Source organism: Rattus norvegicus, assembly GCF_036323735.1.
Source record: "Rattus norvegicus strain BN/NHsdMcwi chromosome Y unlocalized genomic scaffold, GRCr8 chrY_unlocalized_8, whole genome shotgun sequence".
NCBI lineage: Eukaryota > Metazoa > Chordata > Mammalia > Rodentia > Muridae > Rattus > Rattus norvegicus.
This window is the reverse complement of record NW_026947411.1, coordinates 794285-866373: the sequence shown is the minus strand read 5'-3', so window position 1 is coordinate 866373 and position 72089 is coordinate 794285. Positions and strand designations below refer to the sequence as shown.

At 37.9% G+C, this 72089-nt stretch overlaps 3 long non-coding RNA genes across 3 annotated transcripts; 1 reads left to right on the top strand and 2 right to left on the bottom strand.

The window, feature by feature from the left end:
• Positions 1-8542: 8542 nt before the first annotated feature.
• Positions 8543-25307, bottom strand: LOC134484794 (uncharacterized). Its single transcript, XR_010062599.1, has 3 exons — positions 25169-25307; positions 18416-18553; positions 8543-8749 (listed from the first exon to the last, which is right to left on the bottom strand). It is a non-coding gene; the product is annotated as an uncharacterized LOC134484794 (long non-coding RNA).
• Positions 25308-39323: 14016 nt separating this feature from the next.
• LOC134484802 (uncharacterized) lies at positions 39324-40500 on the bottom strand. Its single transcript, XR_010062609.1, has 3 exons — positions 40210-40500; positions 39654-39755; positions 39324-39409 (listed from the first exon to the last, which is right to left on the bottom strand). It is a non-coding gene; the product is annotated as an uncharacterized LOC134484802 (long non-coding RNA).
• A 21131-nt stretch (positions 40501-61631) lies between these two features.
• LOC134484799 (uncharacterized) lies at positions 61632-71884 on the top strand. The gene is made up of 3 exons (XR_010062604.1): positions 61632-61694; positions 71215-71352; positions 71448-71884. It is a non-coding gene; the product is annotated as an uncharacterized LOC134484799 (long non-coding RNA).
• The last annotated feature ends 205 nt before the right edge of the window (positions 71885-72089 follow it).

The following is a 72089-nucleotide window of genomic DNA, read 5'->3' as shown; positions in this document are numbered from 1 at the left end:
AGTTGATCTTACTAGAGAATTGCATCAAAAGATTCATGTTCCTGCCTTTACAAAAGTTTAACATCTCTAGGGCTACAGTTCGTGATGTGGTGTTAGTTGCCAGAATTGTGTTCAATTTCACCACCCTTGTCATGTGGGGATTCACCCTTGTTGTCTGATCCCCCTAAAACTTTGGCAGATGGATGTCACACACATATTTCAATATGGAAATTTAAAATATGCTCATTTTTCTGTTGATACTTGTTCTGGTATTATACATGCTACTCTGGTGACTGGTGAAAAGGCTAGTAATGCCATTAGTCATTGCTTAGACACATGGGTGGCCTGGGAAAGCCTGATAGTGTTAAGACAGACAACGGGTCTGCATACACAGCAAAGTCCTTTAAGGAATTTTGCCAGACAATGCAGGTTTGTCATACTACAGGATTACCATATACTCCCTAGTGGCAAGGAATTGTGGAAAGAGCACATTGTACCTTAAAAGAGCTTATAAAAAGCAAAAAGGGGGATTTGCCAGGGGCCAAACACCAAAAGAAGAACATTCATTAGCTCTTTTTACTCTAAATTTCTTAATTTTGTCCACGCATGGCTGCTCTGTCACGGATTGCCATGCTGCTACTACACCTATGAGTAATGCAGAAGAAAAGTGGAAGGAAGTATTAACTGGTGAATGGTGTGGGCCAGATCTTGAGATTTCGAGGTCTAGGGGAGCTGTTTGTCTTTTTCCGCAGAACTAAGAAAATCCAATTTGTACCTGAGCACTTGACTCAAAAATTGCCTTCTGCTCTCCTGAAGATGAGACTACGAACCCTACTATAGCTGGGAATGGTAATCCAGGTTGATTCACTAATCTTGTGGGCTACTGCCAGATCCTGGCCAGTACCCATGCAAGTTCATAGCAATTCATCTGTTTTGCCAAACTTTTCCTCTGCCTCCTGTTTGTGTGATGCTCCCTGTATTTTGCCAAATGGAGAAATGCCCCAATGCTATGCAGCCATTAACTTTTCTCTGTCGCAACCTTATGTTTTATTTAAAGAACTCTTCCCTGCCTTGCATTTGGTTGCGTAGAGCCACATTTCAATATTCAATATAATATAAGCTCTAATGTGAGCAATATACCCATTTGGTATCTGGCCTCCTATTAGTTAATCAAAGGATAGATTTAGTTCAAGGACAAATTGAAGCACCTTACCATATTACGCAGCTGTCCTGCTTTTCTTCCCATAGAGGCTTATGCATTACTCCTTTGCAAGTTAACTTTTCTCACCATTCTCAACAGAGCAAAGAAATCTTGAATTATCTGAAAGGGAACTATTCCATGAAAGCAGAGCAACTATCAAGACAATTGCTGATGTAGATTGCTGACTTAACAGCACTAGGTTGGACCCTATCACAGTTGAAGACTTTACGTCATGGATTGCCAATGCTTTCGCCCTTTATTATGGAGTGGGCTGGTATGTTTGCCTGGGGAGATATTTTCCTCCTTGGATGCAGAGTATGTCTCTAGCTTATTGGCCATTTAAAAAGATAACATGTCAGACAAAAAGCGGTTGTTTACCAGGCTATGATCGTCTTTGAAAATGGTGCTTCTCCCAACATAGGGATGGCCTCTTTATAAGATTAAGTGTTCACCCTAGATCATTTTTGTCATTGTCATGTGGAATCATTGTATCCAGAGATGGGTAAATATCCTCGAGTTCGGTCCAACCTGAGACAGGAGGCCCAGTGGTTATATGTGAACCCAATGATGGGTAAGTCTGAGTCATCATCAGGAATGATCTAAGACAGGAGCAATGAAAAGAATGATGTTACACCCAGATCTAGACCATTCATATTATTAAACAAAAAAGGGGGAGAAGTGGGGAGCAGCATGGTAAAACAAAGATGGCGCAGACATCCTGTCCCGTGTGGTAGTAAATGACTTATCGAGGATGCATAGGCTTGTCCACTTGCCAGGGCGGCCTTATGATAATGAGGTAATCCAGAGCCCTGCTGTGGTGAACAAAGGTATTTGCATACAGCTCATGCATGGAATTTGCACCTGGCATCAGTTGGATGGGACAGGAATGTGCTAATGAGGGATTCATGCTCTGCCAATCCATGAAGGACAAGTAGCAGAGTAATAGTGGGGTGATCCATGATCCACCAATCCCTGAAGGACAATTAGCATAACCACAGTCTCTTCTCTACATAAGGCGAGCGCTTTTGCCGCTTGAGTTCCCCTTATCAGTAAAGAGGTGATCCCGCAATAAAGGCTGTTAAGAAGAATCCCACTGTGTTGCGTATTCCTTGCCAGCCGAGGTGGACGTGACACTTCAGAATAAAAGTCGTAGAAAGATCAGGAATTGAAGGCCCATTTCTAAACATAGTGAAAGAAATATACTGTAAACCTCTACATAACATCAAACTAAATGGGGAGTAACTTGAAGCAGTCTCACTAAAATCAGGGACTAGATAAGGCTGCACCACTTTCTGCCTACTTATTCAAAACAGGACTCCATGTCATAGACAGAGAAACCAGACAACAAAAGTAGGTCAAAAGGATACAATTGGAAGGTTAGATATCAAAATATCACTATTTGCAGATGATATGATTGTATACTTAAGTGACACCAAAAGTTCCACCAGAGAACTACTTAATCTGATAAATAACTTCAGCAAAGTGTCAGGGCATAAAATTAACTCAAACATACCAGGAGCCTTTCTATCCTAAATGGATAAACAAGCTGAGAATGAAAATAATGAAATCATACACTTCACAATGGTCCCAAATAATGTAAAATATCTTGTTGTGAGATTTACCAAGCAGGTGAATAATCTGTATGACAAGAAATTCATGTCTCTGAAGAGAGAAATTGAAGAAGAACTCAAAAGATACAATGAGCTTCCATGCCCATGAATTGACAGAATTGATATAGTAAAGATGACCATTTTGCCAAAAGCAATCTACACAATCAATGCAATCTCCGTCAAAATTACAATTCTTTAATAGAGAAAGAGCAACTTGTAAAATCATTTGGAATAAGAAAAAGCCATGATAGCTAAAACTATCCTCAACAATAAAAGAACTTCTGCGGGAACCACCACCCCTGAACTCCAGCAGTATTACATAGCAATAGTGATAAAAACTCCATGGTATTTGTAGAGAAACAGACAGATAGAGAGTGAAAAAGAATTGAAGACCCAGAAATGAACCCACAAACCTTTCACTTGATCTTTGGCAATGGAGATAAATCCATCCAAAGGAAGAAACATAACATTTTCCGAAAAAAGGGCTGGTTGAACTGGAAGTCAGCATGAAGATGAGGGCATATTATACCATTTTAAGACCATGTACAAAGCTTAAGTACGAGTGAATCAAGGACCTTCACATCATACCAGATACACTCAAACTAATATGTAGGGAGAAGCTAAAGATGGCTCCGAAATCCGGTGATCATTAGTGATAAACAACTACAAGGTGCATGTCGTGACATTTCTCCAGCAGTTATCAGACTGGAGTAATATTCATGTTAATAAGGTATTTCATACTCCACCAATCCCCAGAGAAAAAATTTACAACCACAGCCTGTCTTGTATTTAAGTCAGGTGCCTTTGTTCCCCAGGGTCCCCCATATCAAGAATGAGGTGTTCCTGCAAAAAAGGCTGTTGAGAAGAATCCAATGGTGTTGTGTCTTCCTTACTGGACGACTTGGGCACTACAACTTGTACGGGGACCCAAGAAAATTCTCTTTTCTCAAGTGGATTCGGAACTTTTCAGCCTCAGGACTGTGACGTGAGGAAGTTTCTTGATGGGACGATAAAGCTCCTGGATAAGGGATCATAAAGCTCCCAGAAAAGGGACGATAAGTATCCCAGATAGTGTCGATCAAGTTCTGGTGTATTAGGGACTATAAAATTTCCCTAATGGGAAAATAAGTTTCTCTGCAGTAAGCAGAGACGATGAAAGCCTTGTTTTACAGGCAAAAAGGTGAGTGAAACGTGGCAAAGTTTTTTTTCCCCAAATGATCTTCTGTGGGTTGTACTAACACTTTTGCCTTTTACCCTTTTTGTGTGGTGGTGTTGCTACTGTTTGAATTGCCACCATCCAGGCCATGAATACATGTGCTGGGTAGAGACCACTAATGATGAGCTACAAACTGGTGTGTAAATAAACACTCCAGCTTGCCCTGCTCATAAATCAATAGTAAATAAGGTCGTAGATCATGGGAAACTCACACTCCACCCCCTCCTGTCAGCTATTCAGGAGCTTGTTGGTCAGCGTAAGCTTAAAATCAAAAGGAAAAGAGACAAGGAAACTTGAGGAAGAAATCACTCTTAAATAAAATTTCCCCAGATAAGGCCTCTGGCTAAGGAGTAAGTGTAGTAGAAGGAAATTTAATTTTATGGGCCCTGCTCTAGTAGTGGTGTGTTGGTTGATTCCCAATGTTAATTTTTGAAACATAGTGTTTTATCTGTGCTTTTGTTCCCAGCCCACACAGTAGGGGGGAGCAAAACTAGCTTCGGAGCTGCTACAGTGAACATGGAAACTTCTCAGTCTCACCCAATTTTCCTGGCTCTTCAAGAGCTGTTTGAAAGAAATAGACAGGATAAAAAGAAGCACTATAGAGAGATTTCTTAGTGATTTCGAAGCCATTACTCCTTGGCTAACTCTCTGGGAATCTCATGGTGGACAGCTGAGATAAGCTGGGAAAAGATTTAAATTTTGCTTGGGAGCAAGGAACTATAAAGACAGAGGATGGGCCGGTTTGGCACTTAATGAATACCTGCCTAGAAGATCAGAAATGCTGTTAACAGGCTATAGAAAAGGGACAGGCTGTGTTAGAAATGTTACAGAAAGAACGATCTGAAAAGGCTGAGCATAAGGCGGGGGAAGACTCTAAGTAAAACAAGAACTAGAAAGGAATTTATCCATAACTCAAAGAACAAGGTCAGAAGAAAAAATTCCACTTGCTCCCAGTTGAACACCTGACCTTCAACATTTGCTAACAGAAAGAGAGTGCTCATTAAGACAACTTCCTTAAGAGAGTCTGCCTTATCTGCTGGCTTTATTCCAAGAGAGGAGTCAGTCTCCAGCATTAAGTTACTTTTCCCCTTGATCTCCAGCATTAAGTTACTTTTCCCCTTCATCATCATTAACATGGAGAGTGCCTTTGATCCTGTCCCCTCAGCAGCCAGTTTCTGCCCCTATGGTAAAAATGCCCCAGATTTGGGGACAGGGGGTGCCTAAAGTAGTTTCAAAAATGTCTACAGCAGAGTATGAGTAACTTTGTCTTTCTAGACAGAACAGGCTTTGCTCTAAGATGATAAGAGGTGAAAGTCTTGACATAGGCTCTTCACCTTACTCCAATAAGGGGTTGTGACCAAGGTCAAGATTAATGTTTTCTTTTCCATGGGCCTTTAGCCCTCTGAGACAGTTTGATAAAGGGCCACTGTTGAGGTCCTGAAAGTCCCAGGTGAACTGGTTACAATTCTTTTGTCAGTCTTTTGAAGAAAAAATCATGTAAAAACATTAAATGACTTTCAAAAGTTACTAGGAAGAAGAAATTGAATTTGACCCTATATTAAAATGCCTAAAGTAGATTTACAACCACTCTATGAGATCCTGAAAGGAAATTCTCAGGTTACATCACCCTGTGCTGTAACCAAGGAAGCACAATTATCCTTGAGAAAAGTAGAAGAAAGACTGGAAAAAGCAATGCTAAGAAGGTAAAAGGAAAAGGAGGTTCTCTTTTTGTGTATACTGAGAACTTTTCGTCAGCCTACAGGATTGCTATGGCAAAAAGGACCACTACTGTGGATTTATCCCCATATTTCTCCGAATAAAACCCTTGAATATTTTTCCTCTGCTGTCGAACAGCTTGCTATGTTAGGTGTTAAATCTTGTATTCAGCATTTTGTTATTTTGTCCAAGAAAATTATACCATATACTACCACTCAGGTGGAAACATTGTGTGCCCTGATAGATGACTGGGCCATAATATGATGTAGTTTTGATGGAGAGTTTGAAAATCATTATGCTAAGGATTGTTTGTTACAATTTTTTTACTGAACATCCTGTGATCTTTCCTAAATTCGCTGCCTCAGAGCCTTTGTCTGGAGCGTTAGATATTTATAGAGATAGCTCCAAAACAGGTGTAGGTGCCTATATGGTTTATTCTCAAGAACCAGTATTAATTCAGTACAGTCCAGGCACCCCCCAAATTGCAGAATGTAAAATTGTATTGGAAGTTTTTAAAAGATTTCATGATTCTTTGAATATAATTTCTGATTCTGCTTAAGTAGTTAATTCTCTGCGCTCACTTGAAATTGCAGGGCCAATTATGTCGACTAGTACTGTGGGTCAAATTCTTTTAGTATTACAAAAATTGTTTTGGGCCAGAAAAAATAAGGTTTTCATACAACATATCCGAGCTCATACTAAATTGCCTGGTCCCATGGCCAATAATAACATCCTGATGGATGCTAGTACTCGTAGAGAGTTTATTTTTCATGCTGCTCTGGTTGATCTCGCTAGAGAATTTCATCAAAAGTTTCATGTTCCTGTTTTCACTCTTCAACAAAAATTTAAAATCTCTAGAGCTGCAGCTCGTGATGTTGTATAAAGGTGAGAATTGTGTTCAGTTTCACCTCCTTCCTCATGTGTGAATTAACCCTCGTGGTCTGATCCCGCTAAAATTTTGACAGATGGATGTCACATACATATCTCAATTTGGAAATTTAAAATATGCTCATGTTTCTGTTGATACCTGTTCCCGTATTATACATGCCCCTCTGATGACTGGTGAAAAGGCTCTTAATGCCATTAGTCATTGCTTACAGACATGGGCAGCCTGGGGAAAGCCTGATAGTCTCAATACAGACAACGGGCCTGCCTACACTGTAAACTCCTTTCACTCATTTTGCCAGACAGTGCAGGTCAGTCATAGTACTAGATTGCCATACAATCCCCAAGGTCAAAGAATTGTGAAAAGAATAGATCGTACCTTAAAAGAGCTCTTTCAAAAACAAAAAGGGGAAATTGCCAATGGCAGAACACCAAGAGAACAGTTGTCTTTAGCTCTTTTTACTCTAAATTTCTTAATTTTAGATGTGCATGGCCGCTCTGCTGCGGATCGCCATGCTGCTACTAAACCTATGACTAATGCAGACGTAAAGTGGAAGGATGTTTTAACTGGTGAATGGTGTGGCCCAGACTCGTAATTTTGAGATCTAGGGGCGCTGTTTGTGTTTTTCCACAGAATCAAGACAATCCAATATGGGTGCCTGAATATTTGACTTGGAAACTGCCTCCTGCTATGCGTGAAGATGAGACTACGAACCCTACCATTACTGGTGGAAATGGTAATCCAGGTTGATTCACTCACTCTGTGTGCCATTGCCAGATACTGGCCAGTACTTATCCCAATTCACAGCAATTCTACTGTTTTCCAACTTTTTTCTGTACATCCTGTTGGCATTATGTTCCTTGTATAGCGCCAAATGTAGAATTGCCCCAACGGTATACTGCCACTAATAATTCTTTGTTACATACATTATGTTTCACTCTTAAAAATTCCTCCCAGCCTTTTATATGGTTGTGAAGGACCACATTGGCCAATTGGTTAGATCGTATGAACAATAGTGCTGTGGGCACTGGAACCATCCTGGCTTCTTTGAGTCAAATTGCCCAAGTAGCTTCTTCACGCAGTGAAAACACATCAATCAATAATTCTGCTAAGTTGAACATTACAACTTTGATTAGGATACATAATTGCAGTTTTTCATGTATTACTCTTTACAGGTTAACTTTTCTCAGTATTCTAACAGAACAAAGAAATCTCAAATTATCTAAAAGGAAACTGGTCCATGAAAGCAGAGCAATTATCAAGACAATTGCTGATACAGATTCCTGTCCTTAACAATACTAGAATGGAACCCATCACGTTTAGAGATTTCACATCATGGATTACCAATGCTCTCTTTTTTTTAAAGAATGGGCTAGCATTTTTGCCTGGGGAGCCATTGTCCTCTTGGGATGTGGAGTATGTCTATGGCTCTTTTGCGGTTTACAACGAGAACATGACAGACACAAAGCGATTGTTTACCAGGCTATGGTTGTCATTGAAATTGGTGCGTCTCCCAATATATGGCAGGCCTCTTTAAAAAATTAAGAGTTTGCCCTAGACTATATTTTGTCACTGTCATGTGAAGTCATTATATCCAGAGACGGACACCATTCCTCAGGTTCAGACCAACCTAAGACAGGGGCTTGGTGTCGATAGGGTTACACAAGGACAAGTAAGGCCGAGTCCTGGAGAAGAACGACCTAAGACAGAAACAATGACATATACTGATGTGACACCAAGATCTAGACAGTCATTTTAGAAAACAAAAAAGAGGGAGATGTAGGGAGTGTCTAAAGATGGCTCCGACATCTTGTGGTTGTTAGTGATAAACACCTACAATGTGCATGTATTGACATTTCTCCGGCAGTTATCAGACTGGAGTGATATTCACGCTAATAAGGTATTTCATACTCCACCAATCCCCAGAGGACAAATTTACAACCACAGCCTTTCTTGTATTTAGGGGGAGTGCCTTTTTTCCCTCGGGGCCCCCCTCATCAAGAATGAGGTTTTCCTGAAATAAAGGCTGTTGAGAAGAATCCAACGGTGATGTGTCTTCCTTGCTGGTCGAGGTGGGCACTACACTAATAGAAGAAAAGATGGGGAAGAGTCTTCAACACATGGGCACTGGAGAAAGTTTCCTGAAAAAAAAACAAAAAAAAAAAAAACATGACTTATGCTCTAAGATCAAGAATTGACAAATAGGACCTCATAAAATAGCAAAGTTCTGTAAGGCAAAATACATTGTCATTTAGACAAAACTGCAACCAACAGTTTGGGAAAACATTTTTACCAATCCTATATCTGATAGTGGGTAATATCCAAAATATACAAAGATCTTAAGAAGTTAGACTTTAGAAAGCAAAAACAGAATTAAAAATGGGGTACTGTGAGTTACAAAACATTCTCAGATGCAGGTTATCAAATGGCCAAAAAACACATAAATAAATGTTCAACATCCTTAGTAATCAGGGAAATTCAAATCAAAACAAATCTGAGCGTCTACCTCACACCAATGAGAATGGCTAAGATATAAATCTCAGGTGACAGAAGATGCTGGTGAGGATGTGGAGAATGAGGAACACTCCTCCATTGTTGGTGAGATTTCAGACTTGTACAACCCTTCGGAAAATCACACTGAAGTTTCCTCAGAATATTGGACATTCCATGAATGAGGACGCAGCTACAACTATCCTGAGCATATACCCAAAATATTGTCCAACATACAACCGAGAAATATATTTGTCTGTATTCATAGCAGCCATATTTAAAATAGTTAGAAGCAGGAAAGAACCCAGATGCCCTTCAACAGAAGAATGGATACAGAAATGTGGTACATCTACAAAATGGAATATTACTCAGCTGTAAAAACAATGACTTCATGAAATTCTAGTCATATAAAAGGAACTAGAAAATATCATCCTGAGTGAGGTTACTCAATCACAGAAAAACACACTTGATATGCATTCATTGATAAACAGATATTAGCCAAAAAGCTTGAAATACCCATCATGCCATACACAGACCACATGAAGCTGAAGAAGGATGACCAAAATGCAGATGCTTCACTCCTTCTTTAAAAGGGGAACCAAAATACCCGTGACAGGGGATAAGGAGGCAAAGTTCATAAGAGTGACTGAAGGACCTGCCATTCAGAGCCTGACTCACATGTAGCCCATATATGTACAGACACCAAAACTAGTTAAGATGGATGAAGTTAAGAAGTGCAGGCTGACAATGACTGGATATTGATTCCTCCTGAGAGACACAGCCAGAATATGTCAAATACAGAGGAAAATGGAAACAGCAAACCACTGAACCAAGAACCAGAACCCGGTTGGAGGAATTAGAGAAAGGATTGAAAGAGCTGAAGTGATTTGCAACCCCATAATAATAACATTGCCAACCAACCAGAGATACCAGGACCAAACCACAAGAGAAAGATTATACATAGACAGACCCATGGTTCCAACTGCATATGTAGCAAAGGATGGCCTTGCTGGGAAAAATGTAATGAGAAACTCTTGTTTCTACCAAGGTAGGACCCCCAGTGTTGGGGAAAAAGGGGAAGTGTGGGGAGGCCATGGGTGGGAATGTGAACTCCCTTACAGAAGAGTAGGGGGAAGGGTTAAGGGGCGTATGGACTGAAAACATGGACAGGGAATAACATTTGAAATGTAAACATGAAATCTCCAACAATGAGAGAGAGAGAGAGAGAGAGAGAGAGAGAGAGAGAGAGAGAGAGGGAGGAAGAAGAGGAAGAAGAAGAAGAAGAAGAAGAAGAAGAAGAAGAAGAAGAAGAAGAAGAAGAAGAAGAAGAAGAAGAATTTGAAACAGAAATAGAACTAAAGTTCCATTCTTCTCCATTCCCTCTCTTCGTCAGCTGTTGTTTAGGCAGTAGTTTTAGTGAGATGATATAAGTGTAATTTCTGGTGTTACATTGAGACACCATCTCATAGAAAACTTTAGTCTCTTACAATCTTCATGCTCCCTCTTCGGTAATGTTCCTCAGCCTTGAATCATGTGACATTTTGTAGATAGAGTCATTGAGACTGGGCTTGAAATTACTATCCTGCATTTTTTATGGCTGGGATTTTTACTGTGATGTTTGTTCCAGAGACTGTAATTAATTCTGTATATAAGGACACATGGCTTTGATTGTTGTTAGGTATGATACTGGCTTAAGTAAGTAAGGGACTGTATATTCTCCTTCGCACCCACAGCTTCAATAGTCTTATATACATGGCTACATTTCTACTACAAACGATTTTCATTGAACAGGACTTAAGCCAAGTTAGAGAGCTGTTGGCTATCACCAAGCTATTTACACCATTGCACTGCCCTTATGGTTATACTGCCATGTTTATCATTGTGTTTTACAGGCATGATGTGAACATCATTTGAAAATGACAAGACTGATGATTGTAATAACAGGTTATACTAGAAATTTGACCTGTGCCTGGCACATCTTCCAGTATAAGAATATTGATTTTCTGATAGGTAGGGGGATGTAAAAGTTAAATTTTGTTTAAAAAAAAGAGGAAATTAAAATTTTCCTCCTATAGCATGTTTAATTAACTGAAGCAAAATAAAATCTATTTACATGATGTTGGGGAAATATCATTTAACAATATAATTCTAACTCTTTTTTTTAATCTATTAGCCATTTCTGAGTTTTTGCCTATTTTTGTAGAATGTCACATTTTAAAAACAATTGTCAAAGTTTCCACTCCTTGGTTAGATTCTAAGAATGAGAATTGGCACATCTCACTGGAGTAGGTCAGGCATAGCTCTCCTTTTGGGTATTTAGGCTTTCTTTGTGGGAGAGTCATGGGGACTGCAGTGTCAGAAGAGGCTCAACTCTTCTTTTGAGAATTTTTTTTAACTTGAGTATTTCTTATATACATTTCGAGTGTTATTCCCTTTCCCGGTTTCCGGGCAAACATTCCCCTCCCCCCTCCCCTTCCTTATGGGTGTTCCCCTCCCGACCCTCCCCCCATTGCCGCCCTCCCCCCATAGACTAGTTCACTGGGGGTTCAGTCTTAGCAGGACCCAGGGCTTCCCCTTCCACTGGTGCTCTTACTAGGATATTCATTGCTACCTATGGGGTCAGAGTCCAGGGTCAGTCCATGTATAGTCTTTAGGTAGTGGCTTAGTCCCTGGAAGCTCTGGTTGCTTGACATTGTTGTACTTTTGGGGTCTCGAGCCCCTTCAAGCTCTTCCAGTTCTTTCTCTGATTCCTTCAACGGGGGACCTATTCTCAGTTCAGTGGTTTGCTGCTGGCATTCGCCTCTATATTTGCTGTATTCTGGCTGTGTCTCTCAGGAGCGATCTACATCCGGCTCCTGTCTGTCTGCACTTCTTTGCTTCATACTCTAATTGGGTGGCTGTATATGTATGGGCCACATGAGGGGCAGGCTCTGAATGGGTGTTCCTTCAGTCTCTGTTTTAATCTTTGCCTCTCTCTTCCCTACCAAGGGTATTCTTTTTCCCCTTTTAAAGAAGGAGTGAAGCATTCACATTTTGATCATCCGTCTTGAGTTTCATTTGCTCTAGGCATCTAGGGTAATTCAAGCATTTGGGATAATAGCAACTTATCAATGAGTGCATACCATGTATATCTTTCTGTGATTGGGTTAGCTCACTCAGGATATTTTCCAATTCCAACCATTTGCCTAAGAAATTTCATAAAGCCGTTGTTTTTGATAGCTGAGTAATATTCCATTGTGTAGATGTACCACATTTTCTGTATCCATTCCTCTGTTGAAGGGCATCTGGGCTCTTTCCAGCTTCTGGCTATTATAAATAAGGCTGCGATGAACATAGTGGAGCACGTGTCTTTTTTATATGTTGGGGCATCTTTTGGGTATATGCCCAAGAGAGGTATAGCTGGATCCTCAGGCAGTTCAATGTCCAATTTTCTGAGGAACCTCCAGACTGATTTCCAGAATGGTTTTACCAGTCTGCAATCCCACCAACAATGGAGGAGTGTTCCTCTTTCTCCACATCCTCGCCAGCATCTGCTGTCACCTGAGTTTTTGATCTTATCCATTCTCACTGGTGTGAGGTGAAATCTCAGGGTTGTTTTGATTTGCATTTCCCTTATGCGTAAAGATGTTGAACATTTCTTTAGGTGTTTCTCAGCCACTCGGCATTCCTCAGCAGTTAATTGTTTCTTTAGCTCTGAACCCCATTTTTTAATAGGGTTATTTGTCTCCCTGCAGTCTAACTTCTTGAGTTCTTTGTATATTTTGGATATATCTGTTGGATATAATTTGGCCATTATCTGTTGTAGGATTGGTAAAGATCTTTTCCCAAACTGTTGGTTGCCGTTTTGGCCTAACCACAGTGTCGTTTGCCTTACAGAAGCTTTGCAGTTTTATGAGATCCCATTTGTCGATTCTTGATCTTAGAGCATAAGCCATTGGTGTTTTGTTCAGGAAATTTTTTCCAGTGCCCATGTGTTCCAGATACTTCCCTAGTTTTCTTCTACTAGTTTGAGTGTGTCTGGTTTGATGTGGAGGTCCATGATCCACTTGGACTTAATCTTTGTACAGGGTGATAAGCATGGATCGATCTGCATTCTTCTACATGTTGACCTCCAGTTGAACCAGCACCATTTGCTGAAAATGCTATCTTTTTTCCATTGGATGGTTTTGGCTCATTTGTCAAAAATCAAGTGACCATAGGTGTGTGGGTTCATTTCTGGGTCTTCAATTATATTCCATTGGTCTATCTGAATGTCTCTGTACCAATACCATGCAGTTTTTATCACTATTGCTCTGTAATACTGCTTGAGTTCAGGGATAGTGATTCCCCCTGAAGTCCTTTTATTGTTGAGGATAGCTTTAGCTATCCTGTGTTTTTTGTTATTCCAGATGAATTTGCAAATTGTTCTGTCTAACTCTTTGAAGAATTGGATTGGTATTTTGATGGGGATTGCATTGAATCTGTAGATTGCTTTTGGTAAAATGGCCATTTTTACTATATTAATCTTGCCAATCCATGAGCATGGGAGATCTTTCCATCTTCTGAGGTCTTCTTCAATTTCTTTCCTCAGTGTCTTGAAGTTCTTATTGTACAGATCTTTTACTTGCTTGTTTAAAGTCACACCGAGGTACTTTATATTATTTGGGTCTATTATGAAGGGTGTCGTTTCCCTAATTTCTTTCTCGGCTTGTTTCTCTTTTGTATAGAGGAAGGCAACTGATTTATTTGAGTTAATTTTATACCCAGCCACTTTGCTGAAGTTGTTTATCAGCTTTAGTAGTTCTCTGGTGGAACTTTTGGGATCACTTAAAGATACTATCATGTCATCTGCAAAAAGTGATATTTTGACCTCTTCTTTTCCGATCTGTATCCCCTTGACCTCCTTTTGTTGTCTGATTGCTCTGGCTAGAACTCCAAGAACTATATTGAATAAGTAGGGAGAGAGTGGGCAGCCTTGTCTAGTCCCTGATTTTAGTGGGATTGCTTCAAGTTTCTCTCCATTTAGTTTAATGTTAGCAACTGGTTTGCTGTATATGGCTTTTACTATGTTTAGGTATGGGCCTTGAATTCCTATTCTTTCCAGGACTTTTATCATGAAGGGGTGTTGAATTTTGTCAAATGCTTTCTCAGCATCTAATGAAATGATCATGTGGTTTTGTTCTTTCAGTTTGTTTATATAATTGATCACATTGATGGTTTTCCATATATTAAACCATCCCTGCATGCCTGGGATGAAGCCTACTTGATCATGGTGGATGATTGTTTTGATGTGCTCTTGAATTCGGTTTGCCAGAATTTTATTGAGTGTTTTAGCGTCGATATTCATAAGGGAATTTGGTCTGAAGTTCTCTTTCTTTGTTGTGTCTTTGTGTGGTTTAGGTATAAGAGTAATTGTGGCTTTGTAGAAGGTATTCGGTAGTGATCCATCTGTTTCAATTTGGGGGAATAGTTTGATAATATTGGTATGAGGTCTTCTATGAAGTTTTGATAGAATTCAGCACTAAACACGTCTGGACTTGGGCACTTTTTGGTTGGGAGACCTTTAATGACTGCTTCTATTTCCTTAGGAGTTATTGGGTTGTTTAACTGGTTTATCTGTTCCTGCTTTAACTTCGGTTCCTGTTATCTTTCTAGGAAATTGTCCATTTCCTGATGATTTTCAAGTTTTGTTGAATATAGGTTTTTATAGTAAGATCTGATGATTTTTTTAATTTCCTCTGAATTTGTAGTTATGTCTCCCCTTTCATTTCTGATTTTGTTAATTTGGACGCACTCTCTGTGTCCTCTCTTTAGTCTGGCTAAGGGTTTATCTATCTTGTTGATTTAATCAAAGAACCAAGTTTTGGTACTGTTGTTACTTTCTATGGTCCTTTTTGTTTCTACTTGTTTCTACTTCAGATTTCAGCTCTGAGTTTGATAACTTCCTGCCTTCTACTCCTCCTGGGTGTATTTGCATCTTTTTGTTCTAGGGCTTTTAGGTGTGCTGTCAAGCTGCTGACATATGCTCTTTCCTGTATCTTTCTGTAGGCACTCAGCGCTATGAGTTTTCCTCTTAGCACAGCTTTCATTGTGTCCCATAAGTTTGGGTATGTTGTACCTTCATTTTCATTAAATTCTAAAAAGTTTTTAATTTCTTTCTTTATTTCTTCCTTGACCAGGTTATCATTGAGTAGAGCACTGTTCAATTTCCACGTATATGTGGGCATTCTTCCCTTATTGTTATTGAAGACCAGTTTTAGGCCGTGGTGGTCTGATAGCACGCATGGGATTATTTCTATCCTTCTGTACCTGTTGAGGCCCGTTTTTTGACCAATTATATGGTCAATTTTGGAGAAAGTACCATGAGGAGCTGAGAAGAAGGTATATCCTTTTCCTTTAGGATAGAATATTCTATAAATATCCGTTAAGTCCATTTGACTCATGACTTCTCTTAGTCTGTCGACATCACTGTTTAATTTCTGTTTCCATGATCTGTCCATTGATGAGAGTGGGGTGTTGAAATCTCCCACTATTATTGTGTGAGGTGCAATGTGTGTTTTGAGCTTTAGTAAGGTTTCTTTTATGTATGTAGGTGCCCTTATATTTGGGGCATAGATATTTAGGATTGAGAGTTCATCTTGGTGGATATTCCCATTGATGAATATGATGTCCTTCCTTATCTTTTTTCATGACTTTTAGTTGAAAATTGATTTTATTTGATATTAGAATGGCTACTCCAGCTTGCTTCTTCTGACCATTTTCTTGGAAAGTTGTTTTCCAGCCTTTCACTCTGAGGTAATGTCTGTCTTTGTCTCTGAGGTGTGTTTCCTGTAGGCAGCAGAATGCAGGGTCCTCGTTGCATATCCAGTTTGTTAATCTATTTCTTTTTATTGGGGAGTTGAGGCCATTGATGTTGAGAGATATTAAGGAATAGTGATTATTGCTTCCCTTTATATTCATTTTTGGATGTGAGGTTATGTTTGTGTGCTTTCATTCTCTTTGTTTTGTTGCAAGACGATTAGTTTCTTGCTTCTTCTAGGGTATAGCTTGCCCCCTTATGTTGGGCTTTACCATTTAATATCCTTTGTACTGCTAGATTTGTAGAAAGATATTGTGTAAATTTGGTTTTGTCATGGAATATCTTGGTTTCTCCATCTATGATAATTGAGAGTTTTGCAGGATACAGTAACCTGGGCTGGCATTTGTGTTCTCTTAGGGTCTGTATGACATCAGTCCAGGATCTTCTGGCCTTCATAGTTTCTGGCAAGAAGTCTGGTGTGATTCTGATAGGTCTGCCTTTATATGTTACTTGACTTTTTTCCCTTACTGTTTTTAATATTATTTCTTTATTTTGTGCGTTTGGTGTTTTGACAATTATGTGACAGGAGGTGTTTCTTTTCTTGTCCAATCTATTTGGAGTTCTGTAGGCTTTTTGTATGTCTATGCGTATCTCTTTTTTTAGGTTAGGGAAGTTTTCTTCTATGTTTTTTTGAAGATATTTACTGGTCCTTTGAGCTGGGAGTCTTCACTCTCTTCTATACCTATTATCCTTAGATTTTGTCTTCTCATTGAGTCCTGGATTTCCTGTATGTTTTGGACCAGTAGCTTTTTCTGCTTTACATTATCTTTGACAGTTGAGTCAATGATTTCTATGGAATCTTCTGCTCCTGAGATTCTCTCTTCCATCTCTTGTATTCTGTTGGTGAAGCTTATATCTACAGCTCCTTGTCTCTTCTTTTTGTTTTCTATATCCAGGGTTTTTTTCCATGTGTTCTTTCTTGATTGCTTCTATTTCCATTTTTAATTCCTTCAACTGTTTGATTGTGCTTTCCTGGAACTCTTTCAGGGATTTTTGTATCCTCTCTATGGGCATCTACTTGTTTATTTATGTTTTCCTGGAATTCTTTCAGGGATTTTTGTGATTCCTTTCTGTAGGCTTCTACTTGTTTATTAATGTTTTCCTGTGTTTGTCTAAGGGAGTTCTTTACGTCTTTCTTGAAGTCTTCCAGCATCATGATCAAATATGATTTTGAAACTAGATCTTGCTTTTCTGGTGTGTTTGGATTTTCCATGTTTTTTTTTTTTTTTTTTTTGGTGGGAGAATTGGACTCCGATCATGCCATGTAGTCTTTGTTTCTGTTGCTTGGGTTCTTGCGCTTGCCTCTCGGCATCAGATTATCTCTAGTGTTACTTTGTTCTGCTATTTCTGACAGTGGCTAGACTGTCCTATAAGCCTGTGTGTCAGGAGTGCTGTAGACCTGTTTTCCTCTCTTTCAGTCAGTTATGGTGACAGAGTGTTCTGCTTTTGGGCATGTAGTTTTTCCTCTGTACATGTCTACAGCTGTTCATGTGGGCCTGTGTCTTGATTTCACCAGGCAGGTCACTTGCAGCAGAAAGTTTGTCTTACCTGTGGTCCCGAGGCTCAAGTTCACTCACAGGGTGCTGCCCACGGGCTCTCTGTGACGGCAGCAACCAGGAAGATCTACGCCACCCTTTCCGGGAGCTTCAGTGCATCAGGGTTCCAGATGGCCTTTTGTTTTTACCTCTTGCTTCCGAGATGTATGTGCAGAGAGCAGTCTATTCTGGTTTCCCAGGCTTGTCTGCCTATCTGAACGTTTAGCTCTCCCTCCCACAGGTTTCGGGTGCAGAGAACTGTTTATCCAGTCTGTTTCCTTCAGGTTCTGGTGGTGTCTCAGGCAGGGGTCCTGCCGCTCCTGGGCCCGCCCTCACGGGAGCCCAGAGGCCTTATACAATTTCCTCTTGGGCCAGGGATGTGGGCAGGGGTGGGCAGTGTTGGTTGTCTCTTCAGCTCTGCAGCCTCAGGAGTGCCCACCTGACCAGGCGGTTGGGTCTCTCTCTCACGGGGTCTGGGAGCAGAGTCACAATTACATTCTTACACAAACACACACACACACACACACACACACACACTCACACACACACATGCATACATTCTCATAATTGCATACTTACACAGACATCAATACTTACATATGCATATGGTGCAAAAGACCAAGGACCAGTACAGAAAGATGAACTCCAATCTTTATTACAGAGAGAAAGAAATCGCTTCTACCCTTTTAATGCTAAGTGATTTAAACCCAAGTTTGTAAAAGAAAAGGCCTGTTCCTTTTAACAAGACTAATTTTGCATTGCTATAAGAAATGTCCTTTTCTGTCCCAAGATAAGGAGAAACCTGCCTGCACCTTCTGTTCTTTCCAGCTTCTTCTTTTGTCCTCTTTTCACCTGCATTCTCTAGATTGCTCTCTTATGTTACATAAGTTATTCCTCTCTACATTACTTCTCAGCCCAGATCTTTTTGTCTTAGTTCTACTTACCTTTGTTCTCCTTATCTCAAACTGGTCTTTTCAGGTCATCCCCTCTCCTGCTCTGTCCATCTGTCTCTGTCCTTCCAGTTTAGACCCTCTGTCTCACTCCTTATGTGTGTCTTCTCTTTGTCCTCAGCACCTAAAAATCTTTCAGAATACATGATCAGGTGTTAAATTGTTCACCACAAGTACATATGAAAGATCAAAGCGTAAATAGAAATACAAGTTTACAACCGAGAATGTTTACATGGATATCCATCAGGAGTAATTATCTGGCTAAACATTCATCACCAGTGTCAGCTCTACAGGTTCACTGAATGTCTAAAACCATAGTTGTTAGTGAAGTTATTTACAGATAAACACAGTCAATATCTTATCCCCTGTCCTTGCACCTGTAACAAATAGTTTATGACACTTGATAACTGTTTTTGCAACTTCTTGAATTGTGTTCTGAGTAGGAGAAAGTCTGTTTACTGTCTCAGAATAATTAACTGGTGACACCTGGGAGACTGGAGTTGTCACTGGAATTCTGACTATTAGAAAGAGACTTGTAGGAGTTCCACTATATAAGAGCTTAATAACCATTCATATAATTTTAGGAATTATTGTAGGATCATTATTAAGACTAAAGAATTCATCTATTTGTATGAATAGCATCACTACGGGACAGTGCAACTTCGGAGGCCTGCAGAGATCTGCTTCAAAGGGGTGTGCTCTTACTCAATGATTGCTATATATGTCTACTAATAATAACATGAATAGCATTTCAATAGCAGGAAACTTTCCAAAAATGAATCTCTTACAACCTTGCTTAATAAGGGCAAACCAGTTGTGGATTATAAAATAATCCAAGGCTGTCCATCTGAGGATGATCACCTGTTAGTTATGAGCTTGTCCTGATATGGCTCCTGACACTTTCTTCTCAGTCCTACATGGTACCTTCTACAAATTGATAATATGATCCATCACAAAAAAGGCCTCAAAAGATGCAAGAAGATTGAATTAATTCCATGCAAACTATGAAATCACTAAGAATGGTCTTCAATAACAACAAGAACAACCAAAGTCCCACATATACATGGTAGCATAAGAATGATTTACTTGATGAGAACTTGTTCAAGGAAGAAATAAAGAAAAAAATTAAAGACTTTCTAGAATTTAATGAAAATGAATGCATAAATTGGGAACACAGAAAAGCAATGCTAAGAGGAAAACTCATAGCTCTGAGAGCCTCCACAAAGAAACAGGAGCTATGATACACTCGCAGTTTGTCCGAACACCTGAAATCTCAGAACCAATAAAAATCCAAATACACCAAGAGTACTAGACAGCAGGAAATAATCAAACTCCGTACTGAAATCAACCAAGTAGAAACAAAAGGTATTATGTAGAGAATCAACAAAACCAGGAGCTGGTTCTTTGAAAAATCCAGAAGATAGGTAAATCCTTTGTATTCAAATTAAAAATAACACAATCAGAAGTGAAATAGAGATATAACCATAGAAAATGAGGAAGCTCAAAAAATTATCAGATCCTACTATAAAAGCATATACTTAACAAAACAGGAAAGCAAGGATCAAATGGATAATTTTCTAGACAGATACAAGATACCAAAGTATCTTGAATCACGATCAGATAAACCATCTAAATACTCCCTTTACTTGTAAAGTAGTAGAAGCAGTCATTAAATGTCTCCTAACCAAGAGATCCCAGGATGAGGAAGGTTTAGTACAGAATTCTCTCAGACCTTCATAGAACACCTAATACCAATATTCTCCTAACTATTCAACAAACTAGAAATAGAAGGAACACTACAGTCTTATTACTTTTCTGACACCAGAGTTATGTAGATTTTGAGAAAGAATTATAAGAGCTGATGCTGAGTTCAACCACATAAGAACAACAATGTCAATGAACCAGTATGTTCTGGATCTAAAACAATAATCAAAGACTATTCGTGGACAAACCTATGGTTCCAAATGCTTATGTTGCAGAGGATGGCCTTTTTGGGCACTATTGGAATGAGAAGCCCTTAGTCCTCTCTAGGTTTGACTGTTAGTTCAAGGGACAGTAAGGCAGACCAGTTAGTGATCTTATGGACAGAAAAGTGGGAAAGGAAATAACATTTGAAATGTAAATATAGAAATATCCAAATAAAAAAGCAATGTATTTGTTAAAATATAAAAAAATGAAAGAAATAAAAGAAAAGAGAACTTCCAGCTAATCACATCTATGGACTCAGAAATCAAATGGGTCACTGTCAGGGAATGGCAGTCAGAGTAATACTAGTCGAAATATTGAGATGATGAAGTCTGAATTAGAAGCACTTCTCTCTCCCAGATATCAGTGTCAGACACAAACTGCACAATAGGTATCCAAAGCACGGAGGAGTTTACTCTGAGCTGAGGACACGATACTTGTCTGTCTCTTCTTCCTTAGGAGGTTTTTCTTCTGGGCAAAAAGAGTAAAAGCCATGAGCTGTCAGGAAAACAAATGTGCCAAGATAAAAACCTGTCTTTTGGAATAAAGAAAGTAATAATAAAAACTCTCTGACTTCCAGGAACCATAAAAACCAGGGATGTCAAGATGCTTCTGAGAGGCTACAATCTCTTTATTCCCATATGTGGAAGGCTCAGGTCTAGGCTATCTCTTCAGCGATTCCACTCAACTCCTACACAGGACTCACTGAGCTTTCCCATGGGCCACGTATTTCTTCCTTTTTTTAATAACAAGACAGAAGGCCAGGTTCCTTTTCCCCATCTCTGATCTCTTCATCATCTTTGTTCTCCTTCCCAAAGGCTGTTTACTCTGAAGTAGAGGCCACTATACTAATCCTAGACGTAAGGAAAGAATATCTGAGAGGCAGGATACAAGAGATTATTCAGGGAGGGACTAATGCTGATGTCACTGAAAGCTGCCATGGCCTACCTGCTGAACAATTTCCTGACCAGATTCAAGGGTGCCCTTTCCAGGAGTGACTCCTGGTACACAGTGGAAACCTTCATTTACTAAATCTCCCTAAAGCTAGAGACTTCTCTGTGCTTTATTAGTGGTTACATGCTCGGAATGGAGAATGTTAGTCAGGGGCTTGGCATGGGTAGAAATGATTTAGGAACATGGAGTGGAGGAGATTCTTCCAGATAATATTTTTATTCCCAGTTTTATTACTGTGACATACAGTTCAAATTTCTAGGTCTTCTCGGTTTCCCAAAGGCCATTATTTTGCATACAGACCTTTAATTGAATGAATATGTATTTCACTTTTTTATTGTACAATCCTTGATTGGGGACTTTATAAATATTCCTCAATGTGTACTCAAAAATTCAGTTCTCCAATTCCATTTTCTGCAATGGTTTTGGCAACAAAGTGGGCCCAGCTCTAGAGTGAGTATAACAGTGTAAACATTGTGTACCTACTTCAAATGATAAACTCCCAAATCCTTAATTTATCCAAAGATTACTAGACATCAATACTGCAAAGGATCACATGGACTATAGAATTCAGTTCTCTATTCCCATTTGATATCAGTACTACAATAGCAACCTTAATGTGTTCCTGTGCAGGACTTGAGGGTTGGATGTTTTACCATGATTCTTTGTTAAGGCCAAACATAAGATAATGGAGGATGAGCAGGGAGAAGAACGGCTAGAGGACCAGTGAAACCTCATCTTCCATAGGTTCAAAGAACAGGAGGGAGTCTATTTGACATTGTCATTTGTGGATTCTACATTCTTGACCTAGTTGCTCACAATCCAAATTAAAATTCCACATGATGTCACAGCTGTAGGAACCAACAAATATATATATATATATATATATATATATATATATATATATATATATATATACACTAAACCAATATTCAAAGACTATACATGGGTAGACCTCGGACTCAATTGCATCTGTAGCAGAGGATGACCTGTTTGGGTCCCAATGGAAGGAGAAGCCCTTGGTCCTCCCTAGTTTTGATCCCAGTTAACGGGAATGTGAAGGCGCAGTAAGTGAGCCTATAGAAGGAGGAGAGTGGGACCGATTAGGGATCTTATGGGCAAGAAATAGGGAAAAGAAATAATATTTTAAATGTAAATATATAAATATCCAATTAAAAGAGCAATATAATTTGTTAAAAAATGATAAAAAATGAAAGAAATAAAAGAAGAGAATCTGCCAGCTAATTAGAACTATTCATTCAGAAATCTAAAGTGTCATTGTCAGGGAATGGTAGAGTAATACTAGTGGAAAGACTGAGATGATGAAATCTCAGGTAGAAGCACTTGTCTCTTCCAGATATCAGTGACAGACACAAACTGCACTATAGGAATCCAAAGCATGAAAGAGTTTACTCTGAGCTCAGGACACAATTCTTGTCTTTCCCTTCTTCCTAAGGAACTCTTCCTCCTGGCCCAAAAGGACAAAGGCCATGAGCTCTCAGAAAAACAACTTTGCCCTTTCCAACAGTTGGCTTTTGGGATATGGAAATTAATGATATAAACTATCAGACTTTCAAGAAAAATAACAACAAGGGAAGTCCAGATGCTTCTGAGAGGCTCCCTGCTCCATATTCCCATATGTGGAAGGGTCAGATAAAGGCTTTCTCTTCAGTTATCCCACTCAACGCCTACCCATGTCTCACTGAGCTATCCCATAAACCACATCTTCCTTCCTTTCTTTATACAAGACAGAAGGCCAGCTTCCTTTGCCCATCTCTTATCTCTTCATTCTCTTTGTTCTCCTTCTCAAATGGCTGTTTACTCTGAATTTGAGGCCAATTAGTAAACCCTAGAGGTACTGAAGGAATATCTGAGAGGCATTTGCAGTCACAACAACACTTGTGACATCACAGGAGAAGATAGGGCTGTCCAGGTTACAAGAGATTTTTCTGGGAGTCCTAATGATGATGTCACTGAGAACTGCCATGGCCTACCTGCTGAACAGATTTCCTTACATTGACCAGATTTGGAGTGCAATTTCCAGGAGTTTCTCCTGTCTAACAGTGGAAACCTTTACATACTCCATCTCTTTAAAGCTAGAGATTTCTCTTTGCTTCATTAGAGGTTACATATTCTGAATGGACAAAGTTAGTCTGGGGCTTAGCATGGCTTGAAACGAATTAGGAATATAGAGTGGAGGAGATACTTCTAGATAATTTTTGTTTCCCAGGTTCATTCCTGTGATACACAGTTCATATCCCAGGATTTCTCTATTTCCCAAAGGCCAGAATTTTGCCTTCAGACCTTAACTGAATGAATATTGTATTTCACTTTCTCATTGTACATTCAATGATAAGATACTTTATTAATATTCCTGTATGTGTACTCAAAACTTCTGTGTCCAATTTAATTTTCAAAAAAGCAAAGGACAAAACAACTATGGAATTCAGTTTCTAGTACTTTTTGATATCGGTACTACACGATCTACCTTTTTGTGTTCCCATTGCTAGACTTGAGGGTCATACATTTTACCATTATTTCTCTGAAGGCCAAACATAAGATACTGGGGGATGGGCAGAAAGAAGAATGGCTTGAGAGCAAGTGAAACCTCAACTTCAATTGGTTCATAAGAACAGGAGGGAGTTTATTTGGCACTGTCGTTTCTGAACTCTATATTCTTGACCTAGTTGCTCAGAATCCATGTTGCCTCCACCCAACCACATAGTTCTTGGAGCCACCTAAAGGAGGATATATGTATATGTATATGTGTGTGTGTATATATATATATATATATATATATATATATATATATATATATATATATATATATATATATATATATCAGCCACCAAAACTAGATAAGATTGATGTCGCTAAAAAGTGCAATCTGCCAGCAACTGGACATAGATATTTCCTGAGAGACACAGGTAGATCATGTCAACTACAGAAGTGAATGCTAGAGCAAACCAGTGAACTGAAACAGACTTCTTGCTGGCAGATTTTGAGAAAGGATTACAAGAGGTGAAGGAGCTTAAAATCCCGTAAGAACAACAATGTCAATGAACCAGAGCTTTCTGATACTAGACCAACATTCAGTGAATGTACACAGACAGAACTATGGATCAAACTGCATGTGGCAGAGGATGACCTTGTTCATCATGAATGGAAGCCGAAGCTATTGGTCCTCTCTAGGTTTGTCTCCAAGTTCAAGGGAATGTGAAGGCACAGTTGGGGGGGGGGTTAGAGAAGAAAGGGGAAGGATACAGGTAGGAACCTTTTGGGTAGGAAAATGGGAAATGAAATAACATTAAATGTAAATATAGAAATATCAAGTTAAAAAAAGCAATAAAATTGCTAAAAAAATAAAAAAAATGAAAGAAATAAAAGAAGAGAAAACTGACAGCTAATCATACCTATTGACTCAGAAAAGTAAAGTGGTGGTCAGTGGAAATATTAGTGGGAAGACTGAGATGATGATATGTCACCTAATAGCAATGCTGCTTCTCAGACTGCACTATAGATATGCAAACATGGAGTGTTTATTCTGAGCTAGAGACACTATATCTGTCTCTACCTTTTTCCTTAGGACTTTTTTCTTCTTGTCAAAAAGAGTAAAGGCCATGAGCTGTCAGGAAAACAACTGTGCCCTTCACAACACTTGGCCCATTGAATAAAGAAATTAGTGATATAAACTCTCTGAAATCCAGGAACAATAAAAACAGGCAAGTCCAGATGCTTCTGAGAGGCTCCCAACTCCTGATTCCCACAGGTGGAGGCTCAGATCAAGGCAGTCTCTTTGTCAATCCCACTAAATCCCTACCAAGTACTCACTGAGCTGTTCCAAGGACCACTTATTTCTTTTCTTTTTTTTATACCAAGACAGAAGGCCAGCTTCCTTTGTTCTTCCCATATCAGATCTTTTCATCCTCTTTGTTCTCCCTCCCAAAAGGCTGTTTACTCTGAATTAGAGGCCAATTAGTAAACCCTAGAGGTACTGAAGGAGTATCTGAGAGGCAGTTGCAGACACAACCACACTTGTGACATCACAGGAGAAGACAGGGATCTCCTGGTTACAAGAGATTTTGGAGGGAGGGATTAATGATGATGTCACTGAGAACTGCCGTGGCCTACCTGCTGAACAGCTTTCCTAACAGTGACCAGTTTTGAGAGTGCCTTTTCCAGAAGTGTCTCCTATGACACAGGGGAATGTTTTAATTACTCTATCTCTTTAAAGCTACAGACTTCTTTTTCCTACATTAGTGTTTTCATGCTTTGAATGGAGAAAGTTAGTCAGGCACATGGCATGGGTAGAAATGATCTAAGAACATGGGGTGGAGGAGTTTATTCTGGATAAGAATTCTATTTCCAGGTCCATTCCTGTGACATACACTCAATTTCCTAGGATTTCTCTGTTTCCCAAAGGCCATTATTTTCCCTACAGACCTTTAATTGATTGAGCATTGTATTTTATTTTCGTATTATACTTTCCTTTATAGGAGAATTTATATATACATACATACATACATATATATATATATACACACACATAGTTGTAGAAGACACCATACATATATATATATATATGTATATATATATATATACACACATAGTTGTAGAAGACACCATATATATATATATATATATATATATATATATATATATATATATATATATATATATTCCTGAATGTGTACTCAATAATTCCGTTTTGCAATTTCATTTTTTGCAATAAATTAGCAACAAAGCGTGACCAGTTATAGAGTGAATATAACTGTCAATATTGTGTTCCTACTTCAAATAATACTCCCAAATCCTTATTTTATCCAAAAACTATGAGACATCAGTAAAGCACAGGCCATCATGTACTATAGAAGGCAGATCTCTACTCCTATTAGATATCAGTTCTAAAACATGTACCTTCCTGTGTTCCCAGGGTCAGACAAAAGGGTTTAGGCGGTTTTACCACTATTCTTTCTCAGGTGAAACACAAGACTCAGAAGGATGGACAGGAAGAGGAATGGCTTGATGTCCAGAGAAACCTCAACTTCAATAGGTCCATAATAACAGGAAGGAATTTGATTGGCATTTCTACATTTTTGACCTAGTTCTACAGAATCCATCCTAAAATTCCACCAAACCACATAGCTGTAGGAGCCACCAAATATATACATATATACATATATACATATATATATATGTACATACATATATATATATTTATTTAGATAGTTATATATATATATATATTTAGATATATAGATATATATATATATATAGATATAGATATGGATATAGATATAGATAAAGATATATAAATATAAATATAGATAAAGATATACATAAAGATATAGATATAGATAACAAGAGACAGATATAGAGGTAGATAGATAGATAGATGATAGATAGATAGATAGATAGATAGATAGATAGATAGATAGATAGATAGATGGATAGATAGATCTGCCACAAAACTACATAAGATTGATGACGCTAAGAAGTGCATGCTGCCAGGAAATGGATATAGATCTTTCCTGAGAGACCCAGGTAGACCATGCCAATTACAGATGTGAAGGTTATTGGCACACCAGTGGAATGCAAACAAACCTCTTGTTTGTAAATTTGGAGAAAGGATTACCAGGACTGAATGGGCTTTCAAGCCCATAACAACAATGCCAACGACCCATAGCTTTCTGGTACTAAACCAATATTCAAAGACTGTACATGGACAGAACTATGGCTTCAAATGTATATGTGGTAGAGGATGGCTTTGTTGGATATCAATGGAAGGAGAGGCTCTTAGGCCTACCAAAGCTGGAACCCCCAGTGTAGGGGAATGTCACGGGTGCTGGGAAAGTGAGTGGTTGGTGAGGGGAACACCTTTATAGAAGAACTGGTTGGGGAAAGGATAGGAGTCTTATGACTGGAAAACTAGAAAAGTGAATAATATTTGAAATTAAACAATATATTCCATTTTTATAAAAGGAAAAATAAAATTTTAACCAACTGAACAGCCAAAGAGGAATCTCAATCCCACTTGAAAGGGAGAAGAAATGAACCTCAGGAGGGAAGAGTGAGGGGCGTGGGTGAGAAAGGAGTCAGTAAGGGAAAGAGGGGAACATGTTCAAGTGTTGGTAGGGAATTTGACTGAAGTCCTGAGTGCAAGCAGAATGAATGGAAAGAGTCAACCTCATGAACTAAAAGTTTGGAGGTGGGGGTGGCTCTAGAATATTCCAGAGACCTGAGAGGTAAGAGACTATCAGGACTCAGTGAAATGTCCAGGAGTAGGTAGAGGGAACTTGTAGAGACTAACTCCATGAGGAAGAGAGAGCATCAAGTGAGGGATAAGGTTGCCATCCACAAATCAAAACTCTGACCCATATTTGTTGCTGTCTGAAAGAATTTAAGGGGCAAAACCAGAGAGGAGCCTGAGCAAAAGGGATTCCAGTGTCCCGCGATATCTGGGAACCAGATTAAGTAGAGGCCCCCAAGGCCTGACACTATTACTCATGCTTTGTCATGTTCACAAAACGGACCTGACATGACTGCATTAGCAAAGAAAAAACAAGCAGCTGAAAGAGTCAGATGCAGACATTTACACTCAGCCAATGAACAGAAGCTGCTAAGCCCTGTGGTTGAATTGGGGAAAACCTGGGGGAAGCTGAGTAGGGGAGCAACGCAGTCGGAGGACCAGCAGTGTTAACTAACCTGGACCTCAGTGATTTTTCAGACACTGAGCCATCAATGCGGCATCATGCACCAGCTAATATGAGGCCTCTAAGATTGGAGTGCTGGTTCTGGACACAACAAGAGAAGATGCACTTAACCCTCAAGACACTTGAGTTCCCAGGTAGTGGAGAGGTCTGGTAGACTGAGGGTGGAGTGGGAGACAGCTTCATTCAGTTGGGAATGCGGGGAGAAGGTATGGGATGTAGAACAGAATATGAGCTTTGAGAGGAATGAAATCTGAATTCTAAAATTTAATTAAATAAAATTTTAAAAGAGAAAATATAAACTATAATAAACACTTTCTTCCCCAACTTGCTTTTTTTCCTCCTTGGTCATGGTATTTCATAAAAGTAATGGAAACTCTGGCTAAGACATAGTATTATGGGCAAAATTGTGCAAATGCTAGTTAGAGAAGTATGACATCTCTGTGGAGTCAAGTTAGTTTATCTGATTCAAACTTCCTTATTCAGAGATAGCAACTAACAGAGAATTTCTAAGACTAAGTTTATTATCATGCCGTAGTGAACATTTTTAACCAAACCATTATGGGATCTGTGATATCCAAAAAGAAATCAAGAGACTGGGAATACTAAAAGGAATGAATCTTGTTTAAACATTCTTGGAAGAAATGAAATTCATATCTATTAGATTACCATAAAGGGATTGATGCTTTGGATTGTGGCCTGCTACCAAACACAATCCATATTCTCTTTTATTACTTTCAAAGTAATAATAGATTAATTAATAAGATGTGAACTTAACTCCAAAGATATTACTGTATGTATGGGTGTATTTTGTTTACTACATTTATTATAAAAATAATTTGTGTAAGAATGTCAATTGGAATTGCTTGGAAAAGTTCCTTGTGTTTACAGATATGGTTTTTCTTAAATGAGATTTTATCTAGCAGTGAATTCCATTTGTTTATATCATGGTTCCTTCTACATATACTGATGGAAATGACAATAGTTAGATTATTTCAGAAACACCTGGATAAAATTTCACTTACCTAAGGAAATGATTATTGAAGAAGTGCAGCAATTTTCTTTCTCACTACTGATGTACTCTCTTCATGTACATTGCTATTGGCTTCTGGAAAAAGAAAGCAAAATTCATTTTTTAATGTCTCAAGTTACCAAAGTACTTTAGAAAAAAGTCTATCTTGTCTTATAAAGGAGATATTTATCTAATGCTAAATAAGAGTAAAAAGAATAGCTTTTGGGTTCTTTTTTAACTGTCCTACAAGAAATAAAATAAAATTCTCTTAATATACCATTTTTGTATAGTGCTCAGCATCTCTGGTGTGTGTCTCTCACTCCCTCTCTTATCCAGATCTCTTTTAATTTATGGAGCTGAGATGCCATACATAGTAAACATCTTCATTCTCTCTCCCCCCAGGCTCCAAACCTCCTGCTTATTACCAGTGTTGAAAAAAACTTTATATTCACTGATATATGCAGGACCAGAAAATACCTGTCTTTTTGCGGTTAACTTGGCATTCTCAGGGTCCTTCCATGCAGGATACACCAAATGCTTGAGTGATATTACACCCCAAGGAGAGCCCACAGCTGATATCTCTTCAAACTAAAACTTTGTTTTTTCCAAATATCAATATTTGCTGATGCCTCTTAAAAGCTTTAACATCCTTTGTAGCCCTCCTCCTACCCAAGGTAAAAAAAAGAAGGATGGAAGCATTGGGTTTAGTGGTGGTGGCCCTGTTTAAAAAGGTTCATTGGAGCAACTCCCATGTGTGTTGTCTGGATAGCAGAATTACATTACACAGTTTAGCAGTGGCAGCTTGTTCCATTAGCAAACATTTCATGAATACACTAGTAGTTCAATTTTGCAGAGTTGTCACAACAAACAGGAAACAGCAGCAGTGGCAGAACCTAGTAGGACAGCCAGGCTTCTGTACGTAGCCTGGACAGAGAGAAGTTCTATGCTGTGATTCTCTCAGGGAATTGAAATCAGCAGAGACTCAAGATCCACAAACATTGTTGCTGCTGCTTCATTTGTTTGCCATAGTCTGTGTAGCCAACTTTCCCTTGGAAAAAATAGCATATGTTTGAAACGTTTGCTGCTGCTACAAATACATTACTGTAGCTGAGTAATCCTGTACATTATTTTCTCTTCAGAGTGATTGACACTATCCAAATCCTTTACAGTTATTGCTGCTAATTTTGAAACGGGTAATCCAATATGTGATCAGTTGAGAAAATTCAAAACAGTGTACCTGCTTTGACCATGTTTCCAATATAAAAATTTAAAAACACTTACAACCTATGAGCTGTAATGGTACTGGAAACCCTTAACAACCATCTCAATAGCAGTTACATATTCTTACTCTTGTATAAAAAATAGAATTAATTGGCAAAAGGTGATAACAATTTGTTTTTGAATGGGCTAGCCTGTCGGTGATTTTGGTCAAGATGATAATTATCAAAAGCATGATTTCAAGGAAGTTTATAAAATAATGTGTTTAAGATATGGAGCTCATTTGCAAATTTTCCTATCCTGTTTGGCCAAATGCACATGCCATCTATTTGTAGGGATTAATCTGGTTTATATTGTAGAAACTCAACCTAAATATACATGTTTTTTCATGCATCTACCAGCAGGGTCACAAACCCACAGTTTTATTTCAATTGTCATCTATAAAATTCCATCCGTTACAAACAACTGTCCCATGGTTGTTGGGAATCGGTGGTAGAGTTTTTTTTTTTTTTTTTCTAGTTCTATGTTAAATGTAAAGATATGAAAGGTAATAAGTGTGTGGAAAAACAATTTGGAATTGTATCTTAATAATATATTTCCCTTGGATTTTACTTTGTTTTATGTTTTATTAAGAAAATTATTGAACTTGGTGACTCAAGACAGCAAGTATAATACATTTTTTTTCTATTTTCTTTTTTTCGGAGCTGGGGACCGAACCAAGGGCCTTCCGCTTGCTAGGCAAGTGCTCTACTACTGAGCTAAATCCCCAACCCCATATAATACATTTTTAAAAATGATTTTAAGCAATATATTATGTGAACTTGAATTTTAACTCCAGTACTCCTGATTCTCAAGGGGACTTTTTCACACTTTTCTTTCTTGAATTTGAAAAATGAAGTGTACTTATACCTAAATCGAGTTTTAGAGGAGCGAAATGATATAATTTGAAGGAAATACTTAGAGTAGATTATAGGATTAATAAATAATGATATTTGACTATATCCTCCCTAGATGGTGAAGCACTTGAAGGAAAGCAGAAACTTCATTTTTTTTATAAATCTATTTTCTAGACATGTACTGGAAACATAATAAGTAATCACTTATTTTTGGAGTAAGAGTTTGAATGAGTTAGAGTAGTACATATAATCTCCAATTACCAAAAGTCAGATTTGTAGAACCATCATCATGTTAAAAAAGAAGAAATGAATACTCAATCAGAGTCATTTGACAATAACATCATTTTTCTCTTATTTGACTAAACCATATACATTATGCCTAGGCAATTTCTTTCAAAAGCAAAGTTTTTGGTTAGTAAAGAATGTATGTATGTATATATGTATATGTGTATACATTTGTATATGTGTATGTGTACATAGGGACACACACACACACACACACACACACACACACACACACATATATATATATATATATATATATATATATATATATATATAATTGTGTATGTGTACGTAAGGGCATATGTATATATGTTTATATGTATACATGTATATACGTGTAGGTGGACACATTTATATATATATATATTTGTTTGTATGTGTATATGTGTTTATATATATATTTATGTAACATAAAATGCACTCTACTTTCTAACTTTATGAAACTTTTCACAGCTATACATTAGTACTCAAGATTTTTAAAAGCTGTTTCATAAATTTTGATTCATTGTAAAGTTACAGTTCAGAAAAGAGATTCAAGGTAGCTAATTAATTTTTATAATATCAAATTTCCTCATCTATTTCATAAAACACAAAGATTTAGTTTGGTAATGTGACTGTATATGGGTTTTAGCATGAGACATATCTAATTAACTTTTCCATCATGTGATGTAATTTCAGGATACTAAAGGACCTATGTGAGTTAGAAAATATAACAAATGGACTGCTATATGTGATAGATCAGAATGATAGAAAGATACATACATACATACATATTTACATACATGAAAGATCACAGATAATAAGTAGATTAATATCACATACTCAGAATCATCAATCATGAAATAATTATTAAATGTGAAATATCTTCTTATATGAAGCACAATTTTAAATGTGAATTATGTTCATATCTTTATACCTAAAGGAACATTTATCAGCCGTAATTTTAAAATAAAATGTCTATTTAACACTTCCACTCAGGTAATTAATAGAGATGAAATACTTAGATTCCTTTACATTAATCTGTCAAATTCTCCCATCATCTCGTCTTTGTTACTTAAAGGCATAACATCATACTTTGTCTCTATTTGCAAATCTTCAGCTACTTTCCACCCTGCTCTGCATTCTACCTCAAATCTTATCACTATGTTTAAGACTCTAAGAGATCCTCATGTGCTATCATGAAATTTAATCATGATCCATCATTTTTTATCTTTACTAACATTGCTCTCATACAGGTAATTATTATTTCTCTGTCACAAATGAGATCACTACCGCTTCCGTGTTTTCAGTACTATTTTCAACATCAACCATTTTATAATTGCTCTTTAAATGAGATAATAAAATGATCTATTTTCCCCCAATAAATTTTCCACCAACAGTTTGTTCCATTGAATCTTTAGACAAGAAAAACAAAGTTGTTACAAAGTTGTAGTTCTACTCAGATTTAAAACAGAAAGCTGGCTATGTGACAGGAATCATAGGAAGAACACTTCTGGAAGAGAAAGCAGAGCTTGGAGAAGACCTCATGCAGAGAAGTGCTTCACGCAATTTTAAACAAAAAGTGTGAAAGACCTGAACTTGCATATTGAATATTATTTGTTGAATAATATTTACAAGTGATTCTGAGTGGACTACATAAGCATGTTTATTTATAAATCCATGGTAAGTGCTAAAAAAAAATGACATCGACGTGTAATAGAGCAGAAAAGGAAATAAAGTGGAAATTTGGTACAGGTTACATTATGGATGTTATCAGTTTAAACATGCTGATTTCATGTGATGAATATCACAGATATACTAACAGTATTGCATGACTCCATAGTGAAATTACACAGAGTGAGAACAATAACAATAACCTGTGACAAAAATGGCTATATTCTTTAATGTTTCTTTTTGAAAACATTCATTTCAATTAAGAAAATTCAATAAAGGAACCAAAGATAACTCTTTTCATCTTTTGCATATCCAATCTTTAAACAGACAGGAGTATACTGGATGAATTTTCTTCAAGCATTTTGCTACTCCAGTTATTATTAATTTAAAACAATATGCAGATCAGGGTGTCATACTTGTGGGTATTGGTTACTAAGACCCAATAATCTCCTCAGAAGGACATCCATATAAAGGAATCTAAAATAATTTCCATTTAAATATTAAAAATCTTAAATATGAAGACTGCTTATCATTTTCACAATACATACACCATTTGTAATTACTTCATTTTTACGTATCAGTATCAGTCACTCTACCTCTCTTATTTTGATATATGACAAGCTTAACAAAGAGCAGACCCTATGTTTCTCAGCATGCCTCACATTTCACCCATTTTCCACTGCATCTGGGCCATATTACAATCAATATAATTAATATTTTCAAGTAAATGATAATGGGATACAAATGCATATTTTGATATTTCCTACAGTAAAACAAGTAAAAAGATCCAATAAAAGAATAGGTACAGAATTTGTTTATATGAAAACAGTAGGTTAATAATACCTTATAATATCCACCCTAATTCATATTGAGTCAGTGCTGAAGTATATGTGTCAATGTTTATGAAAAGATTAAATATCTTTTATGTATCTTTCTAAAAACAATTGGACATAGTCAATAAAAAAGTGTCAGGCTCAGATAAGGTTTAGAAATAATTAAAATAAGTTCCAAAAAATATTCTAAAAGACAGTTATACAACATATAAGTTTAATTCTCAGGCTCCATAACTAGATAATATAGTACTGAGCAATTGTATTCAATTTGCACATACAATTTTAATTTACATAGGAAATAAATGTTTAAAATCTCAAAAGCTATATTTATTCAACAGTAAGATTTCAGAAGTGTAAGTTTATTCTTTTTTTTTTTCATTTTCATTAAATAGGGTATTTCTCATTTGTATTTCAAATGTTTTTATCTTTCCTGGGTTCCTCTCCATCACCCCTAGTCTCTCCCACTCCCGCATTTTAGTGATTGTCTCCTCCACATGGACACTCCCTTCTTTACTGTCCCAGACAACCAAATATCCAAAGTTTTAAAATGGGTTAGAGAGCTAAACCAAGAATCCTTAACTGATGTAACTCAATATCTGAGAAACATATCAAGAAATGTTCAACATCCAGAGTTATGAGAAAAAAGGAAATCAAAATGAACCAGAGATTCTACATTACACCAATCAGAATGACTAAGATAAAAAACTGATGCAGTAGCAGAGTGGTCTAGGATGTAGACAAAGTGGAACACTCCTCCACTGCTGGTGGGATTAGTAGCTCTATAGCCACTTTGGATATCAAGGTGGAGGGTCAGAGAAAATTGCAAATAGCTTTACTGAAGACCCAGCTTTACCACTCACTTCAACACATATACCCACACTTGATCCACATATAACAAGGACATGTGCTTGAACATGTTCAAAGCAGTCTTACTCATATTAGTCAAATGCTGGAACCAATCGTGAAATATGTCATCCCCACTGAGGAATAAATAGAGAACGTGTGCTATAATAAAACAAAGGAACACGACTCAGGTATTAAAAATGAGGACACCAAGAACACTGTACACAAAGGGAAGAAACTGGAAAATAGTGAAGTAACAGAGTACAAAAAGGTCATATCATGGAATGTACTTAGGGACAATTGGGTGTTAGCCACAAAGTTAGGAATACCCAGTATTCAAATCCTTTATCACATGGAGGGTAACATGAAAGAAATCCAATTATGGATGCTTGCAACAAACTTAGAAGGCAGAGGGATGAAGGGACCTAGCTAGAGGTAGAGAAGGATAGACAAAGTGGGGAGGGGGATAGCAACAATGAAAAGAGACAAGAGAGAAATCCAGAGGAAAAGTGGAATAAATAACAATAATCATCAATGTTGGGTGGTGAACTTGGGTATCCCCAGGAAAGTCCCAGATTTCAGGAATGCAAAAGGCTCCTATACACCTACTGGGATGTTAGTAGTTTAAATACTAAGCAGCAAAGAGATAGAACAACTAGAGACTGCCTCTTGTAGCTACACATGACCCAAGTGAAGGGATGGTGCTCCCCATGCAGCTCAAAATTTTTAACCTATAAATATGCAAGGCCTAAAAAAAAGTAAAAGAAAAGAGCAGAGAATGAAGAAAGCCCCTTCAGAGACTACCTCACCATAAGAATCATTTCATCCACAGACCTTAAATCCTCTAACTATTCCTGATGTCAAGATGTGCTTGCAGATAAGACCCTAATATGTCTGTCCTCTGAGGGGCTCTGCCATCACCTGACTGAGACAGATGCTGATACAGCTAAACATTTGACAGAAACTGACAGCCACATAAGATGAGTTAGTCTAATGCCTAAAGGATCTTAAGGGGATTGGAAACAAATATGAAACACAAGAGTATCAATTAAGTTTATCCTTCAGGGTCTCAGGAAATTTACCAACGAGAGTATACTTGGCCAGTACATGGTTACTGCTATATAGATAGCAAAGCATATGGAGAAGACAACTGTCCAATCTTTAATCTCTGGAAAGGAAGGCAATCGGTCTTGTGGAAATGTCATATCCAGAGAAGGGGGATGTTAGATGGCTAAAGTGAAGTGGGCATGTAGATGGAGGAGCACCATCATAGAAACAAACAGCATCGGAAAGGCTTGGGGGATTCAAGAAAGAAAGAAGAGTTTGGGAAATGACTTTGAAATGTAAACAAATACATAGATTATTTTGCACTTCCAATGTTTATAATATAAGATATGTATGTTTCCAACAGAGATGTTCACATCTCTCTCCTTAATGAATATACAGTCAGTATTTGTAACATAGGTTTACTGAAAGTTGAAATCCAAAATTGTTGTGACTTACTTATTATTCAAATTTCACATAGATAAACCCATTCAATATTTTATCTTCTGCCCATGTAACTATAGCAAATATTTAGTTACTTGACAGAAAATTAAAAAAAAATTGTCTTTCTACTCCATTAGTTTTCCATTCAATGCCTCAAATGTCTCTCAATTTAACTGTATGTACTACATTCCCTTCATTGTTGCTCTTTTCCCTGTCTCTTCACATTTGATATTCCTGTTCCTGACTGTGTCCTTCAGCAATACATAAGTACACTTGCACTTCTCAAAATATATACAGTCTGTTTCACTAGACTCTTACACAAAATGATCATACAGATACACAGTTTAGAGAATTAACATTCAGATTAAAGTGAATATGTAACTCATTTTTTACTTTTTGATCTGGATTAACTCATCTAGGATGGCATTCACAAGAGGAATTCTGATTTATTTTCATTGATATTGGTTTTAAAATACTTGTGCATTATATACTTCCTACCTTGGATTAGTCCGGCATACCACACACAGAACAGAACAAATCAATTAATTGTAGGATATGTGCATGTATGTGTCTAGGTCATTCCACAGTAACTCATGCTAAATGTTTGAGAAGCAAATCTGTTCAAAGATAGAATGACCTCCCTTTTTTGCATGTTTCTTAAACATACCAAATCACCTCACATTGCACCAATTATGTATACCTCTGGGCTACAGATTAAATTCATTATATCTACCATTAATCTCTCCATAGGGATTAAGAGCTTATTGATAAATAATTTTGTAGTCTTTAGATTAGAATTTTGTCCCAAAACTCATTAAGTATTTATTGTTCTGTAAATTCAAACCTAAGTGGTATTTCGGAAATTTGAGTTTCATGGTCAGACTTCGTCAGCTAAATGCACTCTGTCCATTGTTGGCAAGTTCAAGCTATGCTTCCTGATTGTCATGTTTGCTGTGACTACCTAGTTGTACAGTCATGGGATACGCAAGTGAGTTCTCATATAGTTTTCTCAATACTAAATTGATCTGATCAGAATCTGTGAAGTGACGAATCAATCCCTTTGTGCTGAATGTAGGTTGCCAAACTCCCTCTGGATAATTTTTGAATAGCATCTTGTACTTATGCATATGCTTTTTAGGTGGTTTCTCATTATCTATTAACACTCCACATAGATCTGGAGCATTATATTATTGTAAGTTTCCAAGCCAAGTGATTACCTGTCCTGGATTAGAATCGTCTGTGAGTTTCTAGATCGATGTGTGTAATCCTAAGGGATTCTTCTTGATATATTATCATCTATGGATGGTGTAATATCTACAACGTTTGATACACAGCCTTTGATACACCTTCCTTCTGCTGTGTAAAATAAAATTATTTACAGCAATGGGATCCTGTAATATTTAGGCTACTACATGAATCCTTTAGTAAAATATGTCTATGCATGCTTATTCATGCCCAAAAAGATCCATGGGGAGACCCACCTGGCTAAAAATGTCAATTGCTACTCAGATGTCCACTATGTATACAGTCTGAGGAAGAGTCAGTTCAGTTCAGGTGTGGAACTGAAGAATACTCAGCCATTTTCCAAACGAAAAAAAAAATCAAGTGACTAAGATAAGGATTGTGGGAATGCTTTCATCTATGTAGAACATTAATTTTAGACTCACATACAAATGTGTGATGTGCAGTATTATCAACACTTTATTTCAGTAGGAATTATATACTTTTGGGTATGGTCTCTCTGGACTATTGTATGATATCAATATAGTTTGCTGTGACAGATTTTCAAGTAAATATGAAATATGAGGACTCCAGCAGAGTAACTCTTGCTCAAGTAATACCCTTCATGTTATTTGTGACCCTCACTGGGAACACTTACTGCTATGTATCAGTGTTCTGATTATATTTTAAGTCTTTTTTTTTGTTCTCATGCTAACTTTTGATGTTTCCTTTCTCCAATAGAATAGTTAGTCAATGAGCCTGTATACCAGACATCAGATGCAATATCAAGCATTGGTTGCAGCTTGCCCCTCTGCTGAATTCACAGCTATGAGGAAGTGTTTCTTATGAGAAGTAATTGATCTCTACAATGTAGATTATTGTTGTCTGTGTTTTTCTCTGACTTCCTCAGTACTCTTAAGGGTCATATGAGGGAAGAAATCACAATGAGAGTGAGAAGCGATCTTTCTGGATCCCAGGATAGACAAAATACACCAAAGTTTCCTTGCAAGATATAAGAACATAGTGGACAGGGTTTGTATTCAACTTAGTCAATGAAATGCTCTCCCTTTATACCCTGTATATGTACAAACATTTACACAATTGGATTGGCTTGTTAGCTATGCCTGCTTACCCAGCCTGCCCAGTTTTCAGGCTGTGAAGAGGAGACTTTGTTCTCAGCAAGGGATCAGGTAGTGGACAAACATCTTACTCTTGCTCACTGTTTCCCTGTTCCTCCAAGTTAAGCAGCTTCTTTCAAATGGATCTCCATTGTCCATATTATCCCTGACTTCAGGTCTGAATCTATGGGCCCAGTCAACAAGAAAATCTCCATACCTAAGAAAAAGTAAAATTTTTCATTTTTTAATGCTGAGGTCGAGGGGCAGATATTATGGTGACTTTCTTTATTCTAAGATCTTCTTCAAACAGGGAAGGGGGAAGAACATTAGAGGAGGGTAAGTTTTGATCTATCTAGGGTTGCTTAACAATAATAGTAATAATAATAATAATAATAATAATAATAATAATAATAATAATAATAAGTAGTAGTAGTAGTAGTAGTTTAGACTAGGAAGTTTATTCAGCATTTAAGAACACTGCCTGTCTTTCCAAAGGTCATGAGTTCAATTCCAAGTGTACTCATCGTGGCATCCAACCATTCATAATGACAGGTGAGTCTGGTGAGTCTGACAGGTACAGTATAATCATAAAAATCAAATAAAATAAATCTTTAAAATAAATAAAAAAACAAAAGTTTACTTATCTAAGTTTAAGTTACTGTGCTTCTGTAGCTGACCAACTTTCTGTGTTCCTCTGAGGACAGAATATGCATCTCTCTCTATTAAAATCCAGGATGAGAGCTCACACACTGCTTGCCATATCTCGTCTGTTATTCAAACACAGCTTCTGCTTTTCTGAGAAATGAAATAGCTTCCATTACACTCCTATCCTACCTTCAAGTTCTACTTTTGAGAGGCACATCAGAAAAGTGTGTTTGTGCATGAGGACGTTGGAGTTGCAGTTTCTTCTGATGTGAGAATACTGGGTTTAACACAGAGGGGTCAAGACGATCAAGGAATGACTGGGTGTAATAACTATCTTTTGTTCAAATTCTGCTGATGCCATGGGTCAGTATTCCTGGAAGTTTACCCAACTCACAGGTTTTCTTCTTGAGCTCAATAGTCAGTTTCTCCTACTTCTTAATCTGCTGAACTTGCTCATTGATGGTGGAAGGTTGGCATGATGCCTTCCCAGCAGACCCTGTAGATAAACACAAGGGAACATGCATATTAATGGCCCAGTCACAGGAGAGACCATTCTGAGTCCCCCAACAAAGCATGAGGAAAGGGGAAATCTACAGACACTTTGAAGCACTGAGAGAGTAAGAAAGCTCTTTTCAAGTTGGACCTATTAGCTACTCTCCTGCCTCCAACGATGATTGCTAGACATATGCAGGTAAGTTCTGTAGTCCATACTGCTTAGGACCACAAAGCCCTAAACATGTATGTTCAAGAAAAATGAGTCTGAAATCTTGATACATTTCCAGGGGAGTATCCCTCTCTCTCTCCTTGTCACAAAATGTCAATGAATGTACAATAATCGTCTGTAGATGAAGTCCTATACTCTACCCTGAGAGTAGAAGATTTATCTGTGTGGCTCCTATTGGATATCTTTCTCATTCAGAGTGAAATTAAGGAACTCATAGCAAACTAACTGCATGCTTGTCAATTTCTGGCTGTCTGCCAAATATTCATCAGATATTCTTGACGCTTGGTCCCTTCTTTAAAAGTCCAGATGTTTCAGACCATAAGTCCTGCTCCTAGAAGGTCTGACCCAAGCACAGCTTCTCCAGGAAGTTCCCCAGTACTGGCTCAGGGCTTACTCTCTCTGCTTTACACCAGATTATTTATTTTGCATATTTATAACAAGAAAGAAGTCCTAATATCATTTTTTTCTCTCTCTCATCTCTCCATGCACTCTGTTTTTCCTGTAAATAACTCGATAATCCTAGAAAACATGTCTGTGTCTAAAACAATAAGCATTAACAAAATATCAAAGGGCAGCTTCTGTTTCCATAACACTAGTGACATCACAAAGAATACCATGGAATTCCAGGCATGCAATAGTGTACCAGAGGAGTGTCCCCTTCAACAGTACATAACTATCCATTAACCAGATATTCTCCAAATCAACAAGCCAAGTTGGCCTTTCCAGTACCTTTGCTGAGACACAAGGGAAGACTTTCCATCACTCTACCTTCTAAAAATGGAGATATGACTGATTAATTGAATTTTTTCCTACCTTCATGTACAGATACTGAAGCCTAAACTTGCAAACAAAGCTCAGAAATTGTTCATCCCGACCTTACTATGCACACTGAAAATGACAATGAAGAAAGGAAGTTGAGAACTTAGGTCAGTATGATTGTCATTTATGCAACGATTCTAAACAGTTAATCACTCTAAGCAGACATCTTCTTTAGCTAAATGATCATTTTATCCAATTTCCTCATCCATTGCTCCTCCTAACTAATGCTGGAGAGTTGGGATTATGCCTTCCTTGTAGAGCTGGTACATAGATAAATACAAGTAAGCAAAGACTTTGGAAAGATCCACAGAGAAGTACAGTTTAGTTGAGGGAGTAAAAAAATTGGAATAATTATGTAAATTCAGGCAAAAACATTGTTCAGAGCCTCAAAAATAACATGTTTAGTCATGGGGTTCTTTATGATGTGAGCAGCAGTTCACAGATCAGGCTACAGGTGCATTGCTTAACATAGGTGCAATTTGAGACCTCAAAAACAGAGGAAGCATGATGAGTCAACCTTGGAATGCAATTAAGAAGTCATGCTGTACTATGGAGAGGTATCCTGCGGAGGAAAGAGACAGACAGAGACAAAGACAGACAGACAGACAGACACAGACACAGACACAGACACACACACACACTCACACACACACACACACACCAAAACAAAGCATCAGTCATGGGGACAAGTATGTTCTAGATCAATCATAAGGAGCTTCACCCATAGAATAAAAGTCAAATTCTTCTGTTGGGTGCCACATGTGACAACGTCTATACTCTTGAAAGGGTGTCACTACTACATTTCTGGACAGCATCTATTAGAAACATACAGACAGGGAATGGTAAAGTAGGGTAGAGTCTAGGTATTATTAAACTATACATGTTTATTAAAGCCCCATGTAACCTTTGTCATGATGCTGGCAGTCTCAGCAAAGAGAAGCCTGACATGCATTTCTTGAATATCTAAAAATTTTCTTTTTATACATGTGTATTGGGCTCTATGCTTGTTGGGGTTTGTTGAATATTCTGCATCTTCACAGTTGTTCTTGTCTAGTAGATTTGGATGTCAACTCTATTTCTAATTGTGGTTCTCCAGAGGACTCCAAGTTCAGATTACCCTGGGGTTTATGAGATAAGGAAGGGTATAAACTGGAAAGAAATACATTAACATTAGTAAAGACTGTTGTAGGATAGAGGAAAAAATTATGACAGAGAGGCAGAGAGAGAGACACATAGAGAGAATGAAAGAATATGCCTTAAGTACATGAAGCCAGAAAAGAATTTGTGAATCTAGAAGACAAGGTATGGTAGACTGCCTGTAAATCCCAGTAACTAAGAAAGGACCTTGGATCCAGTTTTGATATTGAGGCTTCATACAGCTTGGCCTTTGCCAATGTGAGACACACGATTTCAATGAGCAAATCCATAGACTGGAAAATGTAGTTATGGTGGTCCAGAAAAAAAAACACAGAATTGTCCCCTCTGTCTGCTTCTCATTACTCTGGTCTCCCGTGTCACAGGAGGCTGAATGGTCTTCCACATACCCTCAGATGCTGCTCACAAGGAAGAGCAAATTTCTTCAACAATACTTCATCTGAGCCTACCCTTTGCTTGTGGATGGTACTCAGGAAGTGAACTGATAGGTTATACTTTTCCTAGCTGGGTGTTAAAGTTCAGACTTGAGCATCCCACTCTGTGATTTTTCAACAGTTACATGTATCCATTGGGATGGCAGTGTCACAATGACTGCAACTGTCTTGTCACGCCTTTCACATGCTTCATGTGACCGAGTTGAAAGTCTGTCTTAGCTTATTTACAGATCCACGGGATGCAGCTCGGCTTCAAAGGCCACAAGTGTGACCACAGAAAACAAGAAAACAATGTCACAGTACACAGTTATAATGTAGACATGTCGGGGTATTTCCTCCAAATTTTGTTTAAAAGCAGATTTTTTTTTCTTTATTATCTTGAGTATTTCTTATTTACATTTCAATTGTTATTCCCTTTCCCGGTTTACTGGCCAACATTCCCCTAACCCTGCTTTCTTACCCCTAAACCCCTTTGTATATGGGTGTTTCCATCCCTATCCTCCCCCCATTACCGCCCTCCCCCCAACAATCACGTTCACTGGGGTTTCAGTGTTAGCAGGAACAAGGGTTTGCCCTTCCACTGGTGCTCATACAAGGTTATTCATTGCTCCCTATGAGGTGGGAGCCCAGGATCAGTCCACGTATAGTCTTTAGGTAGTGGCTTGGTACCTGGAAGCTCTGGTTCCTTGGCATTGTTGTTCATATGGGGTCTCAAGCCCCTTCAAGCCTTTCCAATCCTGTCTCTCATTCCTTCAACGGGATTCTCGTTCTCAGTTTAGTGGTTTGCTGCTGGCATTTGCCTGTGTATTTGCTGTATTTCGCCTGTGTCTCTCAGGAGAGATCTACATCAAGTTCCTGTCAGTCTGCACTTCTTTGTCAAGCATATTCTTTTACTGAAGATTATGCTACTCTTTCTAGAAGGCCACTTTATGGCAGAACATTTGGATTATGCCCCATCCACACTTTATAGATTTCTTACATAGACTTCTTTCAGTGACAAGGTTTCTGTAAATTGCATATAAACTAACCATTTAAGGACACAAACACAAACACATACACACAAAAGATACACAGGTACACAATGACACACACACACACAGTGTGCATGGATAATAGAGATGTGCATGTTGAAAAAGTTAGGACAGTGGATCTAGAATATAAAATGTTAAGGGTTCCACCAAAATCTAAGACCCTAGGATGGAGGATCGGAAAAAATTGTGAGGTGTGCTTTCCCTACAACTTGAATACATTAACAATGAAATATGAGGCATCAGAACTGCATGGTCAAACAAAGACGAGAAACATACACAGTCAAATGAGTGCAAATACAGCTCATCTCTCTGATCTCTAATGGAAGAGTTCAGGTGTTTCCCACACATCTCCTGCATAGTATTTATTTGCAGTCCAATTCTAGAACACCAAAGGATATTCAAGAACATATAAAGAGCTGAAGCCAGAATGTCAGCATTCCCAGAGATCAGAAGAGAAGGGAGTTCTGTTTTCCTCTGCTTCCCTTAACTATGCTTCAGAAAACCAAGGAGACAGCCTCCTCAGGCATATGCACATCTGCAGAGGTTGTAGTTTGGCTTTAGAACATCTTAGCCTGTAGTTACACAAGCCAGGATGAAAACTACAAACTCCATCAGCATACAGTTGATGTGCCCAGGATCACTCCTAAGTCTCTCTAGACCTACAAGTGTAGATAAACATGCCTTATAGGAATAGAACATGGTTGTTTAGTTCCCTCAATTACTGTTCAGGACAGGTACAGAAGACAGGAAGGAGCCAGTCCCTCTTCTATTTCTCTAATTGATATTTCTTCAATGTAGTATAAAACTGCCTGCCAAGGAGACTGTCTTTAGGACAAAACAGCAGGGAAAAGATTGGGAAAAGTTCTACACCAACCCTACATCTGACAGAGGGCTATTACCTAATAAAAACAAAGAACTAAAGAAATAATGATTCAGAGAGAAAATAATCCTATTAAAATTGTGCTACAGGACTAAGCAAAGATTTCTCAACTGAGGAATATCAAATATCTGAGAAGGATCTAAAGAAATGTTCATCATATTTAGTCATTAAGGAAATGTAAATGAAAACAACCCTGAGATTCCACCACATACATGTAAGTATTGCTGAAATAAAAATTCAGGAGACAGCAGAAGTTGATAAGGATCTCAAGAGAGAGGAATGCTCCTTTTTTTGGTGGCACAAAGAACTGGTTCAACCACTCCTGAAATCAGTCTGGAGATTCCTCAAAAAATTGGAAATTGCAGTGCTTGAGGAACCAGATATACATCTTTTGGCATATAACCAAAAGATGCTCCAACATACAAAAAGACACATCCTCAATTATGTTCATAGCTGCCTTATTTATAATACCCAGAAGCTAGAAGAAATCCTAATGGCATTCATCAGAGGAATTGTTATGGAAAATGTGGTACATTTACACAATGGTGTACTACTCGGCTATCAAAACCAATTATCTCAAGAAAGTCATAGACAAATGGAATGATCTAGAAAATATCATACTGATTGAGGTTACCCAATCACAGAATGGTATGAAATCACACATGGTATGAAATCACCGAAAGTGAATATAGGCACAAAAGCTCAAATTACCCAAGATGCGGTCCTCAGACAACTGGAAGCTCAAGAGAGGACATACAAAATGTGCATGCTCTACTCCTTTTTAAAAGGTGGAGCAATAATATATATAAATTTAGAGCAGAGACTGAGGGAATCCCATTCAGAGCATGCCATACATGTGGAAAAATACATACACATCAGTCACCAAAACTAGAAAAGATTGATAGAGCTAAGAAGTGCATGCTGCCAGGGACTGTATATAGATCTTCCCTGTGAGACACAGCTAGAGTATATCAAATACAGAAGTGAATTCTAGAGGCAAATATGTGAACTGAAAACGGATAGTAAGGGGAGTTATAGAAAAAGAGGAGTGGGGCCGGTTAGGGATCATATGGGCAAGTAATAGGGAAAGGAAATAACATTTGAAATGTAAATATAGAAATACCCAAATAAAAAGGAATAAAATTTGCTAAAACTAAAAAAATTAAAGAAATTAAAGAAAATAACAGTGCCAGGTATTCACAGCTATTGACTCAGAAATGTAAAGCTCATTGTCAGGGAATGAGAGCAGAGTAATACTAGTGGAAAGACAGAGATGATGAAGACTCAAGTAGAAACACTTCTCTCTCCCAGATATCAGTGTCAGACACAAACTGCACTATAGGGATCCAAAGCATGGAGGAGTATACTCTGAGTGGAGTACACAATACTTGTCTTTCCCTTCTTTGTTAGGACCTTATTCTTCTTGACATAAAGAATAAAGGTTATGAGCTATCAGGAAATCAACTATGCTCTGCCCATCACTTGGTTTTGGAATACAAAAAAAATGATATAAACACTCTGACTTCCAGGAACGATAAGAACAGGGAAGTCCAGATGCTTTTGAGCTCCCAGCTCCTGATTCCCATATGTGTAAGGCTCACATCAAGGCAAACTCTTTAAATATCCCACTCAATTCCTACTAAGGACTCTCTGAGCTATCCCAAGTATCACATACTTCTTCCTTTTTTTATACAAAGACAGAAGGCCAGCTTCCTTCTCCCCTTCACTGTTGTCATTATCCTCTTTGTTCTCCCTCCCATATGGGTGTTTACTCTGAATTACAGGTCAATTAGTAAACCCTAGAGGTACTGCAGGAATATCTGAGAGGCTGTTGCAGCCACAACAACACTTGTGACATCGCAGAAGAAGTTAGGGGAGTCCAGGTTACAAGATATACTTGAGGGAGAGCCTAATGATGATGTCACTGTGAACGGCCATGTCCTACCTGCTAAACAGATTTCCTTACATTGATCAGATTTGGCGTGCCCTCTCCAGGTATCTCTCTTGTGACTCTGTGGAAACCTTTATGTTGTCCGTCTCTCTAAAGCTGTAGAAATCTCTTTGCTTCATTAGTGGTTACATGCTTTGAATGGAGAAAGGTAGCCAGCGGCTTGGCATGGGTATAAAAGATTTAGGAAGATGGAGTGGGGGAGATTCTTCTAGATAATAATTTTTCCCAGGATCATTCCTGTGACATACAGAAAAATTTTGTAGGTTTTCTGTTTCCCAAAGGCCAGTATTCTCCCTACAGACATTTAATTGAATGAATATTGTGCTTCACTTTCTTACTGTACATTCCTTGATAGGGGACTTTATAAATATTCCAGAATGTGTACTCAAAAATTCTGTTTTACGATTCCATTTTTTTGCAATGATTTTGGCAACAAAGAGGGCCCAACATTAGAGTGAATATAACAGTGTAAATATTGTGTACCTACCTCAAATGATAAACTCCCAAATCCTTATTTTATCCAAAAATTAAGAGACATCAGTAAAGGAAAGGACAACATCTACTCTAGAATGTGGTTCTGTAGTCCCAAAAGATAATCAGTTCTCTGATATCTACATTCCTTATTTCCAAGGTTCAGACTTGAGGGTTGAGAGTGTTTTGCCATGATTCTTTATTCAGGCCATACGTGAGGTTCAGGAGGATGGGCAGGGAGAGGAATGTCTTGAGGTCCAGGGAAAGCTTATCTTCAATAGTTTCATAAGTACAGAATGGAATCTTTTTGGCATTGTCAATTGTAGATTCTACATTCTTGACCTAGTTGTGTATAATCCATGTTAAAATTCCACCTAACCTCATAGGTGTAGGAGACACGAGAACTACATAAGATTGGTGAAGCTCAGAGGTGCATGCTGCCAAGAACTGGAGAAAGATCGTTCCACAGAGACACAGTTAGAGCATGTTAAATACAGAAGTGAGTGCTAGTGGAAAACCAGATGTTCATGATGCTTCCCCACTTTTCTTCTATTAGTTGGAGTGTATCTGGTTTAATGTGGTGGTACTTGATCCAGTTGGACTAAAGGTTTCTACAAGGCAGTAAGAATGGATCAATTTGCCTTCTTCTACATAATGACCTCCAGTTGAACCAGCACCATATGCTGAAAATGCTATCTTTTTTTCCATTGGATGGTTTTGTCTTTTTTCTCAAAAATTAAGTGACCATGGGTGTATGGGTTCATTTCTGGTCTTTAGTTCAGTTTCACTGTTTTATTTGCCTGCCTCTGTCTCAATGCCACACAGTTTTTATCACTGTTGCTCTGTAATACTGCTTAAGTTCAGGGATAGTGATTCCCAAGGAAGTCCTTTTATTGTTGAGGAGAGTTTTAGCTATTCTGAGTTTTTCTAATTCCAGATGAATTTATGAATTGTTCTGTCTAACTCTATGAAGACTTGGATTGGAAATTTGATGGGGATAGGAATGAATCCGTAGGTTGCTTTTGGTATTATGGCCATTTTTACTGTATTAATCCTGCCAGTCCATGAGCATGGGAGATCTTTCCATCTTCTGAAATCTCCTTCAGTTTCTTCAGAGACTTGAAGTTCTGCTCATATGCTCATATCTTTTACTTGCTTGGATAAAGTCACCCGAGTTATTTTGTATTATTTAGGGGTATTGTGAAGGGCGTCGTATCCCTAGTTTCTTTCTCCACTTGTTTAGCTTTTGTTCAGTGTTATATTTATACCCAGCCACTTTGCTGATATTGTTTATCAGGCTTAGTAATTCTCTGGTGGTACTTTTGAGGTCTCTAAGTATACTTAAATATCGTGTAAAACAGTGCTATTTTGAATTCCTCCTTTCCAATCCAATCTAAGCAGACTCCTTTAGTGTCTGCTTGCTCTGGCTAAGATGTCTAGAACCATATTGAATAAGTTGTGAGAGAGTGGGCAGCCTGTCTAGTCCCTGATTTCAGTGTGATTGCTTTAAGTTTCTCTCCACTTAGTTTAATGTTAGCTATGGATTTGCTGTATATGTTTAGGAATGGGCCTTAAATTCCTGTACTTTCCAGGACCTTTATCATGAAGGGGTGTTGAATTTTATCAAATGCCTTCTCAGCATCTAATGAAACGATCATTGGGTTTTTATCTTTGAGTGTGATTACATAATGGATTACGTTGATGGTTTCCATATACAAAATCATCCCTGCATGCCTGGGATAAAACCTACTTGATCATGATGGATGATTATTTTGATGTGTTCTTGGATTCAGTTTGCAAGACTTATATAGTATTTTTGCATCGATATTCATAAGGGAAATTGGTCTGAAGTTTTCTTTCTTTGCTGGGTCTTTGTGTGGTTTAGGTATAAGAGTAATTGTGGCTTCATGAAAGGAATTAGGTAGTGCACTGTCCCATTTATGTGGAATAGTTTGCAAAGTACTAGTATGAAATTTTCTATGAATTTTGGATAGATTTCTTCACTAAATCCATCTGATCCTGGACTCTTTTTGATTGGGAGGCATTTATTGATTTCTTCTATTTCTATAGAAGTTACTGGTTGTTTAAATGGTTTTTCTGTTCCTGGTTTAGCTTTGGTACCTGACATTCATCAAGAAAATTGTCCTTTTCTCCAGATTTTCAAGTTTTGTTGAACATAGGCTTTTGTAGGATGATCTGATGACTTTTTTAATTTGTTCTAATTCTGCTGTTTTGTCTCCCTTTTCATTTCTTATTTTGTTAATTTGGACACACTCTGTGTGCCCTCTGATTAGTCTGGCTATGGGTTAATGTAATCAGTTGATTTTCTTAAAGATCCAGCTTTTAGTTCTGTTCATTCTTTGTATGATCCCCATTTTTCTACTTGGTTGATTTCACCTCTGAGTTTGATTATTTCTTGCCTTCTACTACTCCTGCATGTATTTGGTTCTTTTTGTTCTAAAGGATTTAGGTGTACTGTCAAGCTGCTCTTGTATGATCTCTCCAGTTTCTTTCTGCAGGCATTCAGAGGTATGAGTTTTCCTTTTAGCACAGCTTTCATTGTGTTCCAAAATTTTGGGTATATTGTACTTTCATTTTCATTAAATTCTAAGAAGTCTTTAATTTCTTTCTTCATTTCTTCCTTGACAAAGTTATCATTGAGTAGAGCACTGTTCAACTTTCATGTATATGTGGGTGTGCTCTCCTCAGTGTTATTGAAGAACAGCCTTAGCCCATGGTGGTCTCATAGAATGCATTGGATTATTTCTATCGTTCTGTATCATTTGAGGCCTGCTTTTTGACTGATTATATGATAAAATTTGGAGAAAATGCCATGAAGTGGTGAGAAGAAGTTATATCCTTTTGTTTTATGATAGAATTTTCTAAAGTATCTGTTAAGACCATTTGGTTTATAACTTCTGTTAGTCTGACTATGTCTCTGTTTAATTTCTGTTTCCATGATTTGTCTCGTGATGAGAGTAGGGAGTTGAAATCCCCTGCTATTATTATTTCCGGTGCCATATGTTCTTTGAGCTTTAGTAAGGTTTCTATGTAGGTGCCCTTGTATTTGGCTCATAGATATTTTAGTTTTCGAGCTCATCTTTGTGGATTTTTGCTTTGATGAATATGAAGTGTCCTTCCTTATGGTTTTTGATGACATTTCATTGAAAGTCGATTTTATATGATATTAGAATGGCTACTCCAGCTTGTTTCTTGCGAAATTTTGCTTGGAAATTATTTTTCCATCCTTTTACTCTGAGGTAGTGTCTCTTTTTGTCTCTGAAGTGTGTTTCCTGTAGTGCAAAATGCTGTGTCCGCATTACATATCCAGTTTGTCAATTTGTGTATTTTTAGTGGGGAATTGAGTCCATTGATGTTGAGAGATATTAAGGAATAGCGATGATCACTTTCTCTTATTTTCATAATTGGAGGATAGTTAATGTTTGTGTGCTTCCCTTCTCTTTATTTTGTTGTGAAAAGATTAATTCTTGCTTTATGATTTTACTTGCCTCCTTTTTGGGGATTTTCCAGTTAGTGTCCTTGGAATTACTGGATATTTAGAAAGATATTGTGTAAATTTGGGTTTGTCATGGAATATCTTGGTTTCTCCATCTATGTTAATTGTGAATTTTGCTGGATAAAGTAGCCAAGGAAGGCGTTTCTGTTCTCTTAGGGTCTGTATGATATCTGTCCAGGATCTTCCAGCTTTCATAGTCTCTAGTGAAAATTCTGGCGTAATTCTGATAGGTTTGCCTTTATATGTTATTTATACATATACTTACTGCTTTTAATATTTTTATTTGTTTTGTGTATTTACTGTTTTTACTATTATGTGATGGGAGGGTTTCCTTTTCTGGTCCAGTCTATTTGTAGTTCTGTAGGCTTTGTGTATGTTTATGGGCATCTCTTTCTTCGGATTAGGGAAGTTTTATTCTATAATTTTGTTGAAGATATTACTGTCCCTTGATGTTAGCAGTCTTCACCCTCTTCTATACCTGTTATCCTTAGGTTTGATCTTCTTGCTGTATCCTTGATTTCCTGTATGTTTTGGGCTAGGAGTTTTTTTTTTTTTCTTTTTTACATTACCTTTGACAGTTGTGTCAATGTTTTCTAAGGAATCTTCTGCTCCTTAGATTATGTCTTCCATCTCTTTTATCCTGTTGGTGACGCTCACATCTATGACTCCTGGTTTCTTTTTTAGGTTTTCCATCTCCATCGTTGTCTTCCTTTGTGCTTACCTTATAGTTTCTTTTCCATTTTTAACTCCTGGATTTTTTGTTCATTTTCTTCTCCTGCTTTTTTTTTTCATTAGTTCTTTAAGGTACTTTTGTGTTCCCTCTTTCTGGGATTCTACTTGTTTACTTCTGAATTTTCTGTTGTCCTGTATTTTCTTAAGGGAGTTAATTATGACCTCCTTAACATCCTCCATGATCATGATAAAATGTGAACTTAAATCTAGATCTTGCTTTTCTGGTGTGTTTGGATATCCAGTGTTTGCATTGTTGGGAGATTTGGACTCTGATGAGCCCAAATAGTCTTGATTTCTGTTGTTTGAATTCCTGTTATTGCCTCTAGCCATCAGGTTGTCTCTGGAGTTAGCGTGTCTTACTCTTTCTGACAGTGGCTTGACCGTCCTGTAGGCTCATGTGTCAGGACTGCTGTAGACATGTTTTCCTATTTTGTTTTTACCCAGTTATGGGAACAGAGTATTCTTACCTCATGCATGCAGTTTTTCCTGTCCACTGGCTTTCAGCTGTCCCTGTGGGCTGGAACCAGAAGGAACTTCACATATTTCTCTTATATCCTTCTGTGGGGGGGGAGGGAGCACAGAAGGCACAAGGTGTTTTCCTATTGAGTCAGGAATCTGGGCAGAGAGTAGTCTCCTCTGGTTTCCCAGGAATGCCCGCTCCTCTGAAGTTCTAGTTCTTCCACCTCCAGGATTTGTGTGCAGGGAGCTGTTTGACCAGTTCTGTTCAGATCCAGGCACACTCTGGAAAATGGTGCTCCTGCAGTTTTACTCCTCCTATATTCCTGGGTCCAGAGGCACTATGCTGCTTTGTCTTCGGCCAGAGATGTGGGTAATGGAGGGCAGAAGTTGCGGTCTCTGTGCCTTGTATGCTCAGTATTGCCCAGACTCCTGGGTGATCAGCTCTCTCTCCCATATCGTCTAGGAGCACGGAGCTCTGGGCCAGGATCAGCAAGGTTCAGGAGCCAGCTAGAAACTGGAAGTGCCTGGTCCCAGAGGAGTTCTGCTTTTGCATGTCCTGAATCCACTAGTCAGGTCACTTAGTGCAGAATAGTTGTATTCACCTCTGGTCTCAGACCTGAAGTTGCTTCTTGGGCAGCCATTCAGCTCTCAATGAGAGTTGCAACCAGAAATGTCTACTAGGTCACTATGAACAGGAGGCCCAGATGGAGCTAGGTGTTTTTTTTTTTTTTTTTGTCAGGAATGTGAGATGAGTTCTCAGGAGTTTCTGCCTTTCTGATGGTCTAAGTGTTCCCCACCCCACAGAAGATTTGTGTGTAGGATATTGTTTGGACCAGTTCCGATCCATATGCCATTTGTACTGCAGGACTCCTACAGCTTGACTGCTCCTATATTCATGTGTCCAGCGGCACTATGCTGTTTCCTCTTGGGCTAGGGATGTGGACACAGGTGGGCAGAAGTGGCAGTCTCTCCATCCCTGAAGTCTAAGTACAGCCCAGTCTTCTGGGTGATCAGCTCTCTGTCAGACAGAGTTTCCAAAGGAGTTTCAAATGTTCATTCCCTATACTACAGGTCTCCAGTCTTTCCAATTCTCCTCCAAATGTTTTGGAGAAGACATCTCTTGTCAAGGCGAGGTACAACAAGCCCCATCAGACAAAGAGGGCTGCAAAATTTCTACTTTTAAAGGTAATCTCAATGATTTCTCATATTCCACAAATAGATTAAGTCCTGCCCCCTCTCCACATGTGACTTTAATACCTTCGCCAGCTGCAAAACATGGGAGAAAGCTATGTCCACACACAAAGACAGTCAAAGATGTCCCCCATCTCCACCAAAGTGCCTTATGCAAACTGCTTCGGGTTAAAAGCATTTGAAACCTGATTCTGCTAACAAAGGGGATTTCATAACTTCTCTATTAAACCAAGAGTACGTTCAGACTTCTCCACTGTTAAAAATGGCTTAAATCATCACTTATTGTCCGAGGGGGACAAAATGCAGTCACAAATACTCAAGTGAACCTCACAACACACATAACACCCCAAGCATTGACAAAACTTTCTGCATGTACACCATTAGATCAAGGACAATTGTCAATTTCAGAATGGGTCTTGAGAGTTCCACCCCCATGCAGGATGTGGTAGAAAATTCTGAGTCCAACCAGGAGACTCTTGTGCCTTCTGCACATAAAATAATGTAATCTAGCACACTCAACATCTCCCCCCATACTTCAAATGTCCCTATACAACAAAGAATTATTCAAATATCCTCTACCACTGAAAAGGACCCTCCTGACTTGTCGTCAGGACCAAAAGAGACAAGTTTGTCAGAACACAGTCAATGAGCCATGCAGACTCCATATTTATACAATGTGCAGAGAAGATAAAACATCACCTAACTCCTCAGGGGACTCTAGGTCATTCTGTCCTGTAAGGAAGGGTTCCAAAATTTTCCACATATACATCAGAGGTGCTAGAATTTCCCAAAACTGTGAAGGATTCTCTGAGTAGTAATTTATCTCATAAAGAGACTGTGGGACAAGAAACATCTACAGAAGGAGTTCTACCCGCAGCCACATCTTGAGAAATGTCTTGTGGATGTGACATATGTACAATAAATGTTCTAGGAAATATTCCATCTGTAGAGAATGTTATGGATCCAACTATATGTGAAGCAGGAGTGGTGTAACATGATTTGCAAACACCAGTGTCTGTAGCATCCTCGACATCTGAGGAAACGGATTCCTTGTATTCCATTAGTGAAAAAGAATGCATACGACCTCCTCAAACTTCACAGGAGGCTATAGGAATTTCCTTATCTCCTCAAGATCAGCCATTTTCCCCAACTACAGAAGATACTACACGCTCTTCCAAATATGCACAAAGGGTTGCCAGTCCTTCTTTATACACAAAAGCAGACCAGAACATCTGCCAAATACCTCAAAAGTTCTGGGTTTTACTTCATCTTCTGAAGGGGCCTTGGAACCTGTTTTGACTCTCAAGCAGGCTAGGGAACCTGACACATCTGTACAAAAGTTGGTTTCCACTTCTGCAGAAGAAGAATTTTCTTTTGGAACTTCCACAATTACACAACAATATCTACAAACATCCTTATCTGCTCATGAGGCTCTCAGATCTCTCAAATATGTCCATGATGCTCTAGGAGAAGTCACATCTTCAGACATAGCTCTAATAACACTGCAATTCTGACGTCAAGCAGGATATCTACACATATATATGGTACATTAAGACCTTCCTCATCTGAGAAGGAAATCTTAGGATCTACTACATCTGAACAGCTTGCTTTACAACTATCCCCAGCTACCCAAGTAGATTTATTTCACATGTCCACTCTGGGGAGAAATAGTAGACATTCTCCCTCTACCAAAGTGGACCACAGGCATCCAGTTTCTAGAAACAAAGGGTTAAGATTTGATCCTTCTGATGGAGTCTTGAGAAATTTCTCCTCTAAGGAAGACACTTTCAACCTTCCCCGTTCTGCCAGAAGGGATCTTGTGCCATCTTCTGCTGCCAAAGAGACACCAAAACTACAACTACTCCTCAGGTGAGTCCCACACCTCCATCTGAACAAAGGTCCTTGGAATTTTCAAAAAATGACAAAGGAATTATGACAAATTGCCAATCCTTACAAGGGCATGCTGGACATTACATTTTGTCCCAAGATGCTCAAGTACCTCCTCCTTCTACCCACAAGTCATGTTCACCCTCAACCCTAGGTTTTCAGGCAATTCCTTCACCCCTCTCTGGGGCTCCATAAAGTGATCTCCATGCTCAAAGTGATTTGTAATTGTGCAAATTAGACTTCAAAAATACAAAACCTTTTTTTTCCAAAGGTCTGAGGGATAGTCCACAGCGAAAAAAAATCATTTAGACCTTGTGCCATTACTCCAAGTATATCTGAAAAATTCCATGTCTTCTAATGCATCTAAAAATCAATCTGGCTCTAGCACTCTTCCTGGGAAACATTTACAATCAGCCATATAATCCCCGGGACCATCAAAATCTAAAAAGGGTTATGTAGAAACTTAACCATCTGCCCAAAGGTCTTTAGGATGTTCAGCAACTTCTCCATGAGCTTGGTTAATCCAGAGAACGAAAGAACTAAAGCCATCTTCCCAGGGTGTTTTCCCAAGAACCACATATTTCTTCTTTTCTTTTATGCCAAGACAGAGGCCAGCTTCCTTCTCCCCATCTCTGATCTCTTCATCCTATTTGTTCTCTCTCCCAAATGGCTCTTTACTCTGAATTTGAGTCCAATTATTAAACCATAGATATATGGAAGGAATATCTGAGAGGCAGTTGCTGTGAAGACGACACTTGTGACATCACAGAAGAAGCTAGGGCTCATCAGGATACAAGAGATTTTTATGGAGGGCCTAATGATGATGTCACTGAGAATTGCCATAGCCTACCTATAAACACCTACTCTTGCATTGGTCAGATTTGGAGGTGCCATTTCTAGGAGTGTCTTCTGTGACACAGTGGAAACTTTACATGCTACATCTCTCTAAAGCTAGAGACTTCTCTCTGCTTCATGAGTGGTTGCATGTTCTGAATGAAGAAAGTTAGTCAGGGGCTTGTCATGGTAGAAAAGATCTAGGAAACAAAAGGAAAGAGATTTTTCTGGAGATTAATTTTATTCCCAGGTCCAATCTGTGAAATAAAGTTCAATTCCCTAGGTTTTCTCTGTTTCCCATGTCCCTGTATTTTCCCTACAGACCTTTAATTGAATGAATATTGTGCTATATTTTCTCATTGTAAATTAATTGACAGGGGACATTATATATGTTCCTGCATGTGTACTCAAAATTTCATTTTTCCACTCCATTTTTTACAATGAATTTTGTAACAAACGGGGTGCAGCTATAGAGGGAATATAAGAGTAAATATTGTGTACCTCCTTCAAACGATGAACTCCCAAATCCATATTTTATCCATAAATTACCAGACATCAGTAAAGCAAACGAAAACACGGAGTATAGAATTTGGTTCTGAAGTTCTATTAGATATCAGTTATCTAATATTTACCTTCCTGTGTTACCAGGGAAAGACTTGAGGGTTTTGGATGTATTGCCATGATTCTTCTTCGGGCCAAACATTAGTTCCTGAGTGATGGGCAGCGAGAGGTATGCTTGAGGTCCAGTGAAAACTCAACTTCAATAGGTTACAAGAAAAGGAGAGAGTCTATTTGGCATTGTCATTTGTGGATCCTATACTCTTGACCTAGTTACCCAGAATCCATATCCATGTAAATATTCCATCAATTACATAGTTGTATAAGCCATATATATATATATATATATATATATATATATATATATATATATATATATATAGAGAGAGAGAGAGAGAGAGAGAGAGAAAGAGAGAGATAAATATAGATATAGACATAGATATAGATAACATAGATATAGATATATTAGGCACAAAAATTATACAAGATTGTTGAAGCTAAGAAGAGCATGCTGCCAGGAACTGGATATAGAACTTTCATTTGAGACACAGCTAGAGCATGACAAATACAGAAATGAATGCTAGTGGCAAACCAGAGATCTAAAAATGGTCCTCATGTTTGTAGATGTTGAGAACGGATTACAAGAGCTGAATGGACTTTCAACCCCATAAGAACACCAATTCAACTAAGCAGAGCTTCTGGTACTACACCAACATTTAAAGAGTGTGTATGGACAAACATATGGCTCCAACTGCATATGTGGAAAGTATGGTGGTTTGGGGCATCAATGGAAGGAGAAGCCCTTGGTTCTCCCTTGTTTTTACTGCTAGTTCAAGGGATTGTCTAGGATTCTTTAGGGTGTTATAAAAGTAGGGTAAGGGGAGCGGTTAGGAATCTTATGGACAGGAAACGTGGAAATGAACAAAACATTTGAAATGTAAATATAGAAATATCCAATTAAAAAGAGCTATAAAACATGTGAAAAATTAAAAAAAAAAGAAATAAAGAAACGAAAATTGGCAGCTAACCAGACCTATTGATTCAGAAATATAAAGAGTCTCTGTCAGGTAATTGTAGTCAGAATACTACTGGTGGAAAGACTGAGATGATGAAGTCCACATTTGAAGTACTTCTCTTTCCCAGATATCAGTCTCAGACACAAACTGCACTATTGGATTCCAAATCGTGGAGGAGTTTACCCTGAGCTGAAGACAGATTACTTGTCTTTCCCTTGTTCCTTAGCACCTTTCTCTTCTGGGAAAAGAAATCAAAGCCATGAACTCTCAGGAAAACAACTGGTCCCTTTCCAATACCTGGCTTTTGGGATAAAGATATTAGTGATATAAACTCTCAGCTCTTGATTCCCATATGTTGAGGCACAGATAAAGGCTATCTCTTCAGCAACCCACTCAACCACTAAACAGGACACACTGAGCTTTCCAATGGACCAAGTATTTCTTCCGTTTTTTATACAAACACGGAAGGCCACTTCAATTTCCTAGGTTTTCGCTGTTTCTCAAAGGCAAGTATTTTCCTTAAAGACCTTCAATTGGATGATTATTGTTTTAATTTTTTTCTACATTACTTGAGATGGTACATTTTATATATGTTCCTGAATGTGTAATCAAAAACTGTTTTCCAATTCAATTTTTTGCAATGATCTTGGCAGTAAAGGGGGCACAGCTCTAGAGTGAATATGAAAGTGTAAATATTGTGTACCTTCTTCAAAACTACCATATTCTTATTTTATCCAAAAATTACAAGGCTTCATTAAAGCAAAGGACAGCATGAACTATAGAATGTGTTTCTGTAGTCCCATTAGATATCAGTTCTCTAATATCTACCTTCCGGCGAAGAGACTTGAGGGTTTTGGATGTTTTACCATGATTCTTTCTTCAGGTGAAACATAAGATTCAGGAGGATGGGCAGGGAGAGGAATAGCTTGAGGTCCAGTGAAACCTCAGCTTTATTAGGTTTGTAAGAGCACAAGAGAGTCTATTTGGCACTGTCATTTGTGGATACTACATTCTTGACCTTGTTTCCCAAAATCCATGTTAAAATTCCATCTAACCTCATAGGTATATATATATATATATATATATATATATGTGTGTGTGTGTGTGTGTGTGTGTGTGTGTGTGTGTGTGTGTGTGTGTGTGTGTGTGTGTACGTGTGTTTATAGACAAATCACTCACCAAAATTAGATAACAATGATGAAGCATAGAATTGCATGATTAGAAGAAAGGGATATAAGTCTTTCCTGAGAGACACAGCTAGAGCATGTCAAATACAGAAGTGAATGGTAGTGGCAAACCAGTGAACTGAAAAACAGATCTCTTGATGGTAGATTTTGAGAAAGAATGACAAGAGCTGAAAGAGCTTTCAATCCGATAAGAAAAACAATGCCAACGAACCAGAGTTCCCTGGTACTATACGAATATTCAAAGATTGTTCATGGACAGACCTATGGCTACAACTGCATATGTAGCAGAGAACGGCCTTATTGGCCACCAATGGAAGGAGATTCCCTTGGTCTAAACTAGGTTTCATTACCAAATCAAGGGAATGTCAAAGGGCAGTAAGGGGGATTATACAAGAAAGGTAGGGGGACTGTTTAGGGATCTTATAGGCAGGAAACTGGGAAAGGCAAAAATATTTGAAATGTAAATATGAAAAAATCAAATTAATAAAGCAAAAAAATTGCTAAAAATTAAAAAAAAATAAGGTAAAGATAAGAAGACTGCCATCTATTCACACACATTGACTGAGAAATATTAAGGGTCACTATCAGGCAAAGGGAGTCAGAGTACTACAAGTGGAAAGACTGATATGATGAAATAAAAACATGTCTCTCTCCTAAACACTGGTATCAGACACAAACTGTACGATAGGTAGCCAAATAATCAAGGAGTTTATTCTGAGCTGTGGACACAATACTTGTCATTAACTTCTTCCTTAGGACCTATTTCTTCTGGGCAAAAAAAAATAAGAGCCATGAGCTCTAAGGAAAGAACAGTGCCCTTCCAAACACCTGCCCTTTGGGATAAAGATATTAATGATATAAACTCTCTGACTTACAGGATCCACTAGAAGCAGGGAAGTCCAGATGCTTCTGACAGGCTCTGAGCTCCTGATTCCAGGTGTGGAAGGTTCAGATCAATTCTATCTCTTCAACTTACCTACTCGACACCTACCAAGGACTCAGTGAGATTCCCCAGGGTCGCCATATTTCTTCCTTTTTTTTTTTTATACCAAGACAGAAGGCCATCTTCGTTCTCCCCATCTCTGAGCTTTACATTCTCTTTGTTCTCAATCCCAAATTGATGTTTCCTCTGAACTAGAGGCCAATTAGTAAACCCTATATGTACTGAATGAATATACAAGAGGCATTTGCAGACACAACAACACTTGTGACAACACAGGAGAAGATAGGGCTCTCCAGGATACAAGAGATTTTTCATGGAAGGCCTAATGATGATATCACTGAGAACCGCCATGGCCTACCTACAAACAGCTTTCTTTACACTGACCAGATGTGAGAGTGCCTTTTCCAGGTATGTCTCCTGTGACACAGGAAAAACCTTTATGTACTCTATCTCTTGAAAGCTAGAGACTTCTCTTCGCTTCAACAGTGTTTACATGCTCTGAATGGAGAAAGTTATTCAGGGTCCTGGCATGGGTAGAAATGATCTAGGAACGTGGAGCAGAGAAGATTCTTCTGGATATTATTTTTATTCCCAGGTCCAAACCTGTGACATACCGTTCAATTTTCTAGGTTTTCTTTCTCTTGTAAAGGCCAGTATTTTCCCTTCAGACCTTTAGATGAAGGAATATTGTATTTCTCTGTTTTATTGTACATTCTTTGATAGGTGACTTTATAAATATTCCTGAATATGTACTCAAAAATTATGTTTCGAATTCCATTTTCTGTCATGTTTTTGGCAACAAATGGGCCCCAGCTATAGAGAGAGTATAACAGTGTAAATACTGTGTACCTACTTCAAATGATAAACTCCCAAATCCTTATTTTATCCAAATATTACCAGACATCAATAAAGCAAAGGACCACATGACTATACATTTCAGTTCTCTACTCATATTTGATATCTGTTCGACACTATCTACCTTCCTGAATTCTCATGACCTGACTTAAAGATTTAGATGTGTTTCTGTGATTCTTTCTTAAGGCAAAATATAAGAAACAGGAGGATGGGCAGGGAGAAGATAGACTTGAGGAACAGTGAATCCTCAACTTCAATACCTTCATAAGTACAGGGGGGAATCTATTTGACATTGTCATTTCTAAATTCTACATTCTTGACCTATTTGTGCAGAATCCATGTTAACATTCAACCTAACCACCTAAGCAAATAGTTGTAGGAGCTACCAAAATATATATATACACACACACACACACACACACACACACACACACACACACACACACACATCAGCCGCCAAAACTAGATAAGTGTGATGAAGCTAAGAAGTGCATTCTGCCAGGAATCAGATATAGGTATATCCTGAGAGACACACCTAGATCATGTCAAATAAAGAAGTGTATGTTAGGGGCAATCCAGTGAACTGTAAAGGACCTCTTGTTTGTAGATTCTGAGAAAGGATAACAAGAGCAGAAGGGGCTTTTAAACCCATAAGAACAACAGTCAATGAACCAGAGCTTTCTGGTACTAAACCAATATTCAAAGACTGTACTTTGACAGACCTATGCATCCAACTGCATATATAGCAGAGGAAGGCCTTGTTGGTCATTAATGGAAGTAGAAGCCCTTGGTTTGACTCCCAGTTAACGAAAAGGTGAAGGGAGAGAAGAAATGGAGAGGGATCAGTTCGGGATCTTATGGGAGGAAACTCTTAAAGGAAATAATATTTTAATATGAATATAGAAATTAGTTTGTTTAATAAAACAAATAAAATTTGTAATATATATATATATATATATATGAAGTAAATTAAAAAAAAATGCCAGCTAAAAACAGCTGTTTACTCAGTAATGTAATGTGTCACTGTCAGAAAATGGTAGTCAGAGATATAATAGTGGAAACAGTGAGATGGTGATGTCTCAACTAGAAGCACTTCTCTCTTGCAGATATCACTGTCAGACTCAAACTGCACAATAGATATCTAAAGCACAGAGGAGTTTACTCTGAGCTACGGATATACTTGTCCTTCCTTTCTTCCTTAGGGCCTTTTTCTTCTTGTCAAAAAGAATAAAGGCTATGTGCTCTCAGGAAAACAACTGTGCCCTTCCCATTACTTGGCATTTGGAATAATGAAATGAATGGTATAAACTCTCTGACTTCCAGAAACCATAAGAACAGAGATATCCAGAAGCTTCTGAGAGGACCCCAGCTCCTGATTCCCATATGTGGAAGGCTCAGATCAATGCTGTCTGTTCAGCAATACCACTCAGCCCCTACCAAGGAGTCACTGAACTTTCACAAGCACAAATATTTCTTCCTTTTTTTAGACAAGGACAGAAGGGCCTCTTCCTTATCCACACTTCTGATCTCATCATCCTCTTTGTTCTCACTCCCAAATAGCTGTTTTCTCTGAATTAGATGCCAATTACTAAACACTAGAGGTACTAAAAGAATACCTGAGAGGAAATGCAGTCATGACAACACTTGTGACATCAAAGAAGAAGATAAAGCTCTCCCGGTTACAAGAGATTTTTCAGGCAGGACCTCGTGTTGATGTTACTGAGAAATGTCATGGCCTCCCTGCTAAACAGCTTTCCTTACATGGACCAGATTTGAGCTTGCCCTTTCCACGTATGTCTCCTGTGATTCATTGGAAACCTTTATGTACTCCATCTCTCTAAATCTAGAGACTTCTCTTTGCTTTATTAGTGGTTACATGCTCTGAATGGAAAAAAAGTTAGTCAAGGGCTGAGAATGGGTAGAAAAGTTCTTGTAACATGGAGTGGAAGACATTCTTCTGGATATTAATTTTATTCTCAGGTACATTTCATGAAATACAGTTCAATTTTGTAGGTTTTCTCTGTTTCCCAAAGGTCAGTATTTACCCTACAGATCTTCATTCGAATGAAAATTGTATTTCACTTTCTTATTGTGCATTCCTCAATATGGGACTTTGCAAATATTGCTGAATGTGTACTCAAAAATTCTGTTTTCCAATTCCATTTTCTGCAATGATTTTGGCAACAAATGTGCCCAGCTATAGAATGAGTATAACAATGTAAATATGGTGTACCTACTTGAAATGATAAACACCCAGATCCTTACTTCATCCCAAAATTACCAGACATCAGCAATGCAAAGGACAACATGGACTATGGAATTCACTGGTTCTCTAATCCCATTTGATATCAGTTTGGATTATCTACCTTATTGTGTTCCAGTAAAGAGACTTGAGGGTTTTGGATGTTTTACCATGATTCTTTCTTCAGGCCAAACATAAGATTCAGGAGGATGTGGAGGATGAGGAATAGCTTGAGGTCCAGTGAAACCTCAGCTTCATTAGGTTCATAAGAACAGGAGAGAGTCTATTTGGCACTGTCATTTGTGGATTCTACTTTCTTGACCTTGTTTCCCAGAACCCATGTTAAAATTCCATCTAAGCTCATAGCTATAGAATATATATATATATATATATATATATATATATATATATATATATACAGATATACATATACATATACATATACATATACATACACATACACATACACATACACATACACATACACATACACATACACATACACATATACATATACATATACATATACATATACATCATATACATATACATATACATATACATATACATATACATATACATAGATATATTAGCCACCAAAACTAGATAAGATTGAGGAATCTTAGAAGTGCAAGATTAGAAGAAACATATATAGGTGTTTCCTGAGAGACACAGCCAGAGCATGTCAAATACGGGAGTGAATGATCGTGGCAAAGCAGTGAACTGAAAACAGATCTCTTGTTGGTAGATTTTGGAGAAGGATAACAAGAGCTGAAGGGGCTTTTAATCTGATAAGAAAAACAATGCCAAAAAACCAGTTTTCTGGTACTAAACGATTATTGAAAGATTGTACATGGATCGCCTATGGCTCCAACTGCATCTGTAGCAGAGAATGGCCTTGTTGGGCACCAATGGAACGAGATGTCCTTGGTCTGTACTAGGTTTTAGTACCAATTCAAGGGAATGTCAAAGGGCAGTAACGGGGATTATACAGAAGAGTAGGGGAACCGGTTAGGGATCTTATGGACAGGAAACTGGGAAAGGCAAAAATATTTGTAATGTAAATATGCAAAAATCAAATAAAAATTGCTAAAAAATAAAACAAATAAGTTATAGATAAGAAAAGTGCCATATAATCAAACCTATTGACTGAGAAATCTAAAGGGTCACAATCAGGCAATGGGATTCAGCAATACTATCGGAAAGACTGATATGATGAACTAGAAACACGTCTCTCTCCTAAATACCAGTATCAGACACAAACTGCACTATAGGTATCCAAATAATCAAGGAGTTTACCCTGAGATGAGTACAGAATACTTATCTTTCACTTCTTCCTTAGGACCTTTTTCTTCTGAGCAAAAAAAATAAAAGTCATGAGTTCTAAGGAAAAGAACAGTGCCCTTCCCAACACCTGGCTTTTGGAATTAAGATATTAATGATATAAACTCTCTGACTTACAGGAACCACTAGAAGCAGTGGGGTCCAGATGCTTCTGACAGTCTCTGAGCTCCTTATTCCATGTGTGGAAGGCTCAGATTAATTTTATTTCTTCTAAGTACCTACTCAACTCCTACCAAGGACTCAATGAGATTTCTTGGTGTTCACATATTTTTTTTCCTTTTTTTTATACCAAGACATGGCTGAGTTTTACATCCCCTTCATTCTCACTCCCAAATGGCTGTTTGCTGTGAACTAGAGGCCAATTAGTAAACCCTGTAGGTACTGAAGGTATATCTGAGAGTTATTTGCAGATAGGACAACACTTGTGACATCACAGGAGAGGCTAGGGCCCTCCAGGATACAAGAGATTTTTCATGGAAGGCCTAATGATGATGTCTGTGAGAACTGCAATGGCCTACCTGCAAACAGCTTTCCTTACATTGACCAGTTTCTAGAGTGCTTTTTCCAGGTATGTCCCCTGTGACACAGGGGAAATCTTTATGTACTCCTTCTCTTTAAAGCTAGAGACTTCTCTTTACTTCACTTGTGGTTACATGCTCTGAATGGAGAAAGTTCGTCAGGTTCCTGGCATGGGTAGAAATGATCTAGGAACTTGAAGTGGAGGAGATTCTTCTGTATAATATTTTTATTCCCAGGTTCATTCCCATGACATACATTTCAATTTTCTAGTTTTTGTCTGTTTTGTAAAGGCCAGAATTTTCCGACCTGTCCTTTTTGTAAATGAATATGGTATTCCACTTTCTTATTGTACATTCCTTGATAGAAGACTTTGTAAATATTCCTGAATGTGTACTCAAAAATTCTGTTTTCCAATTCCACTTCCTGCTATGATTTTGGCATCAAAGGGGCCCACCAATAGAATGAGTATAAAAGTGTAAATACTGTGTACCTATTTCAAATGATAAACTCAGTAATCCTTATTTTATCCAAAGATTACCAGACCTCATTAAAGCAAAGGACCACATGGACCATACATTTCTGTTCTCTAGTCACATTTGATATCTCTACTACACTATCTACCTTTCTGTGTTCCCATGGCCAGACTTGAAGACCTTAGATGTGTGACCATGATTCTTTCTTAAGACATATATAAGAAGCAGGAAGTTGGGCAGAGAGATAAAAGGCTTGAAGAGTGAATCCTCAACTTCAATACCTTCATAAGTACAGGAGGGAGTCTATTTGACATTGTTATTTGTAAATTTTACATTTCTGACCTAGATGCATAGAATCCATGTTAACATTCCACCTAACCAAACCAAATAGCTCTAGGAGGCACCAAAAGTATATATATGCACATACTTATGTGTGTATGTACACACAAACACACACACACACACACACACACACACACACACACACACACACATATATATATATATATATATATATATATATATATATATATATATATATATATATATATATATATATATATCAGCCACGAAAACTAGATAAGAGTGATGAAGCTAAGAAGTGCAGTTTTTCTCTGTTTCCCAAAGGCCAATATTTTCCCTACAGACCTTTAATTGATTGAATATTGTACTTCATTTTTGTATCGTACTTTTCTTTATAGGAGACATTATATGTATATATTCCTGAATATGTACTCAAAAATTCTGTTTTGCAATTCCATTTTTGCAATGAATTAGCAATAAAGCCTGCCCAGCTATAGAGGGAATACAACAGTATAAATATTGTGTACATAATTCAAATGATAATTCCCAAATCCTTATTTTATCCAGAAATTATGAGACATCAGTAAACAAAGGACATCATGGACTATATAATGCAGATATCTAGTCCCATTAGATATCAGTTTTATAATATCTACCTTCCTGTGTTCTCAGCACCAGACTTAAGGGTTTTGGAGTTTTTACCAGGATTCTTTCTTCATGCCAAACACAAGAATCAGGAGGATGGGCAGGAAGAGGAATAGCTTGATGTCCAGAGAATCCTCAACTTCAGTAGTTTCATAATAACAGGAGGGAGTCTGGCTGGAATTGACATTTCCTAATTCCACTTTTTTTTTACCTAGTTTCACAGAATCCATCCTGAAATTCAACCATTCAACCTAACCACATAGCTGTAGGAACCACCAAAATACATACATACATAGAGAGAGAGAGAGAGAGAGAGAGAGAGAGAGAGAGAGAGAGAGAGACAGATTGATAGATTAAGATAGAAAGATGGTGATATATATATATAGATAGATAGATAGATAGATAGATAGATAGATAGATAGAAAGAACAATCTGCCACAAAACTACATAACACTGATGACGCTAAGAAGTGCATGCTGCCAGGAAATGGATATAGATCTTTCCTGAGAGACCCAGGTAGAGCATGCCAATTACAGATGTGAAGGTTATTGGCAAACCAGTGGAATGCAAACGAACCTCTTGTTAGCAAATTTGGAGAAAGGATTACCAGGACTGAATGGGCTTCAAGCACATAAGAACAACAATGCCAACGACCTATAATTTTCAGTTGCTAAACCAATAATCAAAGAATGTATATGGACACAAATATTGGGCCAACTGCATATGTAGCAGGGAATGGCCTGGTTATACGTCAATGGGAGGAGAAGCTCTGAGGCCTACCAAAGCTGGAACCCCAGGGGAGGGGAATGTCAGGGGGTGATGGAAAAGAGATGGTTATGAGGGGGAACACCTTTATAGAAGAACTGGTGGGGAAAGGAATAGGTTTCTTATGACTGGAAAACTGGGAAAGTGAATAATATTTGAAATGTAAACAAAAATATCTAATTTTTATAAGAGGAAAAATAAAAGTTTTACAAGCTGAACAGCAAAAGTGAGGAATCTCAATCCCACTTGAGAGGGAGAAGAAATGAACCTCAGGAGGGAAGAGTGAGGGACCTGGGTGAGAAAGGAGACAGTAATGGAAAGAGGGGAACATGGTCAGTTATTGGTGGAGAGTAGGACTGAAACCCTGAGTGTCAGCAGAATGAATGGAAACAGGCAACCTCAGGAGCTCAGGTGTTGGAGGTAGGTGGTGGCTCTAGAATATTCCAGAGACCTGAGAGATAAGAGACTATCAGGACTCAGTGAAATGTCCGGGAGTGGGTAGAGGGAACTTCCACACAGCTGCTATGTCACATGAGAGTATCACTTCTTGTATCCAGACGACGCTCTTTATGTCTGATCCCACCCACAATTTGGGCACCTACAGTCTCTTAGCACCTTGTTTCAGGATGGCTTTTTAGCCTTGGGGTATAACATGCATATCCAACTCATTATGGCTGAAATCAATAAAATGTAGACAACTATATAATGAATGAAAGGAAGAGGTCACTCCTGGAAAGTATTAACAAGATTGTCATAACCTCTGGCCATGTTAGGTAATGAAAGGTTTGAATTAATAAAATGAAAGACAATATAGGAAACATGGAGAAAACACAGATTATTTAGATTATAGTCCAAAATCTAGAATATATTTTAAAGCATTCGTGATTTACTGTGGGGAGCGGGTGTAGCGGTAATCCCAAGTTGGAGCCGGGACTGCTGCCGAGTCTCAAGACTAGCACCTGTAATTAAGCCACGCCCAATCGTGAGAGCTGCGCAGGCGCACGATGAGGATAGATCAGGCCATGTGACGTGGACCTATGAATGGAGGTTACGCAGACTGGACCATTGAGGTGGTTGAGGGAGGATATAAGGGAGTGGGCTCGGGGGCTGGATGGAGGCATCGTTCCTGCTTGCAGACAAAAGGGTTCCTGAAAAAACTGCTTTGAGAAGAATGTGGGGTGTCTCTCCTTTCCTGCTGGTCGGGGTTGGAAGTGACAATAAATACTAGATGTATTCGATTTATCAATATTAAATCAGCTCATTTTTCATAATTTAAACAGCTCTATACTAAACAATTACATAGAATCGGTATTTAATTTCTCCCACCTCAAATATCATAGGACCACATGTATTCAGTTGAAAAGAAATGAATATACATTTAAATAGCATTTAAAGTGTCTAAGACTATTTCATAAAGTAGAGAAAAGGATTGAATACATTAAAATTATATTTTTGAATCTGGTTTTATCTAACAATGACAAAGAATATAAGGAGAGAGAGTGAGACAGGGGGACAATGAGGCAAAAGGGAAGGTAATGAAGAGGGAGAAAAAGTTACAGACGACTGACACAAAGAGAGGAAGAGAGAGTATTACACACTAATTTACACCTATACACACATATTCTCAAAAAATACTTGTGAACAGATTCAAGTCAACATTAAAAATAATCTTCAACCAGATAAGCTTTCTTCAAATCCCAGACATACAAGTTTGATTAGTCCTGGGGAAGCTGTAGGTATGGAGGATATAGTTCAACATAATAAAGGCAAGGTACAAGAAGCCAACCAAAATCATCTTGCTAAAGAGAGAAAAATCAAATGCCGTTCCACTACAAGCAGGAGAAGACAAGCATATACACTGGTTTCATACCTATGTATTATAGTATTTGTAATTTTAGTTAGAACAATATGACAACTGAAGAAGATCCAGGGAATACAAATGAAAAACGAAGAAATCAAAATGTTCTCATTTGCAGATGTTGTGATACCATTTTAAAAACTCTAAAAATGTATCAGTCTCTTAAGACTGAGAAATAGGGTCATAAAAGCAGAACATCATACGAACACACAAAATTCCTTAGCTTTACTTTTTGCCAATACAAACCATACTGTGAGAAAATATGGGTAAAATTCCCCTCACAACAATCTGAAAATATAAAATTAAATATTGTGGATAAAAATATTTAAAATGCAAAGACCACTATGAATTAGATAGAAGTTATCCTGAATAGAGACAATTGTTCTCTAAAAGATTAAGTTTCTTAAAGTTGAAAATACATTCATAAAAAGTAGAATTCAAAGTGAATACTCAGAACACACTATCTTTACTGTTTTCCAATTTTAAGCAATGGGAGAAAAATCAGGGAAATATTCCACTTGAAAGACTCTTAAAATACATAACAAAATACCCTGGATTAGCAAAGTTATAAAGCATACTATTAGTTAGAAGACATATGAAGTAATGAAGATCCATCCAGAATATATAAGGAAATGTTCCAGCTGATGTTCTGAAGGACTTTAAAGACTTGAATAAATCAAAGCTTTTATAGTTTTAAGTGTAAGTAGATAATATAATAATGTCAATTGTAAATTAATTAATAAAGCTGTTGAAATAAATATTGATTAGAAAATTTTACTACAACAAATCACCCACTTATATGAAACTCAAGAATTTGACTATAATTATTCTACTATAGGACAGAGGACAACTTTAAAGTGCAAAGTGCTAGCATGTTTAGGGAGATAATTTTAAAGAGAAACAAAGAGGGAGGAAAAATATCATGAGATTAAAAAAATGTAAGGGTTACATACACAGTGTGATGTTGTTGTCAGAGTGAATATTTCAAAGGATTGGAGCGTCCAGGATTTATTTATTGATTTAAAAGGTGAGGTTACATACAACAGGAGTCTAGACTATCAGATCAGATCTCCAGAAAATGCCAAATGTTTCTGATAGTACTACTAATTTATAGTAATCATAAAAATGCCAAGGTGGGAAATTGAAGGTTTTTTTTCACCTCACAAGTTACAGTTCATAATGGAATACAAGAAAAGGACACACGGAAGCAGCATGAAAATTAAGAGGAACTCTGCTTACTAATCTGCTCAGCTACCTTTTCTCTATAACCTCCTCAGCTTACTAGTGTTGGTACCATCCACAGTGGGCAATGTCCCCATACATCATCTAGCCATCAAGAAAATGCAAAATACTGATGCCTACAAGCCAATCTGATGGAGTCAGTTGCTCAATAATGCATCATTTAGACAGCCACAATAAGCAATCACAGCAAGCCATAAAAGGAAAATAGAAAACTTAGCCAACAAAAGATAAGAGTACCCCTTCATGAATGGAATTTGAGATCAAAAGTGAAGTTCTATATGAGGAAAAATTAGACGGATTATGCCAGAAATCACACTTTATTTAAAATAAAAAATGACAACAAGACAAAGCCACAAATAAAATATTGTGAAGTTTGACATTTTGAAATCTCTTCTGGAGATTGCAGGGTAGACTCAGGACATGGTTTTTGGTTGGCAACAACATTGACGATCCAGTGTTTTGGTGGAGGATTTTCCATCAGATGCCTTAGCTTTACTACAGATGCTAGGTCCAAATTACAAATCATAGTCAGTCAAGTGTTTGCCACATCTTGTGCTCCAAAGACAAGGAGCAGTTCATTTAGTGATGATTTGGTGATGACTCTAACTCATATCAGAGTCATAGATATTGCCAGCATATAGAAAACCACAAGACCCATTGTCAAACACGTATTCTCCGCATTGCCCACAGTCACCATAGTAATATGAGTGGTGAGCTGTACAGTATGATTTGTTTCTGTTTTCTGTTTTTGCATCGTATAAACCTTGTTTCTTTGAACGACAGAGAAGTTTCAAATAAAATAATGAATAATTTTTGCATTGAAAGCTATTGGTGGCTTGTAGTTGTAGTTGAAAATGAGAACCTCAAACAATCTTCACTCGATCCTCTTTTTTTAGAAATGGGGTTGATTTGCTTTTGCTTTTGCTTTTTGTTACATTTTGTTGATTTTTTATTTTATTTTGTTTTCTTTTTCTTCTTTTCTACATGCAGAGATCAATAATTGGTCGAAAGAATTTCAAGTACAAATTCAGATGGCCGGAAAAAGCCCAGCCTTTCTGACAGGTCCACATTGTTGGCTGTAGTATGTTTTTTGTTTGTTTGTTTTTGTTTTTGTTTTGTCTTTTGCCTTTAATGTTACCCATTTACACTTTCTTGGATCCTTTTTTCCTGGCATAATTAATACTACATATATATTATAATTATTTGAATTTCAACTCTGAAATTTTAACTGCTCTATGTCCCTTCCAAAACCGGAGACATGTATTGAGTCTTGTATGGTCTTGTTTTGATTCTTAGATCAGGAATCATCCTGCAAACACTGAAGGTCCTGTTTCCAAATTGTTTCTGTATAGTTCAATAAAGATGCTCTTGGCCAACCAGTTGTGTGGATATCTAGTATTCCTGCAGGCAGGTTAGTAGACACAAGGGTGGAGAAAGGATTTAGTACTTCAGATGGAGTAAGAGCTACCAGTCATGTGATATCTAGTATGGAGTGGCAATTGGTGTAGCAGGCAGGATGTTAGAAACACAGTAAGATGAGAGCATACTTGGGGTGGTGAGCAATGACTAATGTCAACTGAGCAACTGAGCTAGGGCAGATTTAGAGGTGTTGAGTAGGGAGTAAAAAGGGTAGCTTGCTGTTTGGTAGAGGCTTAAAAAAATTGAAAATAGAGCTAAAACACATCAAAAGTTCCTCAGCGTATGTGGCTTTCAAGTGCATTCTAAGGGAACTTGATCAGCTCTGGTGGCTTGGTCTTCCTGGAGCTTAAAGTGAGGCAGTAGGAACAACCTTCTGCAGAGTCTTATGAGAGCAATCCATGACCATAATGAGTGTGTCCAAAGTCACCTAGACCATGAGAGTTAGAGCTGAACCACATGTATCTTTTGATTATAACCATTTCTTTTTTTGTGATCTTTTAGTGTTCCATTTGCTCAAAACTATTAGTGAAGAGGGTAAAATGATTCTAAAGGCTATTCTTGGTTGTCAACTATTCATCTGAGATTAATTAAACTCCAACGACAAAGGGAATATGTGTCGAATTTCTGCATGAGGGCAAGGTCAAATGTACTTCTTATATGGATCTTCGGAGTAGGATGTTGCATGTTTAACCTAGAACTTTATCAAGATCTAATTGTTATATATATTTTTTCAGGCATCTGCAGATACATTCATTTGAGGAATGTATCCTTCTCACTGGAGACCATAGAGGGGACCTGCATATCAATAATAAACGACACTTCAAGACATCAAAGCAAAATATCAAAGTGAGAATGGAATAAATTTATTAGGACAGTGTTTTGCAAACAACTTCTTTCACAAACAGTCCTGGAAGGAGAGCTCTGAAATTTTGCATTTCATATTTGACTTTGCTCGTACTCTGACACAATTAACTCACAACTTTTTGGGACTTTATGGGCAATTAAACACTACAAACAGAGCTGAATGCATCATATGCTCTGCCGTCTGTGTTAATATGGGTACAGTGAAGAACAACTATAATAAATCTATTCATCTGTTTTTCAAACAGCATCCTCATACAATTGTGGACTTCTGTGGGTTGTAGGATGGCTGAGAGCTGCAAATGCAGAAGTGGGATGGTACATGCTTGGGGTGTGAAAGGCCTGTGTGTAGATCATAAACAACTTCACAATATTCATTCCTTTAATAATTACTAGGAAGTGGACTTCTGTAAAATGACTTCAGCAGATCAGCATGGTAGAGAAACAGTAACTGATTCTCTGTAGATTTAAATGCATTGGATTGTGCAACATAGACTTAGAGGTAAAGACATGTC